The sequence below is a fragment of the Carlito syrichta genome, unplaced genomic scaffold (assembly GCF_000164805.1).
Source record: "Carlito syrichta isolate Samal-C Ts95f unplaced genomic scaffold, Tarsius_syrichta-2.0.1 Scaffold289031, whole genome shotgun sequence".
NCBI lineage: Eukaryota > Metazoa > Chordata > Mammalia > Primates > Tarsiidae > Carlito > Carlito syrichta.
The window spans coordinates 7,719-64,645 of NW_007233127.1; the positions used below are offsets into that span (position 1 = coordinate 7,719).

The following is a 56,927-nucleotide window of genomic DNA, read 5'->3' on the forward strand; positions in this document are numbered from 1 at the left end:
CGGGCTCAGGCAATCCACTCACCTCAGCCTCCCAAAGCACTGGGATTGCAGGCTGAGCCATCGAGCCCGGCTTACTCAAACTCTTTCAGAGAACTGGAAAAGGGAAGCATTCTCTCCTCTTTTATAAGGTTAGTAAAACCTTAATGTCAAAACAGCAAAGAAAGTATGAGAAAGGAAAATTAAAGACAACATATTTAAATATATATATTCTAAATAAAATATTAGCAAAAGAAATCCAAGAATATATTTAAAAACCTAATATATCCTATCCAAATAAGTTTCATCCTGGAAGATCCAGTAATTTTTAATGTTAGAAAAAATTGGTCCAGGCTCGGTGGCTCAGCCTGTAATCCCAGCACTTTGGGAGGCCGAGGTGAGTGGATTGCCTGAGCCCGCAGGTTTGAGACCTGCCTGGGCAACTTGGCGAGACCTTATCTCTACAATAAATCAAAAAAATTAGCTGGGCGTGGTAGCACGCGCCTGTACTTCCAGCTACTTGGAAGGCTGAGATGGAAGAATCGCCGGAGCCCAGCAGGTCGAGGCTGTGGTGGCCGGAAGTGGCCACTGCACTCCAGTCTAGATGACAGAGTGAGACTACAACTCAAAATAAAATAAATAAATAAAGGCAAGGAAGGACTTCAGAGGGATCATGGCTCTGCCATCATCTTGATAAAAAAAAAAAAAAAAAAAATCGAGGCCAGGAATGGTGGCTCACACTTATAATCCCAGCACTTTGGGAGGCCAAGGTGGGAAGACTTCTTGAGCCCAGAAGTTGGAGACCCATCTAAGCAATATAGTGAGACCTCATCTTTATAAAAAGAAAATCAAAAAGTTAGCTGGGCATAGTGTCACATGCCCATAATCCCAGCTACTCAGGAGGCTGAGGAGGAAGGATCTCCTGAGTCCATGAGGTTAAAGCTGCAGTAAGCTGTGACCATGCCACTGCACTCCAGCCTGGGTGACAAAGTGAGATGCTGACTCAAAAAAAGGAAAGAAGAAGGAGAGGGAGGGAGGGAGGGAGGAAGGAAGAAATGTATAAAATCTATTATTGCCATCTACAGCATTAAGAGAGTAAATGAGAAAACCACTATGATCACATCAATCAATGAAGAAAAGCATACAATAACCAATAAATTGCTTAACAACTTAGGACTAGAAGGCATGTTAGTGTTTTTGGTCCCAGAAACCCATGGACTCTCAGGGCAGGGTGAGGGGGGTTAGGTGTTATACTTTCTCCAGGGAGGAGACTTACTTGCACAGGTTCAAGTTCATGCATGTTACAACTCAAGAGACTACATAACATTCTGGATGAAATACTGACCAACTGAAGCTGGGCCAAGAGCGCTTGGCTCTGTCTTTCCTGATCCAACTAAAGACAGGATGGAAACGACCTCTCCAATCTCCCATCTATGGTCAACTCTCTGTGGGATCCATTTCTCAAAGAACACCGAAGCCACCAATAGCCTAAGATGCCCAGGGCAGGCCTGAAGTCCTGGAGTTCTGTGGGTTAGTGCAAGGGCAGACACAGCCCACACCTCACTAGCCATCACCACGTCTCCACTCAGCCAAAGTGCCCCTCAGTCATTCTGAGGTCTCTAATGGATGCCATTGGTTCCCATGGGGGAAGAGGGAAAGCAGACCGATGCCTGTACCACTTTCCCCCACCTGCTGCCTCCCACTGGTGAACCCCCAAAGCGACAAGATGCCAACACCTCACTGACGAAGCTGCCATGCTGAAAGGGGGGATTCCCTAACCCCACACATGCCTGTGCAACGCTCATACATGCACACACACACAGACACACACTCTAGTGGTGACGCCCAGGAAGCTGCCTCCAGCTCCACAGGTCTCACAGTTTTCGTTGCTCCAAATAGCCATGGTGCTGAGCAGAAAACCCACCTCTAAGACAGGACCACACTCCACCACAGTGGTTTTTAACTACCACCATCACCGGCACAGGTTGACTTTCTCTTATCCTAAATGCTTGGGATCAGAGTGTTTCAGATTTCAAATTTTTTCCAATTTTAGAGTATCACCATTATATTTACCAGTTGAGCATCCCAAATTCAAAAACCCAAAACACTCCAACAAACATTTCCTTTGAGTATGATATCAGTGCCCAAAAAGTTTCAGGTTCTGGAGCATTTCAGATTTCAGGGTTTCAGATTTGAGATACTCATAATGCATTGTTTTTTAAAAAAAAAAACAACCCAGGGCTGGGTGAGGTGGCTCATGCCTGTAATCCCAGCACTTTGGGAGGCTGAGGCAGGAGGATTACTTGAGTCTAGGAGTTGGAGAACAGCCTGGACAATATAGCGAAAACTTGTATCTACAAAAAATTACCAAGTATGGTGGTAGCCTGTAGTCCCAGTTACTCAGGAGGCTGAAATGGGAGGATCTTCTGAGCCCAGAAGGTCGAGGTTGCTGTGAGCCATGAGCATCATGATCATGCCACTGCACTCCAGCCTCAGCGACAGAGTGAGATCCCAACTCCAAAACAAACAAACAAACAAAACAACTGAGAGATTTTTATGACACTGATGCCTGAGCTATACCAGGAATTCTGGTAGAGCCTGGGCATTGGGAAGTTTCAAATCTCCCAGTGTCTCTAACTGCAGCCCAAGATGCGAGCCCTGGACCCCTCCTCCCTCTTCCAGTGTTCTCTATCCTACTCCCCACCCCCACCAGCCACTCCCAGACTCCAGAGCCCCCAGAGAACCCACCAGTCACAAGCCTGCATCGCTGGGAATAGGCAGCTGGACAGTGAGAAAGGAGAAGTTGCCTGTGACCCATTGCCTGAAGGATGAAGTATTGCCCTAAGCTTTTCCTAAAAGTCTGATGAGGCTTAGGAAACAGAACGTCACCATCTGCACAAATCCATAGGAAGCACCTGTGAAGTCTTCCCCAGATCGTTTCTTAAAGAAAATTGTATTCAACTGCACTTACACTTAAATGACCTTTAAGATAACCTATAATTATCCGGAATATGAATGATTTAGGTTCAAGTTAAAATGCAGAATACTGTGCAGTTAATTAAAATAGCACAAATATACAGGTTTTTTGGGGGGGAGGGGTTGGTTTTGTTTTTTTTTTAGTCAGAGTCTCACTCTGTCACCCAGGCCTATGGCCACCGTAGCCTAGATCTACTGGACTCAGGCAATTCTTCCACCTCAGCCTTCCAAGAAGCTGAAACTACAGGTGTGCGCTACCACACCCAGCTATTTTTTATTTATTGTAGAGTCAAGGTCTCACCGTGTTGCCCAGGCTGGTCTTGAACCCTTGGGCTCAGGCAATCCTCTCACCTCAGCCTCCCAAAGTGCTGGAATTACAGGTTTGAGCCACCATGCCTGGCCTTTTATACGGATTTTTTTTTTTTTTTTTTGAGTTGGAGTCTCCCTCTGTCGCCCAGACTGAAGTGCAGTGGCTGCTCCCGGCCACTGCAGCCTCGACCTGCTGGACTCTGGCAATCCTTCTGCCTCAGCCTTCCAGGTAGCTGGAACTACAGGCGCGTACTTCCACACCCGGCTAATTTTTTGATTTATTGTAGAGATGAGGTCTCACCAAGTTGCCCAGGCGGATCTCGAACCCGTGGGCTCAGGCAATCCATTCACCTCAGCCTCCCAAGGCGCGGGATTACAGGCTGAGCCACCGAACCCGGCTTATACAGATTTTTTTTTAACAACTTGTGCACATGATTGTTACAGTGTTGGGTGAAAAGAATGAGATTCAACCTGTAATAAGTATGATGACTCTACCTAAAAAAATGTGGGAGACTCACTAGAAGTCAATATCTCAAATGTGAAGGAGTGGCTTTGACATTATCAGTACTTTTTTTTCTATTTTATTTTAAGCACTAAATTTTTTCCAAATGTATATGAATTGCTTTTATACTAGAAATAAACTATATAATAAAAAATGATTAAGTTTATCTTATAATAATAATAACGTTGTTTATGTTAAACATTAGTTATGAAGACCGTAAAAAGCTAGAAATATATCTATCTAAGTTTCGACGTCAGGATGAAAGTGGTGTGCATACAATAAATGCAACTTGGGAAAACCAGGTGGATAGATGAACAGCAGCTGAGGAAACTCTCGAAGACTCACAGTTGCAGCGTTAGGCTCTGATAACGACCCCTCTTCTCCTTTCCCCGAACACAGAGACTTAAAGCAGGTGTCGAGGGACATGGTGCGTTGCCACCAGGACAACGACACTTGATTCTGGTCTGCCCAAAGGCGAACGTAAGGAGAGGAGGCTAATGTGTTTTAAAACCACTTGGCCCAAATGAAATTATATAATCCAGGAAGGAACCAATCACATTGCCGATGAGAGTTTAAAAAAAAAAAAGATAAAGAAAAAAGACAAAGGCCCTCTCCTGATGCCACCTTGCAAAGGAGGTGGACGGAGGCCGGCTTGGGGGAGGGCATCTGGGGGCGTCGCTGCGTCCTCTTCAGGGGCTATAAAAGGAAGAGAGCAGCTACCGCACCTCACTGAGCCCGCGGCCAAGGCAGCTCCTCTGCCACCCTCGAAATCGCAGTGAGTAGCGCGTCCAAGCGCAGAAGCTCGGTCACTCTGCTTTGCTACTTTGTCAAATCTTCCTTCTCTGTCTGGGCTTGGGGCGGGTTTTGTCCTGGCAGCCGGGGCTGGCCCTGTGCTTGGTGGGCAGAGGCAGCTGGCCCTCAGTTCCTGCGTTCAGGGCCACCTTTCCCTCCCAGCACCCTGATGTAGCTGTCCATGGTGGAGACGTTGTGTCCCCTTTAGCTCCACTTTCAGCGCAGGACCAGGGAATCCCACTGGGCAGACAGCAAAAATCTCCAGCTGTCAAAGAAGCAGACCCATGGGAACCAGGAACTCAGCATTTTCACCTTCTAAGAGGCCCTTCACGTGGCATGGGGCTTGTCCCAGGGGGACAAGCAAGCAGGCTGACCCATTCAGATGTAGCTCCTTAGCACTATTCAAGGTGGTGCTTCCATTTCCTCGAGGCTGGGGATCCCCCACCCCACCCCTTATGGGACACCCCAACGGGTCTCTAAAAGGAGAAGGGTAGGCATTTGAAATTGCTCTGAAGGAGAACGCTTTCTGTGGGGTTCAGGGAGGGTCTGGAAAGCCAAAGTCAGCAGGGGGGTTCCTCCCCCGAAACAGGCAGCGTTCTTGGGCATCTTCCCATGGCCCTGGAGTGCCAAGGATGGAGTGGGAAGGAGGGGTCACCTGCAGAGGATCTTGTCGTGTCTTCCCAATGATGCCGTTGAGGCCGGTCAGCACCTGCACTTCAGCAGGCAAAAGGTTTATTTTGGGGGTTCCTGTTCTCATCACAGCAGCTCTTTCCTCCATCTGTAGAGGGTTGCCCTGTCCTGTGAGAAGAGGTCCCAGGTGCTACGGGTTTATCTTGGAGCCTCAGCAGATTGGACCCAGGGTCATGTGAGGGCAAGTGAGTTTAGTTGGGACAGAGGATGTGACTCGTCCTGCAGCACCCGGCTACCAGCCTATGTCCTCCAATAGGACAGGGGTGGCAGGCTGGAACTGGGTGTCAGAGGCCCTGCCATGAGTGCCAGAAAGAACCATGCACTGGGTTCCAGCCCCTGAACCTGGTCCAGACTGGGCACTCCAAGCCCTCCAGCCATGTCTGAGGTTTGGCAAGCTGCCACCTCCACTTCCACAACTCCTGGGGATCCTCCCACAAACCAGCTGGCCGGGGTGTGCAGCCTGCAAGAGGCCTGTCACACCTCCTGGTTCCCTATCACAGACAGACAGACCCAAGACTGTCCCAAGGCACCCCTCCTTTACACATGAGCAGCTCACACCCCCACGGGGGCTTTCTGATGACAAAGCATGGATGCAACCGTGACTGAGCCTGTCAGAGACTGGTGTGCATGTGAGCGTCTCATTTAATCCTCTCTGTGGCCGGGTTCGGTGGCTCAGCCTGTAATCCCAGCACTTTGGGAGACTGAGGTAAGTGGATTGCCTGAGTCCACGGGTTTGAGACCAGCCCGAGCAATTTAGCAAGACCTCGTCTCAGTTAAAAAAAAAAATTAGCCAGGCATAGTAGCATGTACCTATAGTTCCAGCCACTTGGAATGGTAAGGCGGAAGAATCACCAGAACCCAGCAGGTCGATGCTGGGGTGGCAGTGAGCATGCCACTGCACTCCAGCCTGGGTGACAGAGTGAGACTCCAATTCAAAAAAAAAATCCTCACTGAGGAGAGAATGAGGGGGCAGTGCAGAGGGTCAGGGTCAGGGTTAACCACTCCTCTGTGCTCCTTCTCACCCCAGCACAGATCAGAGGAACATATGCAGAGATGTGGCTGCATACACATGCATGTATACACACATACATACACTCACATACACATACAAATGTGTATACATGCACGTACAGTATACTAGTACACCTGTGTGCACACACAAATCACATCCTCTTGTACATACATGCACCCACATACATACACTGTCTCATATACATGCATGCATAGCATACTGGTACACACACCCGTACACACACAAGCTACACCCTTTCATACACATGTGCACATACACTCACATGTGCACACACTCATGTACATACATCTCTCACATGCACACACAGTACCCATGTCACCCAAGGTTCCAGCTTTGTGCACCTTACGCCTGTGTAACTTTGCTCCTGCCCTCTGCCCCCAGGCGACACCCTCCGCGTGTGAAATTCCACCTCCAGCAGGGCCTCGTGGGAAGAGCCAGGGATGAAGATACTGAGGGCCTGGTTCCTGTGCCTGCTGCTTTTGGGCCTTACGCTGCAGGGGACTGCGAGTCGAGCCCAACAGCGCTCTATGGAGATCCGCAGTGAGTGCCTGGATCCTGGAAGTCAGCCTCCCTCATCCCACCCCTCCTCACCCCCAAGACCACCAGCGCAGCCTGGCCAATCTCCTGCAAAGGGAGTGGGAGGAAAGGGAAGTCCATCTTGGTGCACCTTTGAATTCCTGTTTCCCAAAGAAGCTACCCCATACCCAAATATGGCCTTCTGAGCTCCCCTTCCTGGGGAGGGTCCCAAGGTGCCCTGGCGACAGGGCAGCAGCCAGCTGGGAGGCCCTGTGTGGGGCTGAGAGTGTGCTTCCGGCCCTGCCACCTCCAGGAACACAGGGACACCCCTGGGGACATGCGCCCATGGGCTGCTCTCATTCTTTCCTTTCCAGCTCCTGACATCAATCCTGCCTGGTACACCGGCCGCGGGATCAGGCCTGTGGGCCGCTTCGGTCGGAGGAGAGCAGCCCTGGGGGACGTCCCCAAGTCTGGCCTGAGACCCCAGTTCGCCTGCTTCCCCCTGGAAGGTGGCGCTAAGTCCTCCCAGGATGGGTGACAGCCAGCTCCTCCAGAAACTCACTCCGGAGCCTCCCCTACCCCTTCCTTCCATTTCCGCCACAGATGACCTGCCCTTCGGTCCTAATAAAAGTACTGGCCTCACTTAGCTAAACATCTGTGACTGGGTGGTTGATGACTCGGAAAGTGCTTTCCCTACTGGAACGTTAGCCTAGAAGGAAACTCACAGTCCAGCAGCCTCCTTGGAAAGCAGGGGCAGTGTCTTGCCCGAGGATACCTGGCACTGAGTAAGGAAGCTGGGGCCATCTTGGACCATCACCTGCAGCCCACACACACCCAAGCAGCCCTGAATGGTTGCCCAGGTTGTGCACTGCACGAGGCTGTAGAGTGCCACATACTACACTCTGTGGGACACCATCCCCAGAGGTGGGCAACACAGTCCTCAGCCTGAGACCTGTCCCTCCCTCAGACCCAGTCCTTTTTTTTTAAGACTTTATTTTTTAGGTTCATAGCAAAATTGAGCAGTAGATACAGAGATTATCTATGTATAGTAACAAGTATGTCTCCATGTCCCCCTCAGATGTAACTTGCATCGGTGTCAGGGGACACCCCTATACTACCTGGATAATTGAGCTCAGAACCTCTGAGCCTCAGATTCCACATCTGCCTGCCACAGGACAGCAACACTTACGTCATTCCTGAGCTCAGTAGGCATGGCACCTGCACACCAGCTGGCCTTGGGTGATGTCCCTTCCCCAAGGCCCATCCCCAATCCAGCACCAGTTAGCAGGCTTCACCAGCTACCCCCAAACCAAAGCTCGGTGATAGACCCTGTTTGCCGGTGTCAATTTCAGGAGCCTGCCCTGACCACAGCCCTCCTATCCATCCACGCTCAGAAGGGCCGCATGGCAGGACCTAGACCCCAGCTGTCTCTGGTCCAGAGCACTTACACGAGGCTGAATCAGGACAGCAGCAGCTTTCCAGTCACAGGGGCACCCCTCCAGCCTGGGTACCTTGCCAGGGCAGAGTGAGCCTGTGGCAACAGGAGGAGTGACCAGGTCTGAACCCAGGGTTGCAGGTGCTGGATCAGGCCTTGAAGAGGTCACAGCCCAGGAAAGCAATTTGGCAGCTCCTCAGAAAGTCAAACATAGAGTTACCGTATAACCCAACAATTCCACCCTTATAGACCCCAGAGAGTTGAGAACAGGTGCACACACAGATGCTTGTACAGCCATGTCCACAGCAGCCCTGTTTCCAATAGCCCAAAGGCACATGCTCTCACCAGGAGTGAGGAAGGTGGACCAAGAACTTGTGGCAGAAAAGGTCACTGAGCTGGGACTCACCCAGTCCTAGTTGGCTGAGACTTCCTGTCTGCAGATAGATGGAGGCTGGCTAGGATCCTCCGGCAATTTACCCAGGCAAGGGACCACTTGGCCTTGACCAACCCAAATGCTTAGTTCCAGCTTCTATATCAAGATACCACAGACACCGAGGCTTAAACAGTAGACATTGCTCACAGTTCTGGAGGCTGGATGTCCATGGTCAAGGTGCTGGTGGATCTGGTGTCTGGTGAGGGATCTGGTGTCTGGTGACAGCCATCTTCTCGCTGTATCCTCATGCGGTAGAGAGCAGAGAGAAGCAAACTCTCTGGACTCTTCTTACAAGGGCACTCATTCCAAAGGCCTCACCACCTAACACCACAAGGGTTAGGATTTCAACATATGAATTTGGGGAGGGCACAAACATCCCATAACACCCATCAGCAGATGAATAGATAAGCAAAATGTGGTCTTTTCACACAGTGGAATATTATTCATCCATAAAAAGGATGAAGCATGATACATGCTACAACATGATGCTAAGTGTAGGAAGCCAGTCACAAAAATTCATGTCGTGTGATTCCACTTACACGAAAAGCCTAGAGTTCACAATTTCATAGAGACAGAAAGGGGCCAGAGAAGAGGGGCAAATGGGGAATGACTGCCTTATGGGTACAGGGTTTCCTTTTGGGGGCGATGAGAATGTCTTAAGGTTAGACTGATGTGGTGGTTGAAGAACTAAAAGTCACCATTGGACGCTAGAAAAGAGTTCACAGTGGAGTGTGGGGCACAGACATGAAACACTGTGAAAGGTCACGTGGCTGATGACGGGCTCTGGATTTCCGTGGGAGCCTGGGGCCTCTTGGGGAATGGGCCCAACCCAGACAGGCAGCCTGCTGGCACGGCTGTGCCCAGGAGTGAGGAGGGTGGACAGAGGGCCCGTGGCAGAGAAGGTCACTGAGCCAGGACCAGTCCGGTCTTATTCGGCTCAGGGAGTCTGCAGACAGATGAGGGCTGGCTGGGAGCCTCTGGCAATAACCCAGGCAAAGGACCACTCGGACTGGACCAAGTCACTGGCAAAGGGGCGGACAGAAGGGCCAGTGGCCACCATCCAACAGCAACGACCATCTCTCCTTGTCAGGTGAAGGCAATGACCTACAGTTTTTCTTGCACCTTGGGGACTCTGGGGACCTGCAACCCAGGGGAGGGTCTTAGGGAATCAGTTCTTTCTTCTGTGTAATCAGGAGATCGACTCCAATCGGTCTCTACCTCCCATAGGCCAGGAGGGGGCAGCACTCAGTCTCTCTGGGCTCAGGGAGTCAGAAGGCTGGAGACCAGGGATTCCCCAAGGTGCTGAACTGTGTCTTGACCTCACCCCAAAAATTTACATGTTGAATTCCTAATGCCCATTCCTTATAATGCATCCTTATTTGGAAATAGGGTTGCTGCAGATGTAAATTGCTGAGTTCACACTGCAGCAGGGTGGGCCTAATCCAATATGAATGGTGTCCTTACACAAAGGAGAAATCTGGACAGAGAGCACATGGGGAGACGCCATGTGAAGCTTGGGCAGATATTGCCAGAAGGCAGCCACAAGGAATGCCAAAGATTGCCGACAGCCACTGGAAACTGGGAAAGAGGCCTGGGACAGAACTCCCCTCATGACTTCAGAAGGAACCAGCCTCATCTCAGACTTCCAGCCTCCAGATCTAAGGACAGTAAATGTATGTGTTGTTGTTGCTGTTGTATTGTTTTGAGTTGGAGTCTCACTCTGTCTTCCCAGCTGAAGTACAATGGCACAATCATGGTTCACCACAGCCTAAACCTCCTGGACTCAGGTGATCCTTCTGCCTCAGCCTCCCAAGTATTAATAGATGGGACCGCAGGTGTGCACCACCATGTCTGGCTGACATTTTTTATTTAGTGTAGAGATGGGGTCTCGCTGTGTTGCCCAGGCTGGTCTTGAACTCCTGGGCTCAAGCAGTTCTCCCACCCAAGTCTCCCAAAGTGCTGGGATTACAGGCAGGAGCCACCACTCCCGGCCAGTGTGTGTTGTTTAAGCTACTCTGTTTGTGGTGCTGTTTTAGGTCAACCCCAGGAAACAAATGTATCTTCTCTGTCCAGAGAGATAAAGAAGAGTTTCTATTTTCTATAACTTCCTATAATGCAAGTTTTCAAACATAGAAAAAAGTTCAAAAATGACTGAAGCAAACATCCACTGAGATTCCACAATTGTTACTATGTTTGCTTTCTCCTCCTCCACCTTCCCCCTTCTGTCCCCGGCATTTGAAGTGAGTTTCAGACATCATGAAGACTGATGACTGTCCTCAATATTTCAGCATATTTCTCTCTAGAATAAGGACAATCTCCTCCATAACCTCAAAATGTCCATACCTGAAAAAATTGTTTTAGTAATTCCATGTCATCTCGTTTTTAGTCTATAATTAAAAATCTCCAAGTAGAGCAAGACAGTCTTTTTCTTTTTCTCCAACCAGGCTCCAATCTAAATTCATAATTGCAGTTAGTTTTCTTTGGTCCCTGATCATTTTAATTTTTGCTTGGTTATTATCATTTTTATTTATTTATTTATTTTTAGTCTCACTCTATCACCCAGGCTGGAAGGCGGTGGTCCACTCACTGCCGCCGCAGCCCCGACCTCCTAGGCTCAGGTGATCCTTCCACCTCAGCCTTCCAAGAAACGGGAACCACAGTAATGCGCCACCATGCCCGGTTGGCTTTTTTGGTTTATTGTAGAGACGAGGTCTCGCCAAGTTGCCCAGGCTGATCTTGAACCCCTTGGCTCAGGCAATCCTCTCACCTCCACCTCCCAAAGTGCTGGGATTACAGGAGTGAACCACTGTGCTCAGCTTTAAGTTCTACTTTGTCATGACGTGGACTTTTCAAGCACCCAGAGAAGCTGTCTTGCCCAGTGCGTCATGTGTGTGGTTTGCTGGTTGCTCCCCATGGTGTGGTGCCTGTCCTTCTATCCTTGCATTTCCTATAATCTGAGAGGTAAATTTAGAGGCTTAGCTGGATTCATTTGTGCTCATTGTGGGCACCAATGCTGTGTCCTTTCTGTTGGGTTGTATCGGACATTGGGGTCCCAGGGTCCTTCTCTGACAGGTGCTGTTTGACCATGTGGTTAAGGCAGATTGCTCCATTGCAAGGCTCCTTTCCCTGTGTGATCACTATGCAACCCATGGCCATCCAGGGGCCCTGTGGCAACGTTGTTTCCCAACCAGCTAGCAGCCCAGGATGGAAGTATCCACTGACTACCTTACTGGGCTCAGTTGTTCCATTATGGGTCACATAATGATGATTCCCTAATTCCTTCCACATGTATTAGCTGGATTCTTCCAAAGAAGATATCTCTTTTTCCTTTTGTTTTCACACCTTACAAACAATTTTTGATGCTCAAATTGGTCTCAGTTTGGCCAGTGGGAACCCCAAGAAGGGAATCGATTTTAAAATAAAAAGAATAGGTCTATGAGTCAGTCCCTTTGGGAAAGTAAGTCCATCCAGGGGAGTTCAGTGAGAACATATTCAAGAGGAACAAGAGAAGAAATGGAAAAGGTTAGAGTCACAGGCTGCGATGGCCAGGGACTCCTAAGGGTGACTTCCAGACCTCTCCATGACTCCCACCCCTAACCACCCACCCCCCAACACACACACACACACACACACACACACACACACACACACACAAGCAGAAATGGGGCCTTCCTGCCTGCTGCCCTAGCTCCATCCCTGTTTCAGGACGAGATAGGATAAGGCAGTGGAGCATTGGCACAGAGTGATCCTTACACACACATGTCGGTAGCAGCAGAGGCTGTTTTTGGGAAAGCCCACCTATTCTTTAGGTCTCAGGAGGGGAAACATGGCGTTTTCCCTCTTTGTTGGACACATAGGTGTTGAGCACCTGGCTTGTGCCAAACAGTGTGGGAGGCACTGGGAATCCCACAGAAGTAAGAACAGACAGAGCCTCTCACAGGGGTTCTTTACCTCACCTAAATACAAGGTTCACCTGGATGGGTTTAGCAACCCCAGTCCAGATGGATGTGATCAGAAACTCTAGGTGGGATGTAGGTGTGAGGCTTTCTGAAGCTCCCCAGGGGATGCCAGTTGGCTGGAGCTGTGTCCACCTATTGCGGTCGGAGGCCGGGGAGAGGGACACTCACAATCCCAGGAGATGGGGACTCAGGGACCAAGACCAATAGATCCATCCAACCCTGGAGAGGCCATGAAAGGAATCCTGATGGAAGGTCCAAAGATACACTCGAGCATAGCGATACCAGTCTAACAAGATGGAAGGGAGGAAAGGCAGAGATATATGGCTTTCCACTTTCTATCTCATCCAACCACTCAGCTGCAGTTCCTCTGAAAGCCCTGTATTTTCTTCTTCAGCTGAGCAAACACAGCACCCCAAGCCCAGGAGCTGCAGGGGTTTGCCTTACACGATGCTAGATCGCCATCTAGTGGCCATACACATTCTCAGCCTCTCAGCACACCCCCAGGTGGGTCCTGTCTGCCAGGTGCACGACCCACTGGGGTGGCATGAGGCACAAGGGCACAGCCTGGAACACAAGGGACTCACACTTCATGTACTTCATCAGCAAGGAAATGATCGCATGAAAAACATCCAACTTGACTAGCAGTCAGAAATTGCAGTGTACCCAGTAAGTTGTCAGGTTTCACCTATGAAATTGTCTAAGAGAAAAAAGTATTAGTGAAAATCAAGGAAACAGGCACCCTCCAAAGCTATTATTTCCTTCATTTATCCTTTAGTTTTCCTCAAATATAATGACAAGAAAGAGCCATGTGAAATCTGGTCTGTATCTGTCTAGTAAAGTCACATGAGAAGTTTCTTTTAGGTCACATAAACACCAGGAAAATCTGACTCTGAGGGAGATATGAGCAGTTTCCATCTCCCCAGAACAGAAGCTGGATCTTCCAGGGGCCCAATGGACACAGGTGGTTCCCTCCAGTTAGAATAAAGATGTCATAGAGGCCAGGCATGGGGACTTGTAATCCCAGCATTTTGGTAGGCCAAGGCAGGAGGATTGTTTGGGGTCAGGAGTTATAGACCAGCTTAGACAACACAGTGAGATCCCACATCAAGAAAAAATATAAATCGAATAGGGATGCCAGAAGGCTTCATGAGAAAGGAACAGTTACCAAGGTGTGGTTGAAATGCCAAGAAATCCAGGCCAGCCAGGATCTAGGTTAGTTGTGCCCACCTAGACCCAATGGACCCGAGGGGAGAGGGCAGCTGCCAGAACCTAGAGGAGGGAGAAAGCTCTTGGAGGAGCCAGCGGCCTTGAGCCTGGGACACAGTCCTGGCTGTGGATCCTAGCCAATGTCTGGCTTCCATGTGCCCTTCCCAATCCCCTACCAGGGCTGCTCATGGGCTGAGACCACTGGATGCTCAGGCCTGGTAGATGAGATGGTACTCTCTATGCAAAGCAAACAAGAGCAAAGGGAAGCCCAGAGAAGCAGACTACATCTTCTGGCATGGGGCCCCTTCTGGGTGATGAGAATGTGAGAGAAAGGAAAGGATACTTTGCATTTCTCCAGTTGATCCTTACAGCAAAAGGTAGCAAAGCTACTTTTTCAGGTGAATTAACAATGTCACATTGCTTAAAACAGCAGTCTCCAACCTTTTTGGCATCAGGGACCAGTTTCATGAAAGACAATTTTTCCACAGACTGGAGTGAGGAGGGATATGCACTCAAATCTCATTGCTGTTTGGGTTTTTTTAAAGCAGGATTTATTGAGAGGACAGAAAAGCTCCCATAGTGGAAGGGGACCCCAGGGGGTTGCCCCTAATGTTAATCTGTATTTGCAGCCACTCCCCAAAGCTAGCATCACCACCTCTGCTCCACCTCAGATCATCAGGCATTAGATTCTCCTAAGGAGTGAGCAACCTAGATCTCTCACATGCGCAGTTCACAGCAGGGTTTGCACTCCTATGAGAATCTAATGCTGCTGCTGATCTAACAGAAGACAGATATCAGCTAGTTATGCAAGTGATGGGGGACTGCTGTAAACAGAAATGAAGTTTTGTTCACTCACCTGCCACTCACCTCCTGCTGTGCAGCCCAGTTCCTAACAGGCCCCTGTTTTAAAACTCATACCTGCTTATCATAGTCCCAGAAGCAAGGATGAAAATCAACATCACCTTCCAAAATATGACCACCTTAGAAAAACCTTCACCCAACCATAGCAGGTGTCCAGAAAGACCCAACAGAAAGATGTCACTTGGGGCTTCCCACCCAGAATGGGATCTAGATCTCTCTGTAGAGGCGGGGAGTCACGATTGGTACAACATATGCCACCGTCTGGGAACATGACCTATCCAGAGATGGCCCATGCCCAACTAAGTCACAGCCCGCCATGTGGGCCGACCTCCTTTTCATATAACAGGAGCCCTCCCGAAATAAGTGTAAAAACACCCACAACACGATCCATCAGGCTCTGTGCCTTACTTTGTCCTTTCAAATTTGCCAAAAGTCAGATTGTCAAATTTAATATTTAGAGGAAAAAAAATTTGGCTGGGTGCTGTGGCTCATGCCTATAATCCCAGCACTTTGGGAGGCTGAGGTGAGAGGACTGCCTGAGCCCATGGGTTCAAGACCAGCCTGGGCAACTTGGCAAGACCTAATCTCTACAATTTAAAAAAAAAAAGTAGCTGGGCATGGTGGCACATGCCTGTAGTTTCAGCTACCTGGAAAGCTGAGGCAGAAGGATTGCCTGAGCCCAACAGGTCAAAGCTGTGGATAGCCATGAGCGTGTCACAGGACTCCAGCCTAAGTAGCAGAGTGAGACTACGACTCAAAAAAAGAAAAAAAAGGAAAAAATTCATACACAGTACAGCTTATATCTCAGGCTAAAAGTCTCAGAACCTTCATGTTCACTGGACAGAAATATTACTTCATCAAGTTCACAGCCAGGAGAAGAGTGTGGGAGGGGACTGGCACCCCTGCCCCTAGCCACCCCTCCTGGGGGAAACATCACTGAGATATAAATGCCCTGGGCCCACCCCCATGGCTGTCACTCCATTTCTCCCTGGCACTGCCACCTCCAAGTTGGGCCTGATCCCTCCTCTCCCACCCCCCAGAAGCAGGTGGGCCTAGCCCCTAGGCCAGCACCCCCATCCAAACAGGTGTGAGCATCTGTCCACCATCCAGTGATGCAAGCATTTTCCCTCTCCTTGCTTCCTCCCTGACCCGGTTAATTCCATACAGCAGTGAGGCCGCCAAGTAAGGACCACAATCCAGGTGAGGCAGGTGCAGGCATCTGGGAATCAGATGATGGTGTCGGGAGAGGTGAGGCCAACACTCTTCTGGGAGCCACTTAACACCAGTTCCTCCTCTGACAGTTCCTGTGGACTGTGGGAGGTACTTGTCATAAAAGATGCCAATTCCCAGGATCCTCTAGGGCTCAGGATCCATCCAGCATCAACAGTGAATCAGAATCAACATGGGGCTGGCAGCAGCCCACACTCATTCAAGCAGCGGAAGCCCCGGCTGGGCGTGTCTTCTCCATGACCCCTTCCAGAGTGACTGCTTCTAGTGGGCGCAGCATTTGGCCTGCCATGTGGGTCCCTCATTCAGAACCATGGCTGCATCCCCCTGCGGAGCCTGGGCCTCCCTGACTTCTCTCTGCAGCAGTTCTTGGGCTGTAAAAGGCAAGAGGTAGGAGGTTGACTGGGGAGGGGAGTCTCCAAGCCCAGCACAGCCCCAGACCAGGACACTATCTCTTCTGACATTTACCCAGAGCCACAGAACAAGGATCCCCTGCCCCTCCTGGTCACCTTTCAGTCCCTAGAGACATTCTGTGGAGTCCCGGGATACCAGTAAAGGGGACCCAGGGAAGCAGGTGTGGTGATGAGCGCCTGCCCTCTCGTCTGGCCCGTGGGACCATCACTCACCCACGGCGCTGAAGACCTCAGACACCTGGTGGTTCAGTTTGGCCGAAGTTTCCATGAACAACAAGCTTTGGCTCTCAGCAAACTCCTTCCCTTCCTGGGGGAAACAGTCACAACACAATCACAAACAGTCACAACAATCCAGCATTTTTAGTAAGATTTTCCTAAGAACACCTAGTTGACATGAAGACGCAAGAAACAATTGCAGCCCTGGAGAACCTAATTCCTTCACATTTCTTGTCCAAGCTGTGCTTCTTGGTGCTCCTGGGAAACCCAGACCCAGGACAGGGCAAGGGGCAGAAGGGGTACACTCACTGGAAGAGGCTCTTCCTGGAGGTGGACTTGGTCAACGCCTTCCTCTCCCAGAAAAGTCTGGAAAGCCAAGTCTCCAACATGTGGCTGCCCTCCCACCACGGTTATCCAGCACCTGTGGGCTTTGATGCTAGGCAAAGAACCAACTGAGAACCACCCAAGGAAATCAAGGTGGGAAAGGGAGAAGCGCTTGGTCAAAGCCCACCCAGGCCCTTCCTCTGGGGAGCCCTCATTTTCTGACATGAGTTAGGCCTACATGGAGAAATGATGTCCTAGAGCAAGGCAAGCTGGGAAATGGCAGTCTTGAAGTGGGGGACAAGAAGGAGGGAAGGAATGGGGAATTCCCTGTGCGGTCCCCTCCTCTAAGCCTCTGGGACTCTCCACAAAGAGGAGCTCATGGCAACCCCTAGAGGGCACAGCTCCGGCTCACAACCATCCTTCCGGACACTGGGCCGGCACCCAGCCTCAGCCAGCCATGCCCATAGCACTCACAGCCCTGGGGGTTCGCTCCTCCCTGCTCTGCGCTCAGAGAGCTGTCAGTCAGCCCACTTTTCAAAATGCACTGCCTAAGGTTTGGCCTTGCCTCTGGCCTGGCTCCCTGGTGTGGGGACACTGTTTCGTGCAGTGTGTTGCTCCCTGACCACCGAGGCCTGGGCTATGCTTAGTGGGGTTCTCAGGAGGAGGCAGAGGCCAGGGTGGTGGCCCGGGGTCTGCAGAGCCGGGGAGCACCGCAGGGGCCCCAGGGATGATCCAGAGCCCAGGCTCCAGGGCAGCCGCCTCGGGTAGATCTAAGCCACAGGATCCCCCGGTTGCAGGTCAGCCAAGGCAAAGGCGATGCTGAGGCAAGGAGACAGCAGGTGCTGCCTGAGTGGCGCTGGGTTCAGTTGACTGCCCCCCAGGGGTCCCGCCCACCCCGGGCTCTGCTCTCACAAGTCATCCTTAGGTCCCTCCCAGTGCTCCACTCAATCACCCAGCAGGCCCTGACTCTACCTGCTCTAAACCCTCAGGGACTCCCTGTTGCCTCCGAACTGAAGCCCCCAGTCCCTAATGCCACAGCCAAGGCCTCCGCTTTCTGAGCCTAACCTGCTTTCTTAGCATGACTGCCCTCTCCTGGCGGACCAGGCCTCCTCCCCTGGTCCAGGAGAGCCGCCTGCAGCTGACACCCTGCCCCTCCCTCTGCCGCTGCACCGGGGCGCACAGTGGCTCCTCCTCCACTGGGCCCTGTCCTACAGCCTGGCCTGCAATCCGGCCCCACACACCTCCTATGCACGTGTACATACACCCCACCTATACACACACACGCACCCCTCCTGCACACACAGCCTGCACATACATGTGTAAACACATCCCACCTATACACATAACTATATATACCCACACCTCCTGCATACACATATACACACCACCTACTTGCACACAACCTCCTACACACACACACACACACACACCTATATATACCTCCTGCATGCAAGTGTGTACACACACTCCCCATTATATACACACCCGCCTATACGCATCTATATATGCACACATACCTCGAAGCCAGGTGTGGTGGCCCATGCCTATAATTCCAGCACTTTAGGAGGCCGAGGTGAGAGGATTGCCTAAGCCCACAGGTTTGAGACCAGCCCGGGCAACTTGGCAAGACCTCGTCCCTACAATAAATCAAAAAATTAGGCCAGGCTCGCTGGCTCAGCCTATAAGCCCAGCACTTTGGGAGGCCAAGAAAAGTGGATTGCCTGAGCCCACAGGTTCGAGACCAACTCAGGAAACTTAGCAAGACCTTGTCTCTACAATAAATCAAAACATTAGCCGGACGTGGTGGCCTATGCCTGTGGTTACAGCTGCTTGGAAGGCTTAGGTGGAAGGATCACCTGAGTCTAGCAAGTCGAGGCTGTGGTGGCTGTGGGCATGTCACTGCACTCCAGCCTGGGCAACAGAGTGAGACTCTAACACACACAAAAAAACAAAAAAACAAACAAAAAAAAACAAGCCAGGGTCAGCGGTTCATGCCTATAATCCCAGAACTTTGGGAGGCCAAGCTGAGAGGATTGCCTGAGTCCACAGCTTCAAGACCAGCCTGGAAAATTTGGCAAGACCTCATCTCTACAATAAATCAAAAAATTAGCCAGGAGTGGTGGTGCATGCCCGTAGTTCTGGCTACTTGAAAGGCTAAGGTAGAAGGATAGCCTGAGCCCAGCAGGTCGAGGCTGCGGTGGCCCTGAGTGTGCCACTGCACTCCAGCCTGGGTGACAGAGCGAATCTCCAACTCAAAAAACAAAAACTTCACACATACCTCTTGTACACACCTCACACATACCTCTTGCACATACCTCACACATACCTCTTGCACATACCTCCCGCATGCATGTATGTATACACACACCCCCACTATATACAACATACCCTCCGACACACACCTATGTATACACATATTCCCTACATGCATGTGTATATACACACAGACCATCCAGATGCACAAAGACACATATGCCCTACATACATATCACCTATACAAATATACACACATATTCACACCTCCAACACACATGTGCACACATCCCCTATACACACCTACATACACAACACCTCCTACATAAACATATCACCTCCACACAGACACACACATATCCTCCTACATACTCACGTATGCACATACCCTCCTGTACCCCCTCCTCTACACACACAGACCCACACACCTCCTATGCACAATACATGTGCACAGACACACACATGCCTCTTACACACTCCTCCTGGTCACAGGCCCCTGGAACCCCTTGTTTCCACCCTGGACCCACAGCACTGCTCAAGTGCCTCTCTGCAGCATGTATTTTGCTGTGGGTCATTTTCCAGAAGAGCCACAACTTTTTGGACTTTCCGACCCAAGCTCCTTTCCTAGCAAAGTCTGAATGTTTTCATTTGACTCCTCTTCCATCATTCACTGAATACAAAGAAAAGTTCTGAAAAAGCACATCACTCAAAGTGGAATGGAGAAGTAGGAAGGGTCATGGTGTCCTGGGTGATCAGGTGAACAGGACAGGCCCCTCAGAGGCTAACAATGAGTGCCCCCATTCTCTGTGCTGGATGTCAGCCAGACTGTTCAGCCCGCTTTCAGGAGTGGCCTGGGTGTAGTGCGCGCCTTTCCCTATGCATGAACCATCAGCATTGCTGTGTCTCAGCTTCCCGGGAAAGACCAGAAACCTTTGGCCAAAAGGGAAACTAAGGTGGAAAGTGCATTTACGTGAGCATATGTGTGCTTGTGAATGTGTATGGGTACATGTGTGTGAACATGTGTGGATGTGTGTGCTTGTGAATGTGTGGGTACAAGTGTGTGTGGAAGCGTGAGGGTATGGGTGTGCTTTTTTCAGCTGACTGTCCCCCGTGAGCCCCCCATACCAGGTTCTGCCTCACCAGCTCATCCTTGAGCCCCCCCCCCCCCAGTTCTCCACCCAATCACCCAGCAGGCCCTGACCCCACCTACTCAAAACCCTCAAGGAAGCCCTGTTGCCTCCGGGCTGAAGCACCCCGTCCACAAGGCTACAGCCAAGGTCTCCACTTTCTGAGTGTGTGTGTGAATGTGTGTGCGGGGGTGGGTGTGCTTGTGAGTGTGAGTGCAAGTGTGTGTGAATGTGTGTGGGGGCGTGGGGGTGGGGGTATGCTTGTGAGTGGTGTGAGTACAAGTGTTATGAATGTGTGTGTACATGTGGTGGGTCTATGTGCACATGTGCATGTGTAGAGGTGTGCACGTGTGGCATATGGGTTTCATGGTCTCTACAACGAGGTGGGCGGGCCTCTCTGCCTCCCACGGGTCATAACACCAGGGTCTCCAGAGCAGTACCTCGAATGTCACTTCCCGCTCCTCACTGAGGTCTGTCTTGTTGCCGACCAGCATCACCACGACATCTCCCAGGTGGACTTCCTTCTCCAGGTCCTTCAGCCACTGCTGAGCCTTGTGGAAAGAATCCTAGAAGAAGAAAAAAAAATGTAGTGTCAGACTAAACTTATGAGTATTCTCCATGAGCTAGCTACCTGAGGGGAAAGCTGGTGTTGCTGGTCACGTTATATAAAATGTCACAGGATCCAACTGGCCATGGACAGACCTACAGGGCTGCTCTGTCCCTCTGAGGGGATGACCAGGTCTGTCCCTGCCTTGGGTGACCTGTGCAGCCAGGCAGCCAACTGCTGGGATAAATTTCAGCTCTTTCCTCCTGATAGGACCAAGAGAGTTTGGAGGAGTGGCCATCAGCCCCAAACCCTGATCCTAACTAACTGCAGCATCAAGGACTGTTGAGCAGTAGGTGGCAGTGCTACAAGGCTGGTGTGGGGTGTTCTGGAAGGACCTTGGAGGAACAGAACCCCAATGGTGGGAGAGGGGTTGTCAAGAGGGCTTCCTGGAGGAGGTGCTAATGCTCACAAACGTAGTCTGTATTTCTTGCTATGATTATACCATAATATACCAGCTCAAGCCATCATTCCTTCAGAAGATGGCTTCACTGCACCTGAGGAAACAGAAGGAGGGTGGGACGCCCCAATGCAAGCCCTACCTTCCTTGTCACATCATACACCAAAAGCGCAGCGTTGGTGCCCCTGAAGTAGAGATGGCAGACACTGTGGTACTTCTCCTGGCCGGCTGTGTCCCAGATCTCAAACTTCAGAGAGGAGGCACCCACATTCACCACCTTTGTGAAGAATGCACCTGAAATGGGGAGTGGGGAGGGGTAAGAGGGAGCTCTACTTAGAGGGCGAGGTTTCTGTCCTCGGCTCATGGGAGACCTTCACGAACCCCAGGCTCAGCAAACTGCTCAGAGACAGCTGAACCCAGGTCCCCACAACCACATGGAAAGCAGTGAGGTTAAGCAGCTTTTCTGGGAGATGGGGGTTTCCATATAAAGCAGCGTTGTTAGCAATTGCTGGGAGACTTTGAAGACTCCATAGAAGCTACAGTGGGAAGAAAAATCCTCAAAGACCTGACTAAAACTGCACCATGTGGGCCATGGAAGGCACCACAATGTCTGGCGCATCTCAGCAGTTCCCAGTGATGCCTGAGCTCTGACCCTTGAAGCGCTCAGCACCCCTTGGCTGCCAGACACATCTTGCAAAGAGGCACTGTGATCATACGAGCTCCTCCAAGTCTTTCCTCACCACCCTCTAACCTCCTCACCTCTCTACTGACTCCCTTCTCTGCTGTCCCCTCTGCTTGGCATTCTCCTTCTCCACCTAAAAATTATTAGGGATGGCAGCTGGGCTCCCTGCCTCTTCCTGGGGTATGTTCTACCACAGCCTCTCTGTTCCCCACACACATGAAGCCTCCTGTGTCCTCTACCTGCCCCCTCGGTGAGCAGTGAGGACTTGGAGGACAGGGGCTTTGTCTTACTCATTCATGCACCTGCTTAATAATTACACAAGACTGGCCAGGCACGGTGGCTCATGCCTATAATCCCAGCACTTTGGGAGGTGGAGGCCAAAGGATTGCCTGAGCCCAGGGGTTCACGAGCAGACTGCATCTCTACAATTAATTAATTCATTCATTCATTCATAATTAGCCAGATGTGGTGGTACGTGCCTGTAGTCCCAGCTACTTGGAAGGGTGAGGCAGAAAGTTCACCTGAACCCAGCAGGTGGAGGCTGCAGTGATCCATGGCCATGCCACTGCACTCCAGCTAGGTCAATAGAGTGAGACTCTGATTCAAAATAACAATAATAATAATTACACAAAGAACTACCTTCAAACACTTTAATTCAACATCTTGGGCAATGCATTGTTCATTTGGAGATTGTTTTCTTTCTTTTTTTTTTTTGAGTTGGAGTCTCACTCCTTCACCCAGGCTGGGGTGTAGCAGTGGCATGCATGCTCACAGCCACCCCAGCGTCGACCTGCTGGGCCCTGGCGATCCTTCCACCTCAGCCTTCTAAGTAGCCAGAACTACAGGCGCGTGCTACCATGCCCGGCTATTTTATTTTATTTTATTGTATAGACAAGGGCTCGCCAAGTTGCCCAGGTTGGTCTTGAACCCATGGGCTCAGGCAATCCACTCGCCTCAGACCCCCAAAGTGCTGGGATTATAGGCTGAGCCACTGAGCCTGGCCTGGAGATTGTTTTCTTCTTTGCTTGCCAAAGTGATGCAATGCTTAAATAGTTATTTAATCGTTCTGAAATGTTTTTGCCCCATAGTGTGTGACTTGTAAGGGATATATAGAATGGGAGGGGGAGGGGAGGGAGGGGGGCAGGGTGTCCAGTGCATGAAGCAGTCTGCAGCTCCTATGGGCTCCAGTTAGAGCCACTACCCTGCCCAGATCCCAGGTTGAGTGTGGACTATTGGAGAGATTCCAGCAACCAGAGTGAAATTAAAACTTTCGCTCCAAGGACAGTGCATGAGTGTCCTGGGACTGAAAATTACCACAAGCTGAGTGGCTTAAAACAACAGAAACTTATTGTTTCATGTCTATGGGGCAGAGGTCCAAAATCAAGGTGTGAGCAGGTTGATTCCTTCTGGAGACTCTAAGAAGAAATCCATGTTCCCTGACTCTCTCCAGCTTCTGGGGGCTGCTGGCACCCCTCAGTATTGTGTGGCTTGTAGCTCCCTCACCCCAATCTCTGCTGCATCTTCATATGGTCTTCCTCTCTATCTCTGCTCTCTCCTCTTCTAATGAGGACACCAGTCATTGGACTTAGGGATCATCCTAAATCCAGAATGACCTAATCTCAATAGCATTACCTAGTTACATCTGCAAGGACCCTATCTCCAAGTAAGGTCCCACTCACAAGTTCTAGGGGTTAAAACTTGGTTGTATCTTTTGAGGAAATGGAGTCACAATTTTACCCACTACAGTCTGAGAGCAAGGGACAGGTCTGGATAGAGATTTCTAGTATGGAGTGGGAAGGTCATAATTCTCTCTCGTGACAGAATCTCTTCCTAAACAGAAGTCGCTGATTGGGCTCTTCTGCCTACTCATCTTGCAGTGCCTGCAGGTCCACAAACTTGAAGTCAAACAAACAAAGTCACAGTCTTCATCTGGACAGCAGGACTCAGGACTCCCAGCTCATAGGGGATGACTGCCAGGTCTGAACAGGATATAAACTTCTCAACACAGCATGTGCTCCACTGGACTGACCACAACGCCAGGACAAAGGCGCACAGGCCTCAAATGTAGATCCATCATCTGCATGAACTTTGGCAACTTGCTTCAACTTTATAAATCTCGATTTCCTCTTCTTAAACATGAGCTAACAGTTCCTTCTACCCAGGGTGGCCATCAGGTCTCCGGGGCAAGGAAAGAAAGTGCAGGGTCGAGCATACAAACTCCACTCCCTTTCCCTATCCCCTCTGCTCTCCCTGGACTCACTGTCTAGGAACGAGGGGCCTCTTACCCACATCTTTTATCTCTTTTCTGTCATCTTGAATCACATTTCTGAGTTTGGTCATATATTAAAAGTTTGAGCCAGGTATGGTGGCTCACGCCTATAATCTCAGCACTTTGGGAGTCTGAGGCGAGAGGATTGCCTGGGCAACTTGACAAGACCTTGTCTCTACAATCAATCAACCAATCAATAAAATTAGCCAGATGTGGTGGCGTGTAACTCTAGTTCCTGCTACTTAGAAGGCTGAGGCTGAAGGATCAGCTGAGCCCAACAGGTTGAGGCTGCAGTGGCCATGAGTGTGCCACTACGCTCCAGCCTGTGTGAAAGAGTGAGACTCTGTCTCAAAAATAAAAAAATACATAAATTCATAAATAAATGAATAATGGAGTTTGACACAGCTGGGGGACATGTGGACATAATACTCAAATTTGACTCCTCGACTTAGCAATCACAGCTTCTCATATTTTCCTTCTCCACTTTGAAAATGATGGCTGGTATTTGCATTTAAAGTAATGTAAGAATTCCAATACATTTCCAAGGGAGGTATGGTTTTTAGTTTATGCAGTGATGATGTGAGACTCAGCGTTTGGATATTTATAGAACGCAGACCCAGAGAGAGATGTAAGGCCCATCAGGTGGGACCCTGGACAGGTGTCCAAGGCAACCTGGTCTTGTACATTCCCTGGCTGTAAGCCTAAAGACAGCACACAAGTATTATCTTCCTTTTTCAGAAGCCCACTAAACACATTTTCTATATTATCACAGCTACAGCCAAGATGTGATTTAAAAATACATTTCCAGGAAATCCACATAGACTTAGAGGTTTTGCCTGAAATAATATTGGCAACAAGTCAGGGTGTAGGGGCCAGAGAGAGCCAAGAACCAGAGGGGTTTTTTTTTCATGTTTCTAGAACATGCAGATAACACATTAGCACTTATTTTTTTTTTTGAGTTGGAGTCTCACTCCTTTATCCAGGCTGGAGTGCAGTGGCACGCACACTCACGGCCACTCCAGCGTCTACCTTCTGGGCTCCAGCGATACTTCTGCCTCAGCCTTCTGAGTAACTGGAACTACAGACACGTGCTACCGTGCCCGGCTATTTTTATTTTATTGTAGAAACGAGGTCTCGCCAAGTTGTCTGGGCAGGTCTTGAACCCACAGGCTCAAGCAATCTACTTGCTTCGGCCTCCCAAAGTGCTGGGATTACAGGCTGAGCACCGAACCTGGCCTCTTTTTTTTTTTTTTTTTTTTTTTAATCAAGAGTCTTATTCTGTCACCCAAACTGGAGTGCAAAGGCATGCTCATGGCCACCACAGCCTCAACCTGCTGGGCTCAGACAATGCTTTCACCTCAGATGGATCCAAGTAACTGGAACTACTTTCACCTCAGACAGATCCAAGTAGCTGGCGTGCACCACAATGCCTGGCTAATATTTTGATTTATTGTAGAGACAAGGTCTTGCCAAAGTGCTCAGGCTGGTCTCGAACCCCTGAGCTCAAGCAATCCTCTCACCTGCGCCTCCCAAAGTACTGGGATTACAGGTGTGAGCCACTATGCCTGGCCATCAGCACATTTTTAACTAACTATAATCTGAACTGGCAACTGCCTGGCACACTGTTTTACAGCCTGACTCCATTGAGACAAAAACCAGGTCTCCTTCCTCCTCTGTCCCACAGCAGACCTCAACAGAGGTGCCCCAGCCTCTGACTGCCACCAGGAGCTCATTCTCTCTCACACCTGGGCTTCTGGAAGCTTCCATTTGGGGAACTTTAAAAAAAAAAAAACCAACCTATTGGGTGATGAATAACATAAGAATAAGCAGGAGATTGCTCTTTAGTTTTTATTAATTCAATTTATTTATTTATTTTTAAGTTGGAGTCTCACTCTGTCGTCCAGACTGGAGTGCAGTGGCCGCTCCCGGCCACCGTAGCCTCGATCTGCTGGGTTCTGGCGATCCTTCCGCCTCAGCCTTCCAAGTAGCTGGAACTACAGGCGCGCGCTACCACACCCAGCTAATTTTTGATTTATCGTAGAGATGAGGTCTCGCCAAGTTGCCCAGGCGGGTCTCGAACCCGTGGGCTCAGGCAATCCACTCACCTCAGCCTCCCAAAGGCGCGGGATTACAGGCTGAGCGACCGAGGCTGGCTTATTAACTCAATTTAAAGAGGACCTCTACTAAACTTTTACATCACAAAAGTGGGTTTGCTTTTTTATTTTTTAATTAATTTATTTTTTAAGTCAGAGTCTTACTCTGTTGCCCAAGCTGGAGTGCTGTGGCACACTCATGACCACCACAGACAGCCTCGACCTGCCGGGTTCAGGTGATCTTTCTGCCTTAGCCTTCCAAGTAGCTGGAAGCACAAGAGCATGCCACCCCACCCGGTGAATTTTTTGCTTTGTTGTAGAGATGAGGTCTCGCCAAGTTACCAAGGCTGGTCTTGAACCCCTAGACTCAGGCAATCCTCTCGCCTCCGTCTCCCAAAGTGCTGGAATTACAGGCGTGAGCCACCATGCCATTTTACTTTTTAATAGTTGGTTTTTCTCACCGAAGCCCTCTCTGTAGCATTTGCCTTTTATGTAAAAAGTATAATAAGCTGAGCATAGGTGGAAAAGAACATGAAGTGGAAACTTTATTTTCTAAGGGCTCTTGGATGTCAGTCAGGTTCTTAGTTTTGAAGGAAAGTGAGGTGATGGCGAAGTTGAATGTGCTCCATACCCATTTGTCACCTTCCCTCCCTGCATAAATCCCACCTAGTCTGGGACTGATTTTCTGCTGGCAAATGCACACACAAGCACTAGATGTCACCATCCTTCCAAAAGATGTCATTAAGAAAGTACAGCATGGCCGGGCATGGTGGCTCATGCCTATAATCCCAACACTTTGGAAAGCCGAAGTGAGAGGATCGCCTGAGCCCATGGGTTTGAGACCAGCCTGAGCAATCTGGCGAGACCTCATCTCTACAATAAATCAAAAAATTAGCTGGGCATGGTGACGTGCACCTCTAGTTCCAGCTACTTGGAAGGCTGAGGTGGAAGGATCGCCTGACCCCAGCAGGTTGAGGCTGCGGTAGCCCTGAGTGTGCCACTGTACTCCAGCCTGGGCAACAGAATGACTCCAATCAAAAAAAAAAATTTTTTTAAGTGCAACAACAGAACTTCCTCTGCTATGGTCCATTAGGGTTCAAGAGGTGCAGTCCACACGGGGAGCTCTTCTCACCCCAGTCACAGCAGACAATGCTTCCTGCCACTTCCCCCATCACCCAGACCCTTTCCCGCTGCAAAACTGGAAGACTTCCTGGCAGCAGGTGGGCAGTGCTGGCCTGAGGTCTCTGTCTGCCCTGGCTAAGCTCCTCCCTGGTCCTGTGGCAACTGGACAGCAATTTAGTTTCTCAGCTTTGGGAGGTGAGTGTGTATGTCATTTCCAGTTCTGGCTCCTGCTTCCTCTGGATGGACAGTGTCTTGCCCAGTACCAAACCCAGTACACGTATCATGGCCCTGACCAGCCCACACACCTGCCAACCAAACTGGACCCTCGGGAGGATCCTGGGGACCTGCATCCATCCTCCTGAGGGCTGGCCCACATGGGAGTTGGCCCTGCCCCTAAGTGGCACCTCCACAGACAGGGCCAGGCCTTGGCTCACCCTCGCTCTCAAGAGTTTGGGGGTGGGTATCTGCAAAGAGAGGGTGGCATGCAAGGGGGACTGCAACCTCTCGTGGAAAGCCCACTCCAGGAAAGCATTCACATCCCCATTTCCCGGGAACAATTCAAGATAGAGGGAAGTAGCCACTCACCTGGAGTGTTCATCTGCTTATTCCTTTGGCTGATAGTTACCAGTGTTTCTTGCAGCCCATCACTTGGCCTGTGCTGTCCCCATGTGTTCAAGCTGCCCTGAGAGGAGGAGAGCACCCTCACTGTCCACCTAGGGTCCACTCCTGTCCCACCCTCTCCCCAGGTAGAAGCTGGCGTTCCTGATAAATGCCAACACAGTGGGGAGTGGTAACTCATAAGGTACTCCAGCCTGAATTACAGAATGCGATTCCAACTCAAAAAAAAAAAAAACAAAAAAACCAAAGTCAGTGCCCTGGCCCTGAACACTATTTGTGACAAAAGAAGTACAAGTGTAGGCCGGGCATGGTAGCTCACACCTGTAATCCCAGCACTTTGGGAGGTGGAGACGAGAGGATTGCCTGAGTCCACGGGTTCAAGATCAGCCTAGGCAACTTCACAAGACCTCATCTCTACAATAAATTTAAAAATATTAGCCGGGCGTGGTGGCGCATGAGCTTGTAGTTCCAGCTACTTGGAAAGCTGAGGCAGAAGGACTGCCTGAACCTAGCAGGTTGAGGCTGCGGTGGTCATGAGCGTGCCACTGCACTCCAGCCTGGGCGACAGAGCGAGACTTTGACTAAAAAAAAAAAGTCCAAGTGTCTGCCTTCAAAGCATTTTTGTATGACACAGACCACTTTCCCCCAAGCCACGTAAGTTAAAGGAATCTTACATTCCATTTCCTGATCAGAAAAAAGCCAGTATCTACTTTTATAATAATATGTGATCATGTAACAATTGTGATAATATGATGATTAATACTTACTGTGATGACATTATAATAATACATAATATGGCATTAACTTATATCTATAATTATATAGTAATGTCCACCTCCTAGGGCTGTAATATTATTCCAAGGTAATAGAAAGCCAGTGGAGACACGTGAAGCCAACAGCAGGACAGAGGCAGAGGAGACCACAGGTGTGGAACTCGGCTCCTGTCAGGAAGGAGGGAGGGCTTTCTCACCTCCATATCCCTGGCCCCTGGCACATAGTAAGTGCTGGGAAGGGTTGACAGCTGATTAAATAAAGAAGTATTGTCAGCCACAGGCTAACCTAATCTGGTTGTTCTCTGCCTCCCTCAACTCTCTCCCTTGTGTCCAGGACCACACCCTCCCATCCCTGCCCCCTTCCTATGGATCCAGAGTGGGAACAATGACTCAAAGCACTGGGGAGAAAGGCAGAGTCCTGCCTGTAGAAGAATGGGTTCTTGCCTTTGGAGACAAGAGATAAATCCAGGCCTGGAGGAAGGGAGCTGAGGGAGAAGGGGGTGACTAAAGTCACCAGCAGGAGGACCCCTCCCCCAGGAGCCAGGCATAGGACCAAGAGAAGAGCAGATATCCAGGAAGCCCTCCAAGTAAAGACCCTCACCCCAGCCTGGGAAATCCCACCAAACCCAGCCCGGGAACTCTCACCAAACCCAGCCCCTATCCACCCTCCTGACCCTGGTAGGTCCCCTAAAGAAAGGGTGGATGACTGGGGCAGCCTGGGCAGGGGTGAGGGAGACACTCAGCCATGGCTTGCTGGAACAGAAGGAATCAGCGGAGCATTTCTGCATGCAGAAGTGGTAGAGCCTCCCATCACTGTCTGAGCCTCTATCTCCCTCCCCTGTAAAATACAGAATGCCCAGCACCACCCTGAGGTTCAGGGGACCCTGCATATCAGCCCCCTCCCGCTTCCCTGGAAAGTGAGTTCTCTGTGTGTATGGCCACCTGAGGGCCGAACATGTCCAAGTTCATGTCTCAGTGAAACTCAAACCACCCTCCAGGCCCTCCACCCTAGCTTCTCAGTGCCCTGTTTGCACCCATCCAGTGCCTTTAGGGCGATGACTCTTACAGGCTCTGATAGGGCAGAGGTCACAAAGTCTTTCTGTAAGAGGCCCTATAGCAAATATGTTAGGCTTCACTGGTCATAAGGTCACTGTTGAAACTGCTCAATGCTGCTGCCATTTTAGAATGAATAAAGAGGGATGAATATTGTTTATGGAGGATATGTAAATGAATGGGTATGTTTTGTGGCTGTGTTTCCACAAAACCTTATTTATAAAAACAGGCAGATGGGCTGGGGGATGAATAAGATCCATCCTCAGTCAAGCTCACTTGGTCTGGCACCTGCAGCCTCAGTTCCACATCCTGAATCTCAACCCACCAGGCACACAGCCCTCAACATCTGGGCTTGACCAGGTCCCTGTCTGTGGTCTCTGCTCTCAACTGAAGCCACTGTCAGACCAGAGTCAGGACTTTGGTTTTTGTTTGTTTGTTTTGAGTTGGGTTCTCACTCAGCCACCCAGGCTGGAGTGCAGTGGCACAATCACAGCTACCACAGCCTCAACCTCCTGGGTTCAGTATCCTTCCACCTCAGCCTCTTAAGTAGCTGGGACACAGGCACACACCACCACACCCAGCCAGTGTTTTTGTTTTTGTTTTTGTTTTTGTTTTTTTGTAGCAATGAGATCTCAAGATGTTACCCAGGTTGGTCTCAAACTCCTGAGCTCAAACAATCCTCCTGGCTCAGTCTCCCGAAGTCCTAGGATAACAGGCATAAGCATCGCATTTGCCCACTTGAATTTTTTTTTTTTTTTTTGAGTCAGAGTCTTACTATGTCACCCAGGCTAGAATGCAGTGGCACAATCAAGGCCACCACAGCCTCAACCTGTTAGGCTCAGGTGATCCTTCTGACTCAGCCTTCCAAGTAGCTGGAACTACGGGCACACACCACCATGCCTGGCTAATTTTTTTATTTATAGTAGAGATGAGGTCTTGCCAAGTTACCCAGGTTGTTCTCGAACCCTTGGGCTCAGGCAGTCCTCTCACTTTCACCTCCCAAAGATTACAGGAGTGAGCCACCACATCCAGTCACTTGTATTTTTAAAATAAGTCACCAGGCATGGTGACACACTCCTATAATCCCAGCTACCTGGGAAGCTGAAGCAGGAGGAATACTTGAGCCCAAGAGTTGGAGACCAGCCTAGACAACATAGCATGAGATCCTGTCACACACAAAAAAAGACACCAAATCCAATATCATAGGTGAGGGGTGCACATCTCCCTGCCGATGAAGGGAGATATAAGTTGCACTGCCCATGCCAAGCCAGCCTTGACTGACTCTCCCAAGTCTCCCTTCTGGAGCCAGCCTCTCACCATCACTCTGGCCCTTGACACCACTAGTTCTGAGGGTCTGATCTGGCAGGCCCCCTCACACTGCCCCGTCTCCCTCAAGGACCCTTAGGAGCCTCTCCCCTGAGAAGATGGAAGGGCTCCCAACTAGTTAATGCTGTGTGCCGGATTTTGTAATTGTGCTTCTGTGTATAGTGTGTCTGTTTAGCTGGCTATAGAATTCTCTGCACCTAATGCAGTCCTGGGATAGAGTCCAAGCTCAAAAGACACTCCATAGATGAGTGAGTGAATGAATGAATGAATTACTTCAGAGAAAGGGTGGTTTATCTATGGCAGAGTCCAAATTTGAGGCCAGGGCCCTGATTCTGCCTGTGATGCCTCTGGGGAAATCGGCATAAAGAACACAGCCGGGCTCCCCTATTTCAGGCAAGAAACTGGACTTTCACCACCCAGGTGAGATTTACCCACACCAGGATGTGATGGATGCCGACAGTCCACAGATACTCCGAGACATCCATTTCTGAGACTCGTGACATGTTAGCCTCTTTAAGAAGCACAGCGAGAAGGTCTTCTCTCCCTGCTACCTCCCCCACAAGGATTTCCCCACCCTCAGTCCAGGCCAGGCTGATAAACCAAGTCCAGGCAGGCAGAGAGGCACTTTTTAGGTAAATTAACGAAGGGAGCACTGTTGGCAGGAAGGCAGCCTAGGCCGGAGGAATGGCCACTGGTCTGGGTGGCTGAGTGGTCAGAGCCTGGGAGACCTTCCTCTAGGGTCCCTGCTCAACCACACACCTAATGCTTCGGACCAGAGACCCTAATCCTGAATCTCCACCATCTGCAGACCCCAGCTTGGCTGAAGCTTGACCCAAAACCAAGAGAGCATTATGTGTCCTGGTGTCCTGGATTCTCCATGTGTGTCCGCCCTTGATGGGCCCCATTCCCCTCCCCACACTCGCTGGGCACATGCAGCCTGAGGCTCCAGGACAGCATGGAATCACCAAGGCAGGGCTAATTCCCATCTTCCCCCACATACGGGTCAGCGACCCTGGCTTCTGCACCAGAAGACTAACAAAAGGTGCTCTGCCCTTTCACTTACATCCCACAGTAGGCAGGATACTCTTGAAGTCATTCTTCACATACTGGAGAGCCAGGCTGGACTTGCCCACGGAGCCACTTCCCAGGAGAACCAGCTTGAACACAAAGGGCTGGCCAGAGACAGCCCTGGGCCCAGGGGTCCTGTGTGCCTGCGCCATGCCCTACAAAGAATCACAGCAGTCTGAAGCAGGTTGGATATCTGATGTCACATCATCTCAGCGAGCTCATCCCCCTGGAGGCTGCTTCTCTGGTCACATGCAGATGGCCTGGAACACAGCTCCCAAGTCAGAGGCCAGCTGGGTTGGCACCCCTGCTCCCACTGCACCCCATTTCCCCATCTGTAAACTGAGTAAACAAAATCTAGCATATAGGTCTGCTGTGTGGAACAAATGGAGCTTCGCTTGGAAATCGCCCAGCCCAGGCTATTGCAGACCCTGAAAATGAGTGGTTATGCACTAGGGATCTTATGGTCTAATGTTCTTATTCCATTATTTCTCATTTTTTTCAAATCTATCATTTATTCTAAAAAGCAACTGAAGCACCGAGAGGTAAAAAGCATCTGAGCATTTCTTGGTTGTTTATTTATGAATTAAAGTTGGTGTTTCAAAAAAAAAATCTATTTTAAAAAAGTTGAGCCAGGTTGGGCTCAGTGGTTCAACCTGTAATCCCAGCACTTTGGGAGGCCAAGGTGAGTGGATTGCCTGAGCCTGCAGTTTCGAGACCAGCCCGGGCAACTTGGTGAGACCTCGTCTCTACAATAAACCAAAAATTAGCCGGACATGGTAGCACACATCTGTAGTTCTGGCTACGTGGAAGGCTGAGGGGAAAGGATCGCCTGAGCACAGCAGGTCGACACTGGGGTGGCCGTGAGAGTGCCTCTGCACTCCAGCCTGGGTGACAGAGTGAGACTCTGACTAAAAAAAAAAAAAAAAAAAAATAGTTGGGCCAGGCACAGTGGCTCACATCAGCATTTTGGGAGGCCAAGGCAGGAGGCTTGCTTGAGCCCAGAAGTTCAAAAGCAGCCTGGGAAACATGGCGAGACCTTGTCTGTACAAAAAATCAGAAAATTGGCCGGGCACAGTGGCTCACGCCATAATCTCAGCACTTTGGGAGGCCAAGGTGAGAGGATTGCCTGAGCTCACAGGTTCGAGACAAGCCTGGGCAACTTGGCGAAACCTTGTCTCCACAATAAATCAGAAAATTAGCCAGGTGTGGTGGCACCTGTAGTCCCAGCTACTTGGGAAATTGAGGTGAAAGGATCACCTGAGCCCAGGAGTTTGAGGCTGCCATGAGCCGTGATTGTCATGATCATGCCACTGCGTTCTAGTCAGGGCAACAGAAAGACTCTGATTTTTTAAAAAAGTTGGTATTTTAACTATCTCAAAAACATTTAAATTCTTCTATTGTGTCTAAAGCCTCAGAACCCACAGTGACAAGCCCTGGAGAAAACCAGCACTGTGATCAAAATAAATGTGGGCAAACCCTGCATATTTTTTTCCTTGCAGAAGTGTTCATGCACATGTTACACTAGAAAGGATTATCTGAAGGGCCAGGGTATCCATCTCCCACTACTCAATAATCAGCTCTGCCAATCTTATGTCCCCACATACACCTCACCCAAACCGTCTCCCATCAGGTTGATATAAAGTGAAACCCATCTCATTACAGACATATATATTGCTTTTTTTCTTTGCAATTTAATCAGGTTGTCTCATAGCTTTCCAGTGCATCCCTGTGTTGTCACTGAATATAGTTCTCTGAACCCTATTATATATTTTAAGTAGCTTGGTGGTTAGGGTTAGGGTTAGGGGTTTTTTGGCAAGAAAGTTTCAAAAGTGTGGTGTGCATTTCCTCTCAGAAGGCAGATAACATCCAGTTGTCTCTGTCATGCAAGTAGTCTTTGAATACCATTGCCTACTATTCAAGTGAAATCTACTACTTCACTTGAGTGTTGCAAAATGGTGGCATTCTCATGCCATCACTTTGTTCATTATCTGGATGACTCCTAGAAAGAGAAACTTCCCCTAATCAATATCCAAACCCAATGAGGGGACAACTAGTCCTGTGAACAGTTTCTCTCCTTCCCTCACCATAGAGGGCAAGAGGGAGACTCCCCAAGGGTCAGGAGTGAATGGAGGAAAGGGATGAATTTTGAAAAGGAAAGAATAAAAGCAGGAGCCATTGGAAGCAGCCCATGTTGCCTCACGGATGCATGTCCCCCCAACACGCAGCCACAACCACAGACTGGTCTAGTCTGCCCTGTGGGCAAATAAGAGGGAAAGAATCTAATTTGGAATCCAAATTTCAAAACAAACAAGATTGAGACCTAAATACCAATGAGACAGAAAGTGACTGGAGAGTTATGGAGTCTAGAAGAAGGGTTTAGGGCTCTACTCAACACAGAAAAAGGGCTCAGAATAGCAGACTTGGTGGTCAGCTCCCCAGGTGATCCCAGTATGCAGTCAAGACTGGGAACCATTGCTAGGATTTTGTCTACATTCTTCAGGGCTAGGAACAGTGCCTAGCACCTAGCAGATACTCAAATAATACCTAAGAAATGAATAAATGAATGAATTCAAGCACAAAGAAGAGCACATCACCCAGTACCTGTATTTTGAAATGTTTGCCTAAATCAAGGACAATTTATTGGAACCTGCTAGGAGTTTGAGTGTGTCCCCCAAAAAGCAGGTACTGGAAACTTAATCTCCAATATGACAGTGTTAAGAGGTGGGCCTTAATGGGAGTTGTTTAGGTCATGGGGGCTCCACCCTCAATAATGGACTAATGCCAATGACAAATGGGCTTGAAGGGGTTGGGCATGGCGGCTCAGGCCTGTAATCCTAGCATTTTGGGAGGTTGAGGCAAGAGGATTGTTTGAGCCCAGGAGTTTGAGACCAACCTGGGCAACATAAAGAGACCTCATCTCTACAAAAAAAAAAAAAAAAAAGTCAAAAAATTAGTCAGGCATGGTGGCACATGCCTGTAGTTCCAGCTACTTGGGAGGTTGAAGTGGGAGGATAGCCTGAGCCCAAGAGGTTGAGGCTGCAGTGAGCTGTAATCCTGCCACTGTGCTCCAGTCTGGGAAACAGAGTGATACCCCAACTCACAAACGGAAAAAAAAAATGTGCCTGAGGGTACAAGTTTTATCTTTCACATGGGCGCCTACATGCTCTCTTGCCCTTCTGCCTTCACTAAGGGAATGATGTCGCAAGAAGTCCCTCTCCAGATGCAGACCCCTTGACCCTGGACTTCCCACACTCCAGAACAACAAGAAATAAATCTCTATTCTTTATAAATTACCCAGTCTCAGTTATTCTGTTACAAATGGACTAATACAAATGCACTGAGAGACTGAGACAAAACAAGAGTCGGGGTAGGAACAGGTGGGAGCAGGCTCTCAGAGCAACATGGTCAAGACAGCATCCCAGCCCCACCCTGCTCCGCCCAGCCCCACCATGCCCAGCCCCACCATGCCCAGCCCTACCATGCCCAGCCCTGCCCTGTCCTGCCCAGCCCACCCTTGCTCTGTCATACCCTGCCCAGCTCCACCTAGCTCTGCCCGGCTGCCCTGGGAATCTGCATTCCACAGACCCACAGAAACAGCCCAACAAGGGTCCTGGTAATTCCCATTCTGTTCCCCAACACTCCACTCACCCACACAAGAACTCAAAGCAATTCCTTCCACAGATGTGTGACCCACTGGTCTAAAATTAAACTCAAAGGTAACAATGAAATACACAATGTGAACAAATGGGAAAGTACCTTGAAAAGTCCACTAGCCCCCAAGGCAGAAAATGTACAGTCCTGATGATGCAACCCCACAAGCCCAAGTGCAAACTGGAGTCCAGAATTCTAAATGAAACACCAGGAAAGGTCACAAAAAAGATGTTATCTCAAAGTTCAGACCCTGCCAGAGACCGTTTACCAGCTCCACTGGAGTTCCTCCCAGCAAATATCTGGATCTGCTCCATTCTGTCTGCTCATCTCTCTCCTGTAATAGACTTCTATCTTGTCTCAGAGCTGTGACCTTGCCCCTGACCCCATGTCAACCCCCACAAACAGTAGTTACAAAAACAGGCAAAAGTCCCTACATCATGAAGCCAATACTTTTTTGTTCCTCTTTTTAACTGAAATTATCTCCGTTTTTGACTCTAAATTAATTTCACTAGTTCTTTTATTAATGGCTTATCTCTCTCGCTGGGCTATAAAACTTGAATGGGATTTAATTATTTTATGAATATCTTCTCTCTCTCTGGACTGTAACCACTAACAAGAGCAAGGACTGTATTCATTGAGCATATAGTAGTTGCTCAAGTAATATCTCACACATGTACAAGGAAATGACTTAGCATGGTCAGGCATGCTGTTTCCACCACAAGGCTTTTTCTGCCGGTCACACCCCAGATGCTTGTCAAGCAAGATAAAGAATAGAAGGGCCTCCAAAAGGCACTGAAAGTAGCCCAACTCTAAGCAGCCAAGAAAAGCAGAAGATCACACTCGTGAAGACAATTCTACAGACAGGGCTTGGTTGAGGCTGCAGAAATAGAGCTCACTGAGCCCAAGGGAAAAGCCCCCTCCACGGAGAAAACAGGGTGGGCCTGATCATGGACCAGGGCCAGGCTACACAGAGCCTCCTACTGAAGCTGAGCAAAAAATCTTGGGGGTCTGGCACTACCCCATCTTACAGGGAGGCCAGCAAATTTTCCAATACAGAGACACAGAATGCAGGCAGCCCCACATCTGCACTGGATTCACTGGGCACTGGCCTCATTCCAGTCATTTGCACAATAGCGGGTCATGCCTTTTGCATCAAGAACACCTGCCCAGGGGAACCGTTGCTTGGACTCACTGGCTAAAAGGTATTCAGCTCAGCAGCAAGACCTAACTGATAGATCACATTTTTCTTTTTTTTTTTTCAGAGACAAGGCCTTACTCTGTCACTCAGGTTGCAGTGCAGTGGCATGAGCATAGCTTACTGCAGCCTCAAACTTCTGAACTCAAGTGACCCTCTCACCTCAGCCTCCCATAGCCAGGACTATGGATGGGCTATTTTTTTTTTTCTTTTTAAGAGATGGAGTTTCATTATATTAAACAGGTTGGTCTCAAGCTCCTGGGCTCAAGTGATCCTCCTGCCTTGGGTTCCCAAAACACTGGAATTAAAAGCATGAGCCACTGTGCCCAGTCTCCATAAACTACTTTTAAGAATGGAGTTTTGAAACTTTCCAGTTCACCTCAGGCTAATTCTTTGTTTATTGATAGAAGTACTTAAGGTACCTGGTCAGAAGAAAATATTCCATTAATCTATACTGTAAGTTTACACAGAGAGAAAGTTCTAACACATCTGCAGCAATGCATTCTCAAAAATTAAAAGATGCCCCTTCAAGCTTTCTTTACTATTTATTTGTGCAGATTGATAAAATCTTAAGTCAAGACGATCTTTGACTCAAAATATTTCTGACTTAATGGAAATAGGTGGAATAAGAATAAACGTACCACCACTCTGATGCCAGACGCCAGTGTCTTATACCTTTGACATCTCTGTTTAAAAAAAACAAAAAACTTGTTTTGGCCAGGTGTAGTGGCTCAAACCTGTAATCCTGATACTTTGGGAGGCTGAGGTGAGAGAATTGCCTGAGTCTACAGGTTCAAGACCAGCCTGGACAACTTGGTGAGAACTTACCTCTACAGTAAATAAAAAAATTAGCCAGGCGTGGTGGCACGCACCTGTAGTTCCAATTACTTGGAAGGCTGAGACGGAAAGATCACCTGAGCCCAGCAGGTTGAGACTGCGATGGCCATGAGTGTGCCACTGCACTCCAGTCTAGATGACAGAGGGAGACTCCACCTCAAAAAAATAAAATAAAATAAAATAACTTATTTTTAAAATCTTTATATTTTAAAAAAGTTATTTTACTACAAATACAAACATATATGTCAATCTGAAAAATAAACTACCCATAACCCACACCCTTAATATAATCACAAATGGTATTTTTGCCTATTTCTATTTTTTTTCCTATTATTCTTAAAAACAAACAAGCCAGAACCTGGAGTTTGTTGTTTTTTTTTCTTAATTTTTTATAGAGACAAGGTCTCTCTATGTTGCCTAGGCTGGTCCCGAACTCCTGGACAAGCAATTCTCCCTCCTTGACCTTCCAAAGTCCTGGGATTACAGGTGTGAGCCACCACAACTGGCTCCAAAACCCAGTGAACAAAAATTACATATCCTACTTAAAAAAAAAAACTTGAACATAGTATCAAAGGCCATTGTCCACACACTTCAAAATCATCATGTTCAATGCCCATATCACATTCCTACAATTGTCTCAATTTGCTGAACCATTTTCGTATCACTGGATTTTTACTTGGTTTGAATTTTTTTCTCTATAATTAAAAAAGACTGCAGTAAACATTTTCATGTATAACTTTTTGTGTGATTATGCATTATAAGCTTTCAATAATGAGAGGTTGGAGCCCTCCTTACAACGAGAAAATTGAAAGAATGGCACCTAGGCAACCCCTTCGGGTCCCCTCCCACTGTGGGAGCTTTTCTGTCTTCTTTATAAACCCTGCTTGCTCAAAAAAAAAAAAAAAAAAAAAAAAAGTGTGGCACCTGACTCGGCCTCCAGAAGTTAATCAAGGGTAGGGTTATTAGATGTCTTTCTAAAGGCAAAGGTATTCTCAGGAATGCCATTTTCAAGATTAGGGTGGCCCAACCAATTTTGATCTGGGGCTTTTTCATCTCTTACATCTCCCTTCCACCAAAATAAATAAATATATAAAAAGGAAAGGAGAGCAAACCCCAAATTAGTTTTTTTGGGAGGAGGGGGCCATTTCAGGGAAGGGTCTAGTGTGACTAGTCTGTTGCCGAGGCGGCCCTTGTATAGGCGGCCCTTGTATAAATATTTCACATTACATCCCACCATTACATCACTTTCAGGACAATGTGGCCATTTGACACAGAAAAAAAAGATTTTAAAAGGGAGTTTTATGAGAAAATCTGACAAGCTCCCTAGACGTCATCAGTCGGTATTAACTTAGTATTTTGATGTCATTTGGAATGGATATTTTTGAAGAGCTCCTCTTCCTCACCAGCAATTTTCATTCAAGACCTTTAACTGGAATTTTCCCTAAGGGAAATTCAAATAGGCATCTCTTTCTGGGAACTTAGTAGCCGTCAGGAATCCAAACAAGGAAACCTCAGGCCCTACGTAAAACAAACACCTCCCCCCACATCTTGCCCTTGGACTATGCACACGAGGGACACATGCACATACACACACGTACACAGACACAGACATACGCAGAGACACACAAAGAGACACACAGACACTGCAAAGTACACAGAAGCTTAAACAATGACTCACCTGTTCCCCAGGCCTGGTCACATCCAGGGAGCCGGACAGCCTGTCATCACCGGGTCCTGCAGGGTTTCTACCTGCCTCCCCTTTCTCCTCCCTTCTGGCCTGAGGAAAGGTTTGCTTCCCTCAACAGACAGGCTGGGGTGGTGGCAGTGGAGGGGCAGGAGGAGTCTCTGCTCTAATGGAAAACACAGCTGCAGAGTAAAGGGGGTCTGGAACAACCGCCTTGGGCCAGGACAGTGCTGCCTCGCCCCCAGCCCGAGGGTCAGGCCTCTTCCCTTCCTGAAAGGTTCCAGGGCAAAGTCCACCACAGTCATGTGGTCACCTGGGTAAAGGGCAGGGAGGGAGGCTGAACCACAAAGCAGGTGATCAGGAGCACCTGGGTGCCTGCCGGAAGTCACATTCCTGTCCTGAGTTTGCTGGCACCCAACTCAGGCCCAGTGTTTCGCCTTTGTTTCCGGGTCTCTCTTTGGTGCACAACATTTTTCTTGGCTCCTTCTTTAGAGTTGTATTGAATCTTTGTCGCAATTGAAAAACAAACAGCCCAGAAGGGAGAAAGTATTTGTTGTCCAGTGAATTAATTCCTTTCACCATCAGCTGGAAGCCGGCTCTGGTTGAGCTTGGCCTTGGACCCAGAGGCAACCTAGGGCCGGCCAGTCCAGGATCAGATCCTGGGCTTGATGCCACCTGGGGCGGACTTGGGGGAGTGGCCTCCATGGGGTGGGAGGGTCCTGGCGCAGGAGGGGAGGAAGGGCACTTTCTCCTGGTCCTCCCAAGTTCTTTATAAGAATTTCCTGGCCGGCACAGTGACTTACCTCTGTAATCTCAGCACTTTGGGAGGCAGAGGCATGAGGATTGCCTGAGCCCAGGGGTTTGAGACCAGCCTGGGCAACTTGGCGAGCCCTTGTCTCTACGATAAATCAAAAAAATATTAACCGAGCATGGTGGCAAGCGTCTGTGGTTCCAGCTACTAGGAAGACTGAGGCAGAAGGATCACCTGAGCCCAGCAGGTAGAGACTGCAGTGACCGTGAACTTGCCATTGCACTCCAACCTGGGTGATAGAGTGAGACTCTGGCTCAAAAGAAAAAAAAAAAGAATTTCCTGAGTATGGTTAGGGTGATGGGGTTTGGTCAGAGGGTCCCCTCCCAGTTTCCTCTGCTGGGAAACAAGCCTAGTCATTGCTGTGATGCCTTCCCTCCAGCCCTGTGGGAGTGATGGGCTCTTATGCTGGTTGGGGGACACCTGGCCTGGCTCCTGCTGAGGTTCTGCCCATCAACCCTGCAGGACTAGTGTTTCTCTGTTGTGTCCATACCTCTCCTGGGACAGGAGGAGTATTCCTGTAGGCAACAATTTCCTCTGGGTGTGGCCACCTTTCTGATGCCGCCAGCATGCCTGGCTGAGCCCTGCCCCTCTGGAGACCTGAGAATCTCTATTTCTGTTTGGATGATGTCCTTCCCCTCAGCCCCCCAGATGTTCTTGAAAAGTGACACCTGCCCTACCTGTAACTTATAGGGTGGAGGGTCAAATTTTCAAATACATGAATGTGCTTTCTCTTCTAACATTCTCCCCAGTTATCTCGAAGCATCCACCTGCCTGCAGGGGTGGGGCACACAGAGTGAGAGGAAGATACAAATAAGAATTTTCTAACAGTAATGCAAAGAAACAAAATTGTTAACACCCAGCTTCTTACACCCAGCATGGGAGTTTTGTGCCTGTAGTCAGACAATATGTCCGAAAGCCAGCCCCTGTCTAGAGACGAGGGTTTTGGAATCTGCTACGCTCAATTGTGAGAGTGTAGCAACCCACAGATCATGTTAGAGGGGTCCAGATGGTGGGGGGAGCGGGATAGAGGGGTGGGAGCAGAGGCGGGAAAGTCACCTGCTTAGCCTCAGGATTGGGGAAGAATGGAGACTTGGAGGTGGTGGGGAGGAGGAAATTTTCAAAAATTCCAGAGAGCCAGACTCGGTGGCTCAGCCTGTAATCCCGCACCTTTGGGAGGCTGAGGTGAGTGGATTGCCTGAGCCCGCGGGTTCGAGACCCACCTGGGCAACTTGGTGAGACTTCATCTCTACAATAAATCAAAAAATCCGGCTACTCGGAAGGCTGAGGCGGAAGGATCGCTGGAGCCCAGCAGGTCAAGGCTGCAGTGGCCGAGAGCGGCTACTGTACTCCAGTCTGGGTGACAGAGTAAGACTCCAACTCAAAAAAAAAAAAAAATTCCAGAGAGATCTGAGGAGTACAGGAGCAATGGGGTCAGTATGGACTCTTCTGAATATCTCATTGGGGAAGCTGGAAACCCCCAGAAGACCTCAGGCCAGTCCCAAAATAGTGCAGAGCCATGAAGAGGCAGGTAGGTGTCCAAGAGTGCAAGGCAGTATCCTGTCACCCCCTGAGTGACGTATGACGTGCAAGATCACAGAAGTGACTGGTGAGGGCAGGACTTGCTTTTTCAAGGCCAGCAAGAGAATCTCTCTGACTTCTAACCCCTCCTTTAAAGGGCTCACCTGATTAGGGCAGGCCCACCAAGTACAATCTCCCTTTTGCTCAACTGATGAGGTACCTTAATTACATCTGCAAACTCCCTTAACCTTTGCCATATAACATAACCTAATCTCAGGAGTGATGTCCATCATAGTAATAGTCCCATGCACACTCAAGGGGAGAGGTGTGTACACCAGGGAGTGGGAATCTTGAAGACCATCCTAAAATCCTCCACCCACAGTGCCTGAGCCAAAGCTCACACAAGGGAGGGCACCCTCCAACCCAGGTAACTTAGAGGGAAAAACTGTCCATTAGCACACACTGCTGGTGGGTGTGAGGGAACCTGCTGCTGGGAGCCTGGTTCATGCTTGGACAGTATGGCAGGGCCTGCAGCTCAGGCTGATCTCAAGTAAACTGACCCCACCTCACCTTGAAAGGCCCAGGGGTGCAGTGAGAGCCTGGAATCAGCTCATCAATTCCTGGCTTTAGGGTTACCCTGCACAGAGGTCATCTGGGAGCAACACATGGGATCTCCTCCCTCAGGGACTTCTGGTCAGTCATCCTCTTCCCAACACCTGTTTCTCACTCCTAAAGTGAGGGGGCTGGTTCTAGCTACTTGGAAGGTTGAGGCGGAAGGATTGCCTGAGCCCAGCAGGTTGAGGCAGGCACCAGTGGGTGTGAACGTGCTGCTGCACTCCAGCCTGGGCGACAAGAGTGAGACTCCAACTCAAATGAATGAATGAATGAATGAATGAATGCTGGGCCAGATGGCCCTAATCCTGCCTTTCACTTCTAGACTCCGTGACTCACCATGCCCTGAGAGCCATCCAGCACGAGAAACAAACCTGTGGCCCTCTTGGGTAAATCAGAAGAAGAGTTCTTGTGGAGATGTGGAGAGTCAAGCTCAGATGCAAATGAACTCCATGGCAGAATGCACCAAAACTCATAACCCAGACATTATCCACACTGACGTGGTACTGTGCACACCACGATCAACATCACTGATAAGGGAGATTAGGCAAAAATGGAACATATGAGGGGGAAGCCTAAAAAAACCTGGAATTTATTTATTAAAAAATGGTGTATTTGTTCTTACATGTTTGAACTACAGTCACCATCAAAGTACACTTTTAATTTGATGCAATACACCTATCGAGATGCTTTTTCCACTGCTCAGAACAATTTTTCAACTCATCAATTTTGATGCCTTTTAGTGTTCCTGCCGTTTTTTGTTTCACCTCTTCCATGTGGGTAAAATGTTTCCTTTTGAGGGCTTTTTCATTGGGATTTCCTTTTGAGGACTTTTTCATCGGGGAAACAAAAACAAAAAGTCGCTCAGGGCAAGTTCTAGCGAATAGGGGGAGGGTGGGGCATGGGGGGGTCATGCCGTTTTTTTTTTGGTTAAACAAAACAAAACAAAACACTGCTGAACACCCAAAGCAGTGTGGGCAGGTGTGCCCGTAAATCACCTATCGTGAAATGGTCAAACACATGGAAAGACTCTCAAAAAAAAAAAACAACAATTCACTGAAGCATCATACTCACGACACTAGCTGACACACTGATGATGACGGGTTCCTAGAACACTTAACTGGCAGGGGAAGCCTGTACTTCAAGGGGCTCGCCTTTCAAAACATAATTCAGTTTGTTTTGGGCCCCCCCATAAGCAATTTACTTACATGACCCTAATTAATATTACGTCACGTACATAGGCACACACACACCCATGCACACATGCCCCTTTCCAGAGAAATGCAAAATTATAGCACTGTTGATCCAGAAGGTCCTCCGGGGAGTATCTGGCCTAAGCTCTCCCCACTAGACACACTCCCCACCTCCACCCCATGGATGAAGAGTCTCTACAATCCCTGTGCCAAAGGATTTCTCAGTTTCTGCGCAAATATCTACAGTGACAGGGGATTTTCTCTTCCCAAGACAGCTCATTCCATGTGGACTCCTTTCCATCCACATGTGCCCTTTGTAACTTTCTGCCCTGTGCTCTTCTGAGGTCGCATAGAAAGACCCAAGCCCACTGCTGTGTAAATGTTTCTGAGATTTTTAAATAGTTTTCGGGACTTGCAGCAGATACAGTAGACCCATGCCCTCCTTTTTCCTTATGAGGAGATCCCAATGTGGCTCGGATTGTTAATACATCCCTAACTCCCTTCCAGTCGAAGTATCCATTTGACCCCACTCTGACCAGGGAACCATGAACAGAAGTCCTCTGGGAATTTATGGGGAAGCAGTGCCTCCCCTTCCCCCTTGGGGGCTTCCTTGCAGAACTGTGGTTAAGGATCAAACTAAGCTGTGATCATTATCTGAGGTCCAGCTCTTCCAGAATGTTCTTATCTCCTAAGGCCTTTGAGATAAGCAGAAATGGTTGGTTGTGTGTGCCTTGCTTTGAAACCTTCACCCTTGCTTATCTCAATGGAAAATTCCAGTGGGGGATTTCTGAATAGCAATTTAAATTCCTCTGCTCAACAATCAGTTTGGCTCATGGCTGCCCGCCAGGCTGGCCAGAGCAGAGAGGAGCAAAGCAAATAAAACAAAGTCCTAACCCTGAATTGTATCCCACATCTTTACAACAAAAATTTAACAAAACAAAAAACAAAGTCCTGCTTCTAGGTGTCCAGAGCCTGGTAATGATGGGACAGTTGCCTGCAGAGCAAGAGGCTGCCACCCAACATCTGTTCAAAGAGCAGAGGATGCTGGCTGGAGAGTCTGGCTCACCTGGTCAAAAGGGAAGGGGATGATTCAGGAAGAACTCTCCCAGGAGGAAATACTGAAAGAGGCACAAGAAACCCACCCCCCCAAAAAAGATAAACAAAAAAATAAATAAAAGAAACCCACCCAACGACTAAGAGGAGAAAGGGGGTCCTGAGCCCCAGAAGCATTATGGCACAGAGTAAGGGCCTGGGGCACGTGCTGGGAACGGTGAGGGGTATGGAACTAGGGGACAGTGTCAGCCAGAGTGGGGTGGGCAGCAAGAGGGGTGAGGGTGGAAGGCCTTGCCCAATTCCATAAAGACTTGGATTAGAAACATAACAAGGCCGGGCATGGTGGCTCACACCTATAACCTATAATCCCAGCACTTTGGGAGGTCAAGGTGATAGGATTGCCCTAGCCTGGGCAACTATGGGTTAAAGACCAGCCTGGGCAATTTGGTGAGACCTCATCTCTACAATAAATTAAAGAAAAAAAATTAGTCAGGTGGTGGCGCATGCCTGTGGAAGGCTGAGGCGGAAGGATTCCCTGAGCCCAGCAGGTCGAGGTTGTGGTGGCCTTGAGTGTGCCACTACACTCCAGCCTGGGCCACAGAGTAAGACTCTGACTCCAAAAAAAAAGAAAAAAAAAGAGCTATAATCAAGCCTGTAATCCCAGCACTTTGGGAGGCCGAGATGAGGGAATTGCCTGTGCCCACTGGTTCGAGAGCAGCCTGGGCGACTTGATGAGACCTCATCTCTACAATAAATCACAAAAATTAGCCGAGCGTGGTAGTACATGCCTGTTGTTCTGGCTACTTGGAAGGCTAATGCGGAAGGATCGTCTGACCCAGCAGATTGACACTGGGGTGGCCATGAGCATGCCACTGCATTCCAGCCTAGGCAACAGAGTAAGACTCCAACTCAAAAAAAAAAGAAGCATAACAAAAAGAAAGCCACTACCTTTCATTGGACACCTAATATGTGCCAGGCACTGTGCTAAATCCTTAGGTTAGAGCAGCTGATTCAATCCTCACACCAACCCTTAGACACGCCTCTACCTTGTGAACCACATCCTAGAGCAGCGGTCCCCAGCCTCTTTGGCATCAGGGACTGGTTTTACGGAAGAAAGTTTTTCCACATACAATGAGGATGTGGAGGGAATAGTTTTGAGATGATTCAAGCACATAGCATTTCTTGTACACTTTATTTCTACTATCATTACATTGTAATATATTATGAAATAATTATACAACTCAGCATTTTAAAAAAGAAATATGCAGACAAAAGTGGTAAATAAAATAATGGGCAGGCCACATGCATACTAAAATAAGTGTCAGATTCTGACTTAAAGCCTGCCACCATATGCAGCTGTACAATTGAAGTACATCAACTCTCTTGTCACTAATCAATAGGGCTTTGATATGAGTCTGCAAGCAATTGATTTATTATGGTCTCTGTGCAGTCCAACCCCACTGCTAATGTTAATCTGTATCTGCAGCTACTCCCAAGCACTAGCTAGCATCACCACCTCAGCTTCACCTCAGATCATCAGGCATTAGATTCTAATAAGGAGCATGCAATCTAGATCCCTTGCATGAACAGTTCACATGGGTTCACACTCCTGTGAGAATCTAATGCCACTGACCTGACAGGAAGCGAAACTCAGGCAGTAATGCAATTGATGGGAGCAGCTGTAAATACACATGAAGCTCCACTGACTCACCCACTGCTCACCTCCTGCTGTGCTCACCTCCTCCTAACAGGCCACGGACTGGTACTGGTCCATGGCCCAGAGGTTAGGGACCCCTGCTCCAGAGAGCCCCCACACTGACCTTCTGCTGGCCAAGTCCCTGCTCATGCATGAGGAGTCTTCGGGTCAAGAGGTACCACTTCTAGATAATGCTCTCAGATTCTGCAGAATTCCCCATGCAAGCAGCCCCAAGCCCATTTCCGGGACCTGCATGGGCCCCTGCTATGGGTCCACCCTTCAAGAGCAAACCACACCACCAGCATGTGCTCCCAGGCTCCTCGTGGCAAAGGTTCAGCAGGCAGTAGGGGGCATAGAACCTGAGTGTGTGGGTTGGGCGCCCACATGTTCATCCTGAGCTCTTTTCATGAGACAAACTCAGGACCAGAAGGAGGCCAGAGGGTACTGGGCCATCCCACACTGGCCAAAACACCCAGGAGAACCAGGAATCTGAATGCAAACCTGGGTATCTAGATTGTAAGGAAGATCTATGTATCAAAATAGGGAATGGAACATATTTTATTCAACAATGTGCTTGTTGGTTTGGCTTGATTTATAACTTAAATATTTAGACATGTGGTATATGAACCACCATTTGTACTCCTGTTCCTGAAATGTTAGAGGAGGGACCAATTATTTTTATCCCATTTTATGAATGAGAAAACTGAAGCCCAGGCTCACGCGGGGAAAGAAAAGGGTAGGAAGTCTGTGGTCAGTAGGAGTTGGTGGGAGGAGCTCACCAGACCTGGATCTTAGTAGGATGGCCAGGTGGACTCCATGGGAGATGAGCTGCTCCACTCTACTTCTGGACCTTTGGGAAGGAATAGTCGGCCCCTCCAGCAAAGGCCTGGGCTCTTCTTCCAGAAGGAGAGCTGAGAAGCTTGGCCATTTTTGCACTGGGCCACGAAGCCCCCAGCCACCCACCCCCAAGGAAGAACACGGTTTTTCAACTCTCCCCCATCTCCTGCATCACTGATGCTTTCCTTTCTGAGTATTCTCATTTGCATACAGATGTGCTTTAACATCTCTCATCATGAAATCAAGACATGACTCTTAGCTCAACACCCCCAGCACCATTCCCCTCCCCCCTTTTTTTGAGTTGGAGTCTCACTCTGTCACGGCCACCGAAGCCTCGACCTGCTGGGCTCAGGCGATCCTTCTGCCTCAGCCTTCCAAGTAGCTGGAACTACAGGTGTGCACACATCCAGCTTATTTTTTGATTTATTGTAGACACAAGGTCTCGGCAAGTGTCCCAGTCTGGTCTCGAACCCCTGGGCTCAGGCAATCCTCTCTTCTCAGTCTCCCAAAGTACTGGGATTACAGGTTTGAGCCACTGCACCCAGCCCATTTTTCCCTCTAGAGTTGCTTCTTCCCTTGGTCTACAATTCCTCTCTTCCCATTCTCTCTGGAACCTTCTCCAACTGGGCTTTTGCCTCCTTCACTTCGCCAAGTACTCTCTTGACAAGTCATCCATGTTGCCCAAGCCCTCAGTCCCTGACTTGCAAGACCCATGTGCACCATGCAACCCAGCTGGCCACCCTTCCTGGGGCACTTCCCTCACATGGCTTGTAGGATGAGCTTCAGCAGGGAGACACCCGCAGTACTGTGTTCACTGCCCACCCAAGGCGATGAGGGTGCACTCAGAGCAAAAAGGGACTGGTATTGGCATGCTGGGAACCACCAACAGTCAGGGGTCTGCTCTGTGCACCACAAGGGCTTCGGGGCTCTAGCTGCCTGTTTTTCAGAGGAGAGGGACCATTCACAGAGCTGGAGCCACTGCTGGAGCCACAGATCAGTCTGCAATCCAGAGGGCAGAGTCACTGACTTCCAAAATGGAAGCAAACATAAGCCCAGCACTTATTTTGGGAGATTTGCTAATCAGAGAGGCTGAATGCATGTGTGAAATGTGCTGTGAAGGAACCTGTCTATGGAGGCAACCCCCCAACTGCTAAGTAGGCATTTAGCCTGGACAATTCCAGGGCCCCACATGGCCCAGTCTCAATTTGGTTTCACTTTTAAAGAAACACAACCCAACAACTAAAAGTAAATGCTTCTAAGGGGCTGGCACAGTGGCTCATGCCTGTAATCCCAGCACTTTGGGAAACCAAGGCTGGAGGAATGCTTGAACCCAGGAATTTGAGACCAGCAACATAGTGAGATCCAACATATCGAGACCTTGTCTCTACAGAAAATTTAAAAATTATCCCAGCATTGTCGTGCATGCCTGTAGTCCCAGCTAAGTGGGAGGCTGAGGTGGAAGGATCCCCTGAGCCCAGGACATGGAGGCTGTGATGGTGAGCTGTGATGGTGCCCAGCCTGAGTGACAGAATAAGACTCTAACTTTTAAAAAAAAGCTTCTAAGGGAGATCCAGTTCTACTAAAGGGGCAGGAGCTTGTATTGGACTAATCTTCCCACGAAGAAAAATGATAGACTCTGGCTAAGATCTAGAGGACTGTTTAATGACACTGGCCAGTGACAAAAGAAGAAAACTGACCCAAAGGCTGGAAAGGACTCAAGCCTTGAAAAAAGGAACTGTCCTAGAGGAGATCCATGATAAGATGACTTTCCTCTGAGGCCCCTATTCAGGTCTCTCAGAGACAAGCATCTAAAATGTATAGGCTCAACCAGGCTTGGTGGCTCAGCCTGTAATCCCGCGCCTTTGGGAGGCTGAGGTGAGTGGATTGCCTGAGCCCACAGGTTCGAGACCCGTCTGGGCAGCGAGACCTCATCTCTACAATAAATCAAAAAATCAGCTGGGCATGGTAACGCGTGCCTGTAATTCCAGCTACTCGGAAGGCTGAGGCGGAAGGATCGCCGGAGCCCAGCAGGCGAGGCTGCGGTGGACGGGAGCGGCCACTGCACTCCAGTCTGGGCAACAGAGTGAGACTCCAACTCAAAAAAATAAAAATAAAATAAAATGTATAGGCTCAGAGAGATTACAGACATTCCCCAGAGTTATGCAACTACTGAACCAGGATTCAAATTCACATCTTTCTTAACCACTACACCATACAGTCAAATGCAAAAACCAGCCATAAAAGAAACTAATGACAAATTAAAGCCATCTGCAAATAAAACATACACACACATGAATAAAAACTAATATATACAAAAAACTGGGGAAAATAACTGCACAAAGTTTGTTGCTTTATAATTCTTAATTTGCCAAGGCAGTGGGTCACACCTGTTATCCCATTATTTTGGGGAGCCCAGGCAGGAAGGCTGCTTGAGCTCAGAATTTGAGGCTGCGGTGAGCCGTGATCATGCCACTGCACTCCAGCCTAGGCAACAGCGTGAGACCTCAAATCAAAAGGATTACAATTATAATTTAAAATTATCATTATTTATAATTTATAAATCAGCCAAAACATGGACAAAGGCACAACCAGATAATTCGCTAAAAATGAGTCATAGGTGTACAAGAAACACAAGCAAAAGTGTTCAGCTTCACCAGCTTGTACACACGCTGATTCAATCAACATGGAGATTAGATTAGCAAAGGCTTCTAGTATCCGGGGCTTGGTATGAGAGGAGCGAGACAGGCACAAACTGCTACTAAGATTGTTGGGTAGTGTGGTTTTCTGGGAGGGTAACTGGGAATGTGTGACCCTGGGTTAGACAACAACACAGCCTTCAACTCAGCAATTGTACATCAAGAAACATAACTCTCAGAAAGCATTTAGAACCCAGAGGGCAGAATCCAGTAACTGACTCAGTTCATTAGTTCATCTGTCGCTTTTGGCTACACTTGATGCTGACAGTGAAATTGCTCACCCTCATGCTTGGCCAGCCACAGCACATACCATCAAAACCCTTCTGAAAAATCAAAGCTGAGAGCAATAGGAGGGGGTGGGAGGTAGAAGTGGGGACTGGAATTCAGCATGATTTAGATAAACAACTGAGCCCAGAGACTGATATCTAAGGATGATCTCAGTCTCAAGTGATTTAATATCCTTTCCCTTTCCTTCACCTTTCATTGAGATTCCCTGACTGGCCCACCTAAGGACTAGGCTTGAGCTGGGTGCAGTGTCAGGCCTGTAACCCCAGTGTCTTGGGAGGCTGAGATGAGAAGATTGCTTGAGACTAGGAGTTCTATATCAGCCTGGGTAATATAGTGAGACCTCATTTCTAAAATTTAAACAAAAATTAAATTAAATTAGCCAGGCATGGTTGTGGGTGCCTGTAGTCAGCTTCAATAGCTACTCATGAGACCGAGGTGAAAGTATTGTTTGAGGCCAGGAGTTGGCTGCAATGAGCTATGATTGCATCACTGTCCTCCAGCCTGGGTGACAGAGCAAGACCCCATCTCTTTAAAAAAAAAAAAAAAAGGCCGGGCTTGGTGGCTCAGCCTGTAATCCCGTGCTTTGGGAGGCTGAGGTGAGTGAATTGCCTGAGCCCGCGGGTTCAAGACCCGCCTGGGCAGCTTGGTGAGACCTCATCTCTACAATAAATCAAAAAAGTTAGCCAGATGTGGTAGCGCGCGCCTGTAGTTCCAGCTACTTGGAAGGCTGAGGCGGAAGGGTGGCCGGAGCCCAGCAGGTCGAGGCTGTGATGGCCGGGAGCGGCCACTGCACTCCAATCTGGGCGACTGAGTGAAACCCCAACTCAAAAAAAGGGAACCAAGCTCTGGAATAGACTTGCTTCAGTGCCCAACCCCTCCCAAGCCTGGAGGTTCATTGGAAAGGCTACATTCCACTCCTGAGAAGCCGGGTATAGAATGGCCACACAGAGTCACTGTGGCTGAGTCCACACTTCCACTGCAGGTGAAATGTATGGGAGACAGGAAGGGCTCCTTGAGCCAAATGCTCACAATCATGTTCAGAGGGAGCCAGGCAGGACCACAGGAAGATTCAGACATATGGAAAACCAGAAAAAGCAGAGAAATAATGCTTCCTCCACAACCATTGTGCATGAGTTTTTACAGCTGCTCTAAGTACCACAAACTGAGTGGTTTAAACAACAGAAAGTTGTCATCTCACAGTCGTGGAGGCCAAAAGCCCAAGATCAAGGTGTCAGCAGCGCTTGTTCATGCCGAAAGTTTTCAGAGAAAACCTGTTTCATGCTCCTGCCAGTAATTCTTAGAGTTCCTTGGCTTGTGGAAGTATCACTTCAACTCCACCTTCATGATCACATGACTTTCGTGTGTGTGTGTGTGTGTGTGTGTGTGTGTGTGTGTGTGTGTGTGTGTCTACATTTCCCCCCTTTATAAGGACACCAGTCATTTTGAATTAGGGATCACCCTAATAACCTCATTTTAACTTTATTATCTTTGTAAAGTCTGTATTGCTAAATAAGGTCACTTTCTGAGGTACAGGGGTCAGGACTTCAATATATGAATTCTGGAAAGGCACAATTCAACCCATAACACCTCAGGTGTCCTAAATATTTATGAGAAGATCAGTCTTTTGTGCAAGTTTTTCTTTATGAAAAGCAAATTGGGCATTTACCATAGCCTTGTCCTTTCAGGATTCCTGAAACACAGAGGAAGTTTTTATACTTTAGGAGTTTGGCTTAAAGAGTGTCCCTCCCAAAATTCATGTCTACCTGGAATCTCAGAATATGTCTTTATTTGGAAACAGGGTCTTTGCAAACATAAGATAAGGTCATACTGGATTAGGGTGAATCCTAAATCCAATGACTGGTTTCCTTATGAGAAGAGGGAAGTTTGAAGAGAGTAACACAAACAGAGGGAAGTAGCCATTGGAAGGCAGAGGCAGAGACTGGAGTGGTGTTCATAAGCCAAGGAACCCCAAGGGTTGCCAGCAGCACCAGAAGCTGGAGAGCACCAGAAACTCCAGAAGGAAGTAGGCCTGCTGACACCTTGATTTCAGACTTCTGGCCTCCAGGACTGTAAGACAATACATGTCTGTTGTTTTAAGCCACATAGTATGTGGTTATTTCTTATGGCAATCTCAGGAAATGTATACAGAACTTAACTTAGGCCATGTCGTTTTGGAGGTTAATAGCCTAACACAGGACATCAGACCAAGCCCGAGTCCTTCTGAACATGGGCCTTGAGGGACTGCAGGGGTCACATACCTGAGACACTGGCCTTGGGTTAGGCTCTCGCACCCTGGCCCCAGCTGATGAGTGCTAGGTACCAAGAGATAATGATCACAACACACAGGTACACTCTGTGCCAGGATTATGTTCCAAGTAACTAACTAGAACAGTCATTTTCTCTAGTTAAGCACTTGTCTACAAGAGCAGAAATCAATAAAGCAGACATGGCCTGGGTACTGTGGCTCATGCCTATAATCTCAGCACTCTGGGAGGCTGAGGCAGGAGGATTGCTTGAGCCCAGGAGTTCCAGACCAGCCTAGACAACATAGTAAGATCTCATCTCTACAAAAAATTAGCTGGGCATGGTGTTGCACGCCTGTAGTTCCACCTACTTCGGAGGCTGAGGCAGCGTGGATCGCTTGAGCCCAGGAGTTTGAAGATGTGGTGGGCCATAATTGTGCTATTGCACTCTAGCCTGGGCAACAGAGTGAGTTCCCCAATTAAAAACAAAAAAAGCAAATAGAGAGAGAGGAGAAGAAACAGAACAGTGGAGTTGTGACAATAGTGACGCTCTAAATAGGTGGTGGATTATAATTTGGTATCTAGAACTGAGTCCCTTCAGTCTAGTTCCCATGAGACCTGTCAGAATCCCCCAACATGAAAATAGACATGACTCCTTGCAATTGAAGAAGTGGCAATACAGTGGCCTTGCCCTGCTGGCTGGGCAGGGGCTGAGGTAGCTGCAGCTGGGCAGGAGGGGACTGAGTGGGCACTGAAGAGCTCCTTGGGTGATAGAAGCACCAGGCTCCAAGCAGGGGCCCTCACCTGGGGATCATCTCCCCAGCCACCACCTGGCCTCCTGGTTCTGCCAACAGGATGGACTCTGGGTTCGCCCTCATAGCAACAGGGTACTTTCCTCTCACCCCTGCAACTAGAAATCCAGCATCTGCTTCCTGCAGAGGCCCATCTACATCCCTCCCAGCTTCTACTTTGCCTTCTCATCCTGCAGAGAGGAAAGTAGATTGGCAAACACACACAGAGAGAGAGGAAGGGTTTGGCCTGATAGGTTTGGGTTTTGAAGCTGCTGTGTTCATTGATGGTTGTGTGACCCAGAACAGGTCACTCAACTTCTCTGAGCTCCAGATAAATCTGGACCTAAGGTTTAGGAGGCTGTAAAAAATAAATGAGTCTGGGCACGGTGACTTACACCTATAATCCCAGCACTTTGGGAGGCTGAGGTGAGAGGATTGCCTGAGCCCACGAGTTTGGACCAGTCTGGGCAACTTTGCAAGACCTCATCTCTAAGGTAAATTTAAAAAAAGGAAATTAGCTGGGCATAGTGATGCCTGCCTGTGGTCCCAGCTACTTGGAAGGTTGAGGTGGAAGGATCACCTGAGTCTAGCAGGTCGAGGCTGCAATGGCTGTAAGCGTGCCACTGCACTCCATCCTGGGCAATAGAGTGAGACTCCTACTCAGATAAATAAATAAATACGATCACACATGTACAAGATCAGCCCAAGACTTGGCAACGGTATGCACTTAACGGTGTATTTTGAAAACATTCATTTGTTTGCAAGTTATCAAACCCACTCAAGATAACGGGAGTAAAAGAGATTAGATATCTTCTGAGGTTGATCATGGAAGTTGGGAGTAGCCAGGCCTGGAACCAGTAAGTGGAGAACTGTCACCCTCATGGCATGGATTCTCTCTGTGTCTCTGCATCTCTTGTCTGGCTGTTCTGCTTCTCTGTGCTAGCAGAAGCCTATGATTCTGGTATTGACAAGGGACCAGCCCCACATGGTTGTTAGTTACTACACCCCAAATTCACAGATGGCCCATCAATGGCTGGGGAGGCTTGGGGAGATGGGGGGCAGAGTGGGAGGGTATATGAGCAAACATGACAGAAAGAGGAAGCTGAAAGAACAGGGGAGTCCTCATGTGCAGGTAGCGACCTCACAGAGTGACAGCTATTGCTTTAATAATTATCATTAAACTGCCATACATTGCCTGCAAACTCCAAAGCATGGCAACCAACCTGGTCATCCATTGTTTCAAGTCATCAGGGCAATTGTAGCTAAATTGCAATCGGATTTCAGGGAACAAAGATGCCAGTGGTTGTTCATAAAGCCACAGAAAGAACCAAGGGCATCAGACTCAGTGGCTGAGTCACTCTGCTGCAGTCTCACAGCAGGAAGGGCCCTTGGTCAATGTGATACCAGACAGACCCCTTATCCTGTGATCTCCAAATTGGGCTGTGCGAATCCTCAAGCTGTGTGATGTGTTTCCAAGACAAGGGGCCAAATGAGTTTGGAATGACCATTCCTCGAATTCCCTTCCTGGAGAGTCAATGTACACTTGCATATAAAACTTCCAGAAGCCTCACCGTGAGAAGACCTGTTTAACTTTGCTAATTGTAACATTCCCCAAATTTACTGGAGAAATTTACTAAACACATTTTTCTTAGAACATCTTTTATCATGCTCTGGAACTAGCACTGCCTGACACCAGCCCCTTGCGTGGGCTCTCTCTGACAGTACAGGGTATCCTGTCCTGAGACTGTGCCTGAAGGCATCCCATGCCCCCTCAGGCCCCCATTCTGAGAGCATCCTTCCTCTCACTGCCCTGGTAACCTGCACCCGCAACTTCTCTGCCCTCTGTAATCGTAACAGTCCCCTCTGCCAGCTTCTTCGCATCATCTGATCCCCCAGTTGCTCCTTTGTACACTTTGTCAATGTCCCATATAAATGTATTCCCAGGCCGGCCATGGTGGCCTACGCCTGTAATTCCAGCACTTTGGGAGGCCGAAGCAGATGGATTGCTTGAGCTCAGGAGTTCGAGACCAGCCTGGGAAACATAGGGAAACCTCGTCTCTACAAAATTTTTTTTTTAAACTTAGCCAACTGTGGTGGGCACGCCTGTAGTCCTAGCTACTCAGAATGCTGAGGTGGAAGGATCATCTGAGCCCAGGAGGTCAAGGCTGCTGTGAGCTGTGATCGTCATGATCAAGCCACTGCACTCCAGCCTGGATGACAGAGTAAGATCCCAACTCAAAAAAATAATAATTTATTTCCAGAACGAAGCCAAACTTCCAAGAGCAAACTAGCCAACACAGAATGGGGGGACTCATCATTTATCTAGCACAATAGGTCTCAAAACTCAGCCTTCATTAAGCATTTATCAAAAACTTTCCCAAGCCCCAGAATTGTACCAGAGACCATGGGGCTACTTAGAGATGGAAGACAGAATCTCTCTATCCTCAGAGAGTTGATTTCTATTAAGGAGGCCAGAGAAGGCTTCGCAAAGTTAAATCATAATATAAAAATCAAGTTATTCAATCAGTAATTGAATAAATGTTGCGATAACAGGGCATGATAAGCCCCTGAGAAAGAAGCGGTGGTCATCAGAATCATTGGCAGCACTCAGCACTCCACCCCTCAGAAATGGCACGGATGCATTAGAAGAAAATGCCAATTTAGAAATCAGGCAAGTAGAGGCCATTGTTGTGTTAAGTACTGGCTAGGCCATGTGTTCTTTGAGCTATGGCCACCATGCTTCCTAGTTTTGCCCCCCTGCCCCCCCCCCACCTTGGGGAGGTGAATCTCCTCTCTCTCTCTAATTTACTTCCAAATCAACTATATTTTCCAATTTAAAAATAAATAAATCAGGCAAGTAGAGGCAGAAACCTGGTCTGTTTTCATTTATCCTTTTTCCTACCCAGGTTTGCTGTGAAGGATTCTTCTTCCTAAATATTGAGACCAAAGGAGAAGGTTCTCTTCCCAAAGCCACGAGGCTGAACTGGGGAAGGAGCTGGAGTGAGATTCCACAGTGGAAGGTTCTTTATACCAGGAATGGCAACTGCAGAAGCCCTGATAACCACAGGAAATGCTCTATTTGGAGGAAAGAGAAAGGAGGTCCCTCGAGTATGCTGGAGAACACTTTTCTTCACCTTGAACTAAACCAAAGAAGATGGGACCATTGGTTTCGTTCCCCGGGGACACTGAGTAAATATTTGTCAGAACTGTAGGTAAATGAGTGAATGAGTGAATAAATGAAAAAACCAAAACATACAAGTCCAGCTTCTCACCTGAATCCTACATGGCCTGGCACAGAATTAAACCACTGTGTGAATGAATGAATGATATATTTCCTCTAGGAATCAAGATCATTTGTGTATACTGCATTTTGATGGTTTTTCCCACAATCCATTCATCAATCACCAGGAAAAGCAAAATCAAGTTATTGCTGAAGACTGGGAAGTAGAGCCGGGCTCGGTGGCTCAGCCTGTAATCCTGTGCCTTGGGAGGCTGAGGTGAGTGGATTGCCTGAGCCCGCGGGTTCGAGATCCGCCTGGGCAACTCTGGCGAGACCTCATTTCAAC

General features: G+C 48.8%; 2 protein-coding genes across 3 annotated transcripts; one reads left to right on the plus strand and one right to left on the minus strand.

Moving 5' to 3' along the window:
- Positions 1-6,718: 6,718 nt before the first annotated feature.
- Positions 6,719-7,386, plus strand: PRLH (prolactin releasing hormone). The gene is made up of 2 exons (XM_008054089.1): positions 6,719-6,818; positions 7,169-7,386. Exons 1-2 carry the CDS (start codon positions 6,719-6,721, stop codon positions 7,330-7,332), a joined length of 264 nt encoding a protein of 87 aa, XP_008052280.1. The 3' UTR covers positions 7,333-7,386.
- Positions 7,387-16,167: 8,781 nt separating this feature from the next.
- RAB17 (RAB17, member RAS oncogene family) lies at positions 16,168-39,698 on the minus strand. Of its 2 annotated transcripts, XM_008054091.1 has the most exons (6): positions 39,618-39,698; positions 32,318-32,411; positions 21,395-21,546; positions 20,689-20,814; positions 16,542-16,635; positions 16,180-16,289 (listed from the first exon to the last, which is right to left on the minus strand). In XM_008054091.1, exons 2-6 carry the CDS (start codon positions 32,406-32,408, stop codon positions 16,180-16,182), a joined length of 573 nt encoding a protein of 190 aa, XP_008052282.1. In that variant the 5' UTR covers positions 32,409-32,411; positions 39,618-39,698. The 2 variants fall into 2 exon arrangements, with proteins under 2 accessions (XP_008052281.1, XP_008052282.1); XM_008054090.1 differs by lacking the exon at positions 39,618-39,698 and having other exon boundaries at positions 16,168-16,289; positions 32,252-32,408.
- Positions 39,699-56,927: the final 17,229 nt, after the last annotated feature.

Excerpts from the sequence above, each read along its gene's own strand:
- PRLH (XM_008054089.1), top strand. The coding sequence starts at position 6,719 with ATGAAGATACTGAGGGCCTGGTTCCTGTGCCTGCTGCTTTTGGGCCTT. Across the intron at positions 6,819-7,168 it reads GCGCTCTATGGAGATCCGCA|CTCCTGACATCAATCCTGCC; the intron begins GTGAGTGCCTGG and ends TTTCCTTTCCAG.
- RAB17 (XM_008054090.1), bottom strand. The coding sequence starts at position 32,408 with ATGGCGCAGGCACACAGGACCCCTGGGCCCAGGGCTGTCTCTGGCCAG. Across the intron at positions 21,547-32,251 it reads TATCCTGCCTACTGTGGGAT|GTGCATTCTTCACAAAGGTG; the intron begins GTAAGTGAAAGG and ends TCCCCATTTCAG. Across the intron at positions 20,815-21,394 it reads TGTATGATGTGACAAGGAAG|GATTCTTTCCACAAGGCTCA; the intron begins GTAGGGCTTGCA and ends TTCTTCTTCTAG.